Consider the following 72089-nt stretch of genomic DNA (forward strand, 5'->3'; position numbering starts at 1 on the left):
AAAGCACAGTTACAAACTGTTTAGCTATGTGTTCAAATTTTGAAGTTGCTTATTTTGCACAATAGTAATTATTTCATAAGGTTGGCATGATGATTAAGTCAAACCAAATATATTAAACTGTCAGTTTGATCTAATTGACTTGGAAGCCCTTAAGAGACAACAGGCCTCTGTGTTCTCTCTGGATAAGGCTGGACAAAATGTTTTTGTAGTGAAGAGGTCAATTTTACATATTTTTTCCACCTCTGGTTCTTCATAATATGTGGTCAAGTATTTCCTTTTACCAAGATTAAGGAAGAGAATACAGAAATTTCATGAATGGAAAAACAGCCCATTCCCAAGAGTTCATGGAAACTTCTTTCTAACGAAATTCCAAAACAGCAGTTCGAAGTGATACCTTTTTAAATTCAAATCTCTAAATCCATCTGACCAAACCTGGAGGGAAGATGTGGATTAAAATGATTTACAAACTGTCAGATAACCACTCCCCAGAAATCATTTTCTCATAAGACTTGGAAATGACATCGATTGAGAAACAGAGGGGTGTTTCTCATGGAAATCTGTTAGCTAAGGCATGTCTTTAGCATAGCCCTCTATCACCTCTGCCCAGGGTAGCCCTTCACTGTACACTGTTAGTCAGAGACTGAGATTCATTCTGAAGGAGAAATACATCCACCTGAAGCCCTTCACGGAAAGTTTCTGTGATGAGGAAGGGGGTTATATGTCTTTGTCCCAGGAATCCATTTTCCAGTTTTTTCAGCATCTGACAGATGAGGAGCAATTCTTCTAACCAGAGACACCAGGCAGAAAGGCATTAAAAATGATGTTTAATAAACTGTCTTAGTAGGAAGTTAAAACTATCTTTTCACAGTAATAAAAACACTTTCTGAATTGTAAGAAAATGTGGGGAGAGGGAGTCAACTAAAATTAGAACATCAAACAGCAAATCCACTTGACCACATGGCTAGAATGTGTTCCCTCTAATCCGGTATTCTCAATCCTGGTGACAACTGGCCAGAGAGGACATGTCTGCATATGTGGTTAGACTTCCTTATGCTAAATATAGAAAGATTTCAAACTTGAAACTCTGTCATCGCCCAGTTCCTTACCTTAAAGTTGAAGCACAAAGTTCATTCTCCACCACAGTCCAAATAATCTATTAACTTTGTGCTGTCTTCCATATAAATAATAATAGTGTATTAGGAGTATTGGTTTGATTTGCTAAATTTCCAGGTCTATCTTAAAAAATTAGAGCTAGCAGGCCTGGGGCAGTAGCCTAGTGGTTAAAGTCTTCACCTTGCAAGTGCCAGGTACTAGTTCATGTCCTGGTTGTCCCATTTCCCATCCAGCTCCCACTTGTGCCCTGGAAAAGCAGTCAAGGATGGCCCAAAGCCTTGGGCCCCTGCACCTCCATGGGAGACCCAGAAGAAGCTCCTGGTTCCTGGTTTTGGATTGGCGTAGCAATGGCCCTCGTGATTTTTCTCTCTATATCTGCTTCTCTCTGTAAATCTGACTTTCCATATGGCTCGTACTGAGGTGGTTGGGAGGCTTGGTGTGGCTTCTCTCCTTATATCCCCCTTCCCCCAGATACAGATAGAGGAAAAAAGAAAATGTAGAAAGGATGGTCCCACTCATTTTCCCCCAACCCTCGACCCTTCCCACCCTAATCAACTATCATCGACAATTAAATTTAAAAAAAGAAAAAGAAATAACTCTTCAAAAAAAGAAAAACAATTAAAGCTAGGTCAGGATAATAATAATCAGGGAATAAACATAAAATAAATATAATTGCTCACATCATGGCTTCTCTACATTTTGTTTTTGAGGAATTCATATACTTATACATATATGTTTATACATATATATTGGCAGATGCTGTGCATATATCAATAATAACTTTTATATTTAAAAATGCATTGAAATAATATCTTTCTGTGTCTGCTTTTCTAATTAAACCACAAATTCCAACTTACACCCTGCCCCCTCTATACACCTTTGTGTTAAAGCATGTAATTGTGTCTTGACAATTTTATTTTTGCTTAATTTTACTTACGCTTTTAAGCTAGCTACAATCAGGTGGGTTTTTTTATTATTATTATTTTGAGAGAGAGAGAAAGAAAGAGGCGATGCCACAAAAGAGAGTCCCCACCCATTGATCACTTCCTGAGAACTTCAGTCAATGCCATGCACCAGGAATTCCATCTGGGTCTCTCATGTGGGAGGCAGCAACACAATTCCACGCACCATCACTGCTACATCCTGAGCTCTGTCCTGGCGGGAATCTGAAGTCAGGAGTATAACCGGGCACAAAATCTAGGAACCCAGACATGAAATACAAGCATCGGAGCCACTAGGTCAACTGCCTACCTGGGGCCATAATCTGACAAATGCACTATAAGTTAAAAATGTTGTAGGTTGGGCCCGGCCCAATAAGCGTAATGGTTAAAAGTCTTCACCTTGCATGTACCAGGATCCCATATGGGCGCCGGTTCTAATCCTGGCGGTCCAGCTTCCCAGCCAGCTCCCTGCTTGTACCCTGGGAAAGCAGTCGAGGACGGCCCAAAGCCTTGGGATCCTACTCCCACGTGGGAGACCTGGAGGAAACTTCTGGTTCCTGGCTTCAGATCAGCTCAGCTCTGGCCGCTGCAGCCACTTGGGGAGTGAATCATCGGACGAAAGATCCTCCTCTCTGTCTCTCCTCCTCTGTATATCCACCTTTCCAATAAAAATAAGTAAATCTTTCAAAAAATATATTGTAAGTTAAAAGCCACTAACGAATCTAACCTATCAAACATCCTAACTTAACCTAATCTAGGTTAAATGTGAACAGAACACTTACAGTATGTTGAGCAAAATTATCTGATAAATACCTATTTATTATTAGCAGAATTCTGGATATTTCATGTAACTTACTGAATATCAGACTGAAAGTGAAAAGCAGATTGCTTATATGTGTAGCTTCAAGAAGTTGAAAAATCTTAGGTTTAATCATCCCAATTCCAAGATCGTTTGTATTTAAATTTAAATAAGACCTAGCATGAAATATATGTAACTAAGTTCAAGGGAAAGTTTCAGCTGACATTTAAAACAAACAAAATTTGTGACTGAAAAATGTTTAATCAATAACTGATTCTGATGATGGAAATGTTTGTGTTAACTTTTGAACTTTAAAAATACAATATTTTTTTAATTATTTATTATTTAACTTCATTAATTACATTGTATTATGTGACACAGTTACATAGGTACTTGGGTTCTCCCCACCCCTCCCCAAACCCTCCCACCATGGTGGATTCCTCCACCTTGTTGCATAACCACAGCTCAAGTTCAGTTGAGATTCCCCCATTGCAAGCGCATACCAAACATAGAGTCCAACATCTTATTGTCCAGGTATACCCTCTCTGGTCTGAAGACAGAGCCAGCAGAGTATCATCCCAGTCAATTGAAAGCTCCAACATACCATCAGCAAAAATTTACATCATTATGGAATTAATTGACATAGCAATGAGTAACCATAAAAATACAATATTTTGAGTGGCAAAAGTGGAATTGTATTTTTTCTCACAATTCAGTGAAGAAAATACAGATGCTTTTTAGATGGTGTTGAATAGGGGAAGGGTGGTGCACACTGCACTACAGCAAGTTAAGCCACAGCTTGAGCTGCACTGCTTCTATATTAGAGTGTCAGGGTTCAAGTTGTACTTCTACCTTTTATCCAACTTTTCACTAATGTGCCCCCTGGAAGACAACAAATAATGACTCAAGTACTTAAGTTTCTGTCACCCATGTTGGGGACTTAGCTTGACTTCAATGCTTTTGCCTTTGGCCTAGCACACCCCTGGCTTTTGCCGTATTTGAAGAGAAACCAGGACATGGGAGTGCACTCTCTTGCTCTCTCTCTTTTCTTTCTACTTCTTTTTCTGCCATTCAAATAAATAAAAAGAAACAAGCTTTAAAAATAAAATGGTGTTAGAACAAAGGAGAAATGTAAAGCTGCTTCTTTTTTTAGAACATTTTTATTTATTTTTATTGAAAAGGTGGATATACAGAGAGGAGAAGAGACAGAGAGGAAGATCTTTCATCCGATGATTCACTCCCCAAGCAGCCGCAATGGCTGGTGCCGAGTCAATCCGAAGCCAGAAACCTTCTTCCAGGTCTCCCACACGGGTGCAGGGTCCCAAGGCCTTGGGCTTTCCTCAACTGCATTCCCAGGCCACAGGCAGGGAGCTGGATGGGAAGCTGGATCACCAGGATTAGAACCGGCATCCATATGGGATCCCGGCGTGTTCAGGGCGAAGACTTTAACCATTACACTTATTGGGCCAGCCCAGCTGCTGCTTCTTTGTTGTTGTTGTTGTTGCTAAAAATTTATTTATCTTTATTGGAATAACAGATATACGCAGAGGAGGAGAGACAGAGAGGAAGATAATCCATCCGATGATGATCAGCTGAGCTGATCTGAACTCAGGAGCCAGGAGAAGCCTTCTTCCTGGTCTCCAACACGGGTACAGTGTCCCAAGGCTTTGGGCCATCCTCAGCTGCTTTCCCAGATCACAAGCAGGGAGCTGGATGAAAAGTGGAGCCACCAGGACACGAGCCAGGGCTCATATGAGATGCCAGTGCATTCAAGGTGAGGAGTCTAGCCACTAGGCTACCATTCAGGGACCGACTGCTTCTTTTTGAAAGATTGATTGACTGATTGATTGAGTGATTCATTGATTTGTCAGGTCAAGTGACAAGAGAGGAAGAGAACTGTTGTTTCACTACTCAAATAGTCAAAACGGCTGAGACTGGTACAGCTTGAATTCCTTTCAGGCTTTCCACATGCGTAGCTCAGACCATCTTCCTCTGACTCTCAGTGCCATTAACAGGCAGTTGGATCCCAATTTGAAAAGCTAATGTCAAGCACAGGCTTAACCACTGCACCACAATACCATCCTCTAAAGGTGGCTCTTTGTTTCGCAATAACAATTTCTCAGAATTCTAAAACATTTTAGAAGTTAAAGAACATACACAAGATAAAAACAAATGAGGATTAACTTCTTTATAACTAAGGAGCTAAAAAAAATGGGTAACTTGAAATGCAAATGCAATAGAAGAAATAGTTTGGCTACACTGAAATTAAGAATAGGATAAAATATTATAAACAAAGATAAGTAAAACATTTCCAAGTCATGACATAGGCAAAGCAATTTTTATAGTACAAAGATATTCTAAACATTGAGAGAGATAAATGAAACATAAATATGAGTCAAAATATGAACAAGTAAAACACGGAAAGATACCAAACATGTGAGAACATGACCAGGCTAGTTCATAAGTTAAAATTTAAACATTTAACTTCTCATGTCAAGATTCCCAACAATCAAACACTTGACAATATAGTATGCTACAACTGAGAAACCATATAGGATGTAGAAATGCAAAAAAGCATATTAAAAATGAATGTGGATTTGGCGATATCCAGGAAAAAAATCTCAATTATTTTCCTTTTGATTCAATGATTCAACTTCTACAAATCCATCCCCCAAAAAGCAAAATTATGAAGTGCTTTATGCATAAAGTTATTCATTACATAATTTTTTAATATTAAAACTGGAAACAACCCAAATGTCCAACAGTACAGACTGATTGAATAAATTGTATTAAGGTAAATACTATGTTGTCATAAAAAGATTGTTAAGCACTGATATGAAATGATCTACAGTATATATTAAGTAAAAGTGTGTCATAGCAACTATGGAAGGCTATCTTTTATACATGAACTTACTGAATTATATTTGGAAGAAAAATATTTTGAAGGAACCAACATCTGGTTATGAAAGATGAGTAGCTATGAAAGGAGAAAGGGAAGAGTTAACACTGAAGAAGAAAATCTGATAACAGAACTTGGGGAAATTCAAGATTGTATACCAAATTGAAAAGGTAAATATCCACAAAGCACTTCTGCCTATAGTATTTGTACTTGCTGTTATGTGTTTTTTAAAAATTTTAGCTTTTTTTTTAAGATTTTATTTATTTTATTACAAAGTCAGATATACAGGGAGGAGGAGAGACAGAGAGGAGGAGAGACAGAGAGGAAGATCTTCTGTCCAATGATTCACTCCCCAAGTGAGCCACAACGGCCGGTGTTGCGCCGATCCGAAGCCAGGAACCAGGAACCTCCTCCAGGTCTCCCACATGGGTGCAGGGTCCCAAATCCTCGGGCCGTCCTCGACTGCTTTCCCAGGCCACAGGCAGGGAACTGGATGGAAAGTGGAGCTGCCGGGATTAGAACCGGCGCCCATACGGGATCCCGGCGCGTCCAAGGCGAGGACTTTAGCCGTTAGGCCACACCGCCGGGCCCAATTTTAGCTTTTTTGAATCAAGAAAGAATCCCCTAGCTTTAAACATCTGTGACTGATATTAACATGTTGACTAGTAACCGGTTTTCTCTGAGACAAACTTTTAGTATTATCATTCCAACGCATGGGTCCAAAATTCAGAGTAATGCATTTTTTCAAAAGCAAAATTTACTTTAGCATTTTTAAGATATAAAACATGGGGCTCAGCAAGGTAGCCCAATGGCTAAAATTCTTGCCATGTATGCACTGAGATTATATATGGTTCATGTCCTACCTGCCCCATTTCCATCCAACTCCCTACTTCTGGCCTGTGAAAACAATCTAACACAGCTCAAGCCTTGAGACCCTGCAGCCACATGGGAGACCTGGAAGAAGCTCCTGGCTCCAGCTCAGCTCAGCTCTGGCTTTTGTGGCCACTTGGAGAGTGAACCAGTGGACAAAAGATCTTTGTTTCACCTCTCTGTAAATCTGACTTATCAATTAAAAATAAATAAATAAATATGAAAAAAGATACAAAACATGATGCAAGATACATATATGAGATAGTTCAGGACAAAAACTTAGATAAAACTCTTTTCCGTTTTACATAAGTACTTATTTCATAGAAAAATTTGTGCACATTCAAATTTTGTGTCCTTTATGCTAATTTTTATGTTTATTTTTTATGATACAGGAATTTTACATGATTCCAGAGGCTCAGGAATTTCCCTTTTGCCCTCCCCATACCTCCTTACCCCCGCTAACTTCCCCTATATAATTACGATAGCACAGTCCTTCAACAACAGTCATAAGACCATCATTTTTCTTTTTAAGTGTATTATCACATTGTAGGCAAAGATGATGGTAGATAATCTAGTATCATTGTCAAAGCATATTTAGTAGTTTCATTGGGAGTCCATTTTTGATTCAAGTGTAGAGACGCATACTGCAAAAATTTTCACTTCTCAGTATGCTAGTCTTCACTATAAACTTCCTCTAGATGAATATATGTATACACATGGTTATAGATATAGATGTAGATATAGATATCTTTTGCATGGGGTTGCCTTATAACAGAAAGAACATATGACATTTGTCCTCTTGGGATTGACTTATTTCACCAAGCATAATGGACTCTAGTTGTAATCATTCTGTTGCAAATGATAGAATTTCATTCTTTTAATGTATGCCAATTCTTTTGTGCCACAATAAGCAGCATTTGCTCTTGCTCCATTTCTGCTGAGCTGGACTCCTGAAAGGTTAGATGTGGTTTTATGAACTATCACTTAGAAACCAATAAACAACAAAGCAACAGTCATTCAAGAGATGAGAAAAAATAGAATGAGACTTTGTCTATAGTTGATTTCCAAGTGAATGTTACAGTCAAATTCAATTTCTAATTAAATATATTTTCTTAAAACAAACGTCCATCTACTAATTGACATTAGAATAGAATGAGGGTGGGGGAAATTCCAAGTTACTAAGTGACTAATAGGAAAATCTCCCTAGAAGACAATATAATAAACTCCCTTTTGTTTTTGCTTTATTTTTACATTCCTAGACCTTTCTCACCCCCTGTCCAGCGTGGCTTCCAGAAATCAGGACTCTTACTCAACTAATGTTAATTATATGTATATTGTAATGTTTATAACAGATCTACTGAAAAAATAAAGATGTGTGGAGTGGATAGATTGAGTCACATATCTTCGAGTTTTCTCTTCCAGGCACTTCAGTGTTGTCTCGATTGTGTTTTCACTGAAGGATTATAAGCCAGCCTCCTCAGCAGAATCCCAAGGGGAACCAATTTCCTAATTTCAATAGTCCTACTAATGTTCTCCCTGTACTCAAGTTGTAAATCAACTCTTGGACAGAGGGAAAAGGTTACAGTAATTGCTGCAGACATAGCCACTAATTTTTCAACATTGCCAATTTGCTGTAAGGATTCAGATTTTTACATTTATTCCAAATTCTTCTTTTGACTAAAGCAAGCTCACTTTCAGAATTATTCAATTAAAAACCCCGATAGTATGATTTGTAAATTTCAATGAGTTGTGGGTTTTTTAGCTTCAGGGGCGAATTAAACTAATTACTAACGTGTGTAAGTCCTATTTGGGCATAAAGAAACTTTATAAGCACAGAAAACAAGATAACAAGTGTTACTCTGTAAATAACTAATTTAAGAAGAAAACAATATTTTATTCTGCATTTCATAAGTAATTAGAAAACATTGACATATTGCTGAACAATATAGCTCCCATTATTAATATGGAAAACTTTTTCTCCCCTCCTTGGAATGACTTTCATTTTGAATTAAATGTACTGTTCTATTAAAGAACATCTTATCCCTTTAATTTTTCACTAATCTATTAGGACTTTTAAATATTCCAACATAAGCAAAATGATAGTCAACTACTTTTTCATGCGTGAGTATTTCTGATGCATTTCTAGATATCTTTAGCTACAACTGCGCTGCATCCTAAAATTTTTAATTAACAAACAATTCTATGTTTTTTATTTTTCTAAGCTGTTTTATAATCAACTGAGGTCAAAGCGAAAGAACTGACTCAATTCTAACAATGTTCTTTCTGTATTACTAAATTTTAATAATTATTTTGGGATGCTTTCCCAGATACTTGATTATAAATAGCAGAAAATCATATGGCTATATTAGATGACATCAGCTAATCCTCCAAAGCAACTGTTCTACTTCACATTGGAAAGAAATCAACATCTCAGTCCTCCTTACAAAGCCAGTACAAAACAGGCTATAACCCAGAGTAATTAAAATCTCCGTTAGCATGCCCTCCATTTCCACAGCATTTTTGCTGATGTGAACTCTATCCATCCATATCATTTCAAAAAAATGAGATAAATTGTAAAAAAAAATGGCAATAATAAGCAGCCTACTGCCTACTCCCATGACAGCCTACTCAAAAAAGGGTGTTCAAAAGCATGGGTATGTCTTACTGGGTCCAATCATTTTGAAGCATTTCCAAAAATATTATTATCATCATCAACATTATTTTATAAGCATTTGTTAGTCATGTGCCATCTGAACCACAAAACCAGGCACTGGGAAGAATAAAAAGATACAGTATAGACTAGACATCCACACCCTTATAACATCTTTAATGTCTTGGAAACTATAAACATAGTCCTAACTACTAAATAGCAATGATAATTGAGGCAGTTTATACTTAATAACCCTTCAGTCTGTCAAAATCTTGCAGCACAGATATGGCTGTTCCTACTTGACAGAGCTAGCACCTACTTTTCAATGTGGATGTCCACTCACCCTCACAGAAGCCATTTGCATCACGAAGAATTGATTCTCATTTCAGGACTTTGGAGCCCACTCTAACTCTATGGTCAAATGAGCCAATAAATACCCTCTTTCTTACAGTTTGTGTTATCTTTTCTATTATTATTTGCACTAAAAATAATACACAGGATGACCCTCCAAAGTTAGCATCATTTTCATAAAAAGTCAAGCATATTTTCCTTCATTTGTTGTTCCATTTTTCTTTCATTTGTCTTGACTAATGTAGTACATGTCCATTTTTCAGTAGTACAGTCACTATATCAATACATTTTTACAGCATGAAAACTGCTTACATATAGGACATTAGAAATGATCCCTCCTGTCTAACTGCACCAGGTACCTGGTGACCATCCTCTGTTCCTCACACATTTGCAGGGAATAATCTGCTATCTTTATCCTATAGAAAATCATGGAAGCATATTCCAATACTATTTTAAAATCATATTTAACTGAAATTGGGGGACTAGTATGCAGAAAGTCAAAATTAAGGGAAAAAAAACCGCACATCTAATACTGGTCCCTATTTCTCCTGTCCGCCCTCTGAGATCTGAAGAGTAGAATTTTTTTCTCATAGTGTTTATAAGTACACTAGATCTCATTCAACTGTAAGTTATGGTTGTTAAAGATATAACTGGCCATGATTTAGGGAATTTCTTCTTCATGGTATCTGAAGAATGCATGGAGATTACACAGCCTGAAGAGTAGGGGCATAGTAGGGAGAAGAGAAATACTTTAAAAATAGGAGTCACACACAGAAGACCCCTCCTTCACAACTGGAAACTACTTGGCTGAGATGTAACTAACTCATATTTAACGTTGGAAATTGGTACAGAGATCAGGAAAGTGTTACTTATTTCCATATTGCTCTCTTGCTGTGTCATAATCACAGACCTGGACAATGACAGAAACAATAATTTTCAATATTCCTGCTCAAGAAATAATTTTATTGATCTCCATTTTATTTCCTCCATGAGTCAGCAGATCAGTAATACTCCAATTTCAGGAGCTTCTTATTATTCAGCAAGATGTCCATGTAGTTAAAACGTCTTACGAGTTAGTAACCGAAGAAATTTATTTCAGCACCAAGGACAGTTCTCTTGTTTTCAAATTATTTCTTGGCTTTGAAACTATCTATTACTCGCCAGGCTAGAATGAGATTTAGAAATATGTGTGATAGAAAACTGCTGAGAAGTTCTTACATTGATTATAAAAATCCCAATTATTTCTATAAAATTTAAAACTTGAGGGCCCGGCGGCGTGGGCTAGCAGCTAAAAGTCCTCGCCTTGAAAGCCCCGGGATCCCATATGGGCGCCGGTTCTAATCCCAGAAGCTCCACTTCCCATCCAGCTCCCTGCTTGTGGCCTGGGAAAGCAGTTGAGGACGACCCAATGCATTGGGACCCTGCACCCTTGTGGGAGACCCGGAAGAGGTTCCAGGTTCCCGGCTTCCGATCGGCGCGCATCAGCCCATTGCGGCTCACTTGGGGAGTGAATCATTGAACAGAAGATCTTCCTCTCTGTCTCTCCTCCTCTGTGTATATCTGGCTGTAATAAAATGAATAAATCTTAAAAAAAAACTTGCCAGGATTTTATGCAAATTCATGTTTGCAACAATGTGCTACTCTCCCAACATTCAAATACATTGGAATCAGCAATTATAGGCCTGTTTTTCTAATATCAAAATCTGTTTCAACGTGGATTCAGTGAAGTCACACAAGTGTTAAATTAATGACAATTTAAAAGAAGTACCATGAAAAATCCTAAAATTTTATTCATATATTGCCACAGAGCCACGCTCATGGTAAGCTCAATAGATACACTGGGAAGAATGCATTAGTGAATTCCTTGTCTCCATAAAAATCACTTTTTGCAACTGAATATCTCACATATGTCCACACATTACACATTTCCCAGTCTGAAATTTGAACTCTGGCCTGTATCAATGGAGTCTCTAGATTTCAGAAAAACCATGCCCCAGACCACACATCCCATTTCCAAATACACTTTAATACCCAGGGTTGTCAGCCCCAGAAAGATACTTGAAGTCTAAGTGTCTGTAATTCTAAACCTCCATGACAGTGAGCTTCCCACCTGTGGCTTCCCCAGTGAACCAACCATGCAGCCAAGCTGTTAGCAGATGGACAGAACCCAGGCACAAGAGTCCCAACACTCCTCCTACTCCAGGTCCCCAAGCGCGTCATCATTACCATTCCAATCCAACGTATAAGAAAGCCCTTTCTCTGTTCCAGTGGAGACCAAGAAAAGGCCTTCCTCTCCAGACTGACCCTCAGAAACATCTGGGTTCAGCAGGGCAAGAAAATAAGGGACCGTAACACCCGGGGTACTCTAAACTGCCACCTCAGCCAGAAACAGAGTGGCCCTACGAGACCAAAGTCTTCCAAAAACAGGCCAAGGTGAAAAGAGAAACCATGAAATAGCAAAAACACGGACTCCGAAACAGATTCCTCCCTCCACCCACCAACAACCAGCATATTTGAAAGGCTTCTCGGGCCTTGGCTTCCCCTTTCCCCTTTTTCCTGTTACTGGGACAGTAACACATCCGTGAACAAAGTCAAGCACCCTTGTTCCCAGGTGGGCACAGCCCAGTTCTTAGCTCCTGGGAGGTTTCTGGGCTAAGGCGCCACTCTCCTTGGACTGTACTATCAGTCCCCAAACATGGGGGGAGCTGCCAGGGAAGGACTGATTTCCATTTCAAACTGCATTGTGGTACTTTGTACTCCAGCACCATTGGCCGATCAATATTTAATGCTTAGAGATTCTGACTCTGCGGGAGTCATGTCAGGGGACCTTGGGAGCCAATCTGCTTGAGCTTCTGAGTGATAATTATTCATGGGCTCCTGCCTCTTGCTCTTTCTCTAGCTCGGTCCCACTCTGCAGACTCAGTGCCTTATTCAGTCTCTCTCGCTCTCTCCGCTGCTGGAGCCGGACCCTTCGCCTTCGCCACCGCTCAGCATCTGCGCGTCCCACAATGGCTAAAACAGCAATGGGTAAGACATCGCGCCCCTTCCCCCTGGGCTCGACCTGGAGCCCATCTCTCACCACCTGCCTCGGGGCTCTGAAGGTGTTCGGAGACATTTATTTTAGAAAGGAAAAAGACGTTTGAGGCAACACGAGAGCCTAGGAGGGCAGAGGCAGATCTGGGCGAGGTGGGAGGGTAGTTTGGGGGCAAGGGGATCCTTGGAAATCTAAAGGGAAGAATTTCTTTTTAAAGATAGAACAGGTAAGTTGCCGTACCATGGGTGGGGAATTTAGTTATTGTTTCCATCTCTTATGTTACAGCTCAGTCTTTAGGGGAGGGGGCCACCCTAAGTGTTTGTCTTAAATAGGATTAAGGGACATTTCGGAAAGTGCTTTGTAACGTCCTTTATTTCTTCCCCGAAGAGGAATACGGAGAAAGGGGGAAACGGGGAGGAAGGAGAAAGAAAAAAACGCAGTCAAAACGGTCCCATTTAGGTTGTCTGAAAAATGGGTGGAGACGGGGCTGGGGAAGAAGGGGCACATTTTTACGATACTGGGTATTGTCTCCTCCAAGAAACCGCTCGTCCCAGGGCGCGGCGCTGGGAGGTAAGGCGACGGGGAAAGGCTGGGGGTAAGGCTCCTTTGTTTTAGGGGCCGGGGGAGCAAGGAGCAGGGAAGTCGGGGAGGGCGTGGAGGGTGCGGGTGGGCAGCTGCGGGGGCGGGGAAGCGCGCGGTGGGGCGAGGTGGAGGGACAGCGGCTCGCCAGGCGTGGGGTGGGGTTTCTTTGTGTACCGACCAGCGGTCCCAGGGGTGGGTTGGGGGAGGCACCTGCAGCGCAGGGCGCACAATGCGGACAGCCCCACCCTGTGCGGAACTGCGCCGCCCCCACCCCACGCCGCGCCCAGCCCGAGGGGCCGAGAGGGGCGCGGGCGCTGCGCTCAGCAGCCCAGCCCTGCGGGAACACCGCACCACGCCTCGCGCTCTGCGCCCCTGACGCCTCCGGGCCTGGGTTTGGTGGACCTGACCGCTGACCCCCAGCCTGGCCTCATTGTTCAGTGACGTGGTGGGGGGCGATGAGAGGGGGGACATAACTGTTTTTTTCTTTCCAGAACATGTTGCATAGGGCGATTAGCCAGAGATGCAAAATACAGATGCTTTGATAGGAAGGGCGGTGAACAATAATAAATATATACATAAATAATAAAGTAAAACTACTAAACCGTATAGATAGCTACAGGATGATGCAGATAAAGGTGTCAAAACTCAATAGAAAGCAAAAAAAAAAATGGGGCAAGGTCTTAAGTTGAGCCCACGTGAAATGTCCATTTTATGGGTCAGACAGGGAGGGCCACGTCTCTACAAATTCGCAGGTTTGACCTATGTCAGAGAAACAGCGGAAAAACAGACTGAATAAAATTTGCGATCAGGGCCTGCATCCGCAATGGGTCTTACGCCTAGAGTACCCGTGGTTGCGGCGCTAGCCGGGGGTGGACCAGCAGGGAGGGGCCTTGAGGTCTGCGGGCTCACCCTCCCCATCCCCCGCGCTGGGCCCAGGTGCGGATGAAGGGAGGGTTGGGAGGGGGCAAAGAATGGGGTGGGGGGACTGCAGAAAAGGCTCCATCCGGGTGGCTCCGCTCTGCCCCAAGCTTACCCGCGGAGCTGGGAAAACCTGGGGCTCACAGACGGGCGGGGTAGTGGGTATGGGAGGGGCCGTGCAGTGGGCTGCGGTCCCAGGACCCGCAGCCCAGAACAGCCGGCTGGCTGTGCGCACACGTGGGCGTTGCTCTCGGTCCCCGCGCCACCTGCCCCTCCCTGCAGAGAGGGTGGCACTGCAGGAAGGCGGGCTGCAGCCCCGCCCCGGCCACACAAAGGCGCGGCCGCACCCCGCCCGACCGCGGCACCGCAGAGGTGACCCTTCCCTGGGGTGCGGGGAAGGCATTCTCTTCTCAGCCACCCACAGCGCACAGGGCCCGGGACCTTATCACGGTGCACCCTCGGTTCTACACACACACACACACACACACACACACACACACACACACACCCACCCACCCACCACGCCTTGATTTCCCGGCCTCCCTCCCACCGAGGTCTCCGGAGCCGGGACCCGGTTCTGCAGCCGGGCGCGGCTCGGCCCCACCCTCGCAGCTGCGGCTGGCGGCGGCCGGGCGGGGGCGCACGTGGCGAGCGCGCGGCGTGGAGAGCCGCCAGCCCTGCAGAGCCGGCCGCCGCGCCCTGCGCGCCCTGCGCGCCCCGCCCCGGAGCCCGGCGCTCGCCCCCGCGGGGACCGCCGGCCAGACGGCTTTCTGCGCAGTGTCCTGAGCTCCTGCTGCTTGCCACAGGTCCGAGTTCGCCTGCCTATCCAGAAGGGCTCTGAGAATGCGGTCCAAGGGCTGGCCGTCTCCACTCCCTGCACAGCCACTGAGAGGTATCTGTAGAAAGACAGCGGTTGCAAATTCGTCTTCTTCGGTGTTGTTATTTCAGATCAGCATTGTGATGACTTCATGACTCAGTGGCTTTATTCTCCCTAGCAGGGACGTTGGTTGTGGTTAAGGATGAACGAACCCTTGCGTTCACTCCTTCACAGTCGCCTTCACTCTCCTCCCTCTAGAAAATTTTGTCTCGGATTGTTCTTTTAAGATATAAAACAACTATATTTTGGCTACCTGTCTGGGTTATGCGTGTTAGTGTGATTAGAACGTATGTGCAGGTGATTGCAAAGGGCAGGGTGTGTGTGCCAGTGATTGCTGGAAGTTGCTGGAAAATTCTCTGCAGAAAATTGTACTGCAATGCGTGGAAATATACATATATAATTGAGATGGTAGGATCTCCGCATAAAGTTATATCTATAAACCTACAAATACTGGCTTTGATGCGTGACATTTCAATTGTTTTCCCCAGAACTCTTCTTCCGGCTGCTGATACGTGATAATGGTTTCGGTTTTATGCAGAGAATCCCACCCCATACCTAACAAATGCAGGGTTTTTTTTGTGTGTGTTTTTTTTTTTGCCGTAACTAAGCTGCATTTGCAGGCCGATGAACAGAAACACTACCTCTGCAATATTCAGGTGATAGATTGGAAAGTCATTCCAGTTGCTCAGCCTGACCAGTTAGTCAGCAAGGCGGAGGCTTTTTTTTTCCTGATTCATTAAACAATTACTGTATTCAGCGTGAGTGTACTAGGTGCTCAGAATATCCCCCATTATCTTCTCAAATGAATATATAAATAACTGAAAGTGAAAGGAAATAACAGTAGCTTTGCTACGAATCGTGTCGGCTTATTGCACTCCCACTCGAGTAAGCTGAATCTGCAATTAGCACTCCATAGCCCAGGTAATATACTGTGTATCCTGGAATAAAGGGACAGACCTAGTGGTATTTGTGTGTGAATGTTAAAATTCTCTGTTAAAACGTGCATTTTAAAATGACAACACTGGATAATTTGTGATATTAAAATCTAGAGCTTTTTGGTCAACATTCACAATGATTTTGCAATAGACTTTAATTACTTTGTGTGTTGTTAATTTTTCAATTAGTAAAGGCTAGATTGTGGAATAGGTGCTTCATTTGATATGCAATGACTTCCTTCAAATAACTCCTGCTCCATGGTAAGATGCCGTGAAAGGCTACCTTTCTTTTAGATTCACAAAATGTCTTCCCATTTCCATCAAGCTGATTCATACAATAAAATCGTTTTTTTCATATAATTTAGCATTCAAATACATGTCTAGTGAATATCTGATAGAAGCTACCAAGCAGAATTTTAAGTCAAATCTATACAACTGAAAATAAAATGGAAGGTGAACTAAATGTATCTTGTATTTAGTCATTTTTGCACTGGTACATCCAGGTAGCCTGTAGGAAAATTCTGTTTGTCGGTCATGGTTGTTATTTACTTCAGCTGCCTAAGACTGGCGGCTCCTGCGGCTCGGCAACTCACTGCCTCACGAGACTGGGTGGAGCTGGCCTCCAACAAACGGGTTAATAGCACAACCCTGGACCTGGCTATGGCCAGCCCCATGCTGCTGAGAGCTAAGCCCAGCTCACATCAGTTTACTTCTGGTTGTGGAAAAACACAAGATTCTGTTATCACAGGATCTATGGCTCTATATGAAAAATGTGAGAGATTTGCTACAGAAATACTGAATTGGCCAGGGACCCAGACATTTCCAGAACCTAGACTATTCTTTCTCCTGAAATCTCTCTGTTGAAAATCCTTGCATTCTGCATCAACTTTTCACCCCACTAGAGGGCAAAGTTTTCTAAATATTAGCTATTTAATAAAATTTCTGATTTATTTCATCATTCAATTGTTTATTCAACAAGTTAATACAGCTAGTTTTTGCATGTATTCAAGGGACAAGATGAAATAAGGGATCCTAATTTGCAAGTAGGCATAGATTCTGGTTAATTATTCCCTTATGATTTTACTTTTTCTGTTTCAATACATTATCATAATACCACTTACATTATTCCTGGGAGTTTGTAGTGGGTGAATGGTTGAAAAACAACAGTAGTAGTAGTAATAATAAAATTATTTAGGAATAGGATTTTAATGTTAAAATTAAACAATACTTTAAACAAAAATATTATTTATTTATTCCTGTGTCTAGACAGTGCCTGATGTTGGAAACATTGAGTGGCAGAATCAGGTCCAACAGAAAGCCTGCTGACTAATTTAAAACAGGCGGATAAAATGTTGCACTGAAAAGGGGTGTGTTTCCTATCTTTCATTTCTTTTTCCATTAAAAATGTACCTGCCTGAACCAAATATGTGATTTCAGTCTAACTTTTGGCAGCTTTCATCAGTTATCAAGCATCTCCTGGCAACAGTTTTATCAGTTTAGTGAAAATGTTTTGTTAGTTGTGACATGATAACAGACCACTAAGCATCACATTTTTAGGACTATGGAAGGTGGATTTCTTTTCTCCTATTTGCATTGATAGGGGAGATTTTTCTCTTATATTTTATGTTAAATATAATCCATCTGTAAAATATTCAAGTGTCATATAACCATATTCCCCAGACTTAGATTTGCATAGGAATGACTTGTGATCCTATTAGAATGCAAATTAGGATCCAAGAAGCCTGGGTTAAGAGCAGACTGTATAACCAGCACCCAAATGATGCTGATTCTGACCACAAAGTGTATCTTTTCTACAAACGTACTGAACGTGTACCTATGATAGTAAACTCTGAGACTATGTCTGCGTGTTTTTCAGCCCATGGCAATCATTACAAAAGATTTCACCTCCAAATTTGTATACTTAGGGATTTTATTCCTCTGGGGATTATGTGTTCTGCATCATCACTCCTCTTAATTGGATTTTAAAAAATATATTCATGTTACAGGATTCACTCAGCAGACCTCCAAGAGAATTATGGAAAATGTGTGTCTCTTTGTCTTGCCTAAGAAGAAGAAATGGATGTGGCTGTGGTACAATGGAAAAGGGCAATAAATCAATCATGCCAGCTTCCCGTTATTTACAAACCAGATGCAGAAGAGAAAGTTCAGCCCAGACCCTTTTACATGAGGAACAGGCGCGCAAGGTTTAACCTCATTTCCCTTAGAGCTCACTCACCACAAGTACTTCACAGCCTGAGAAAATTAAAACAGAGGATTGGATTGAATGACACTAAAATTATCTCTTAAAATGTATCATCCTTATTACTTACCAAATTATTCTAACAGTATTATTTCCTATATATCTCATTAGAAAAAGTGTTAAAATATGTGGCTGTATGTTGGAGAACAAGTTGTGCACACTATTTTTGCTTACTTAAACCAATCAAGAGTCCCATTATTTAAGACTTTCTAAGCAAGCCAAACTGGAGAGAAAAATGAGACTTAGGGAATAGCATCAAAGGTACCATATGCCAGTTTGCCAGTGCAATGAGTTGCTGGCCATGCAAACATTTGCATGTTTTTAGAAATACTATCCTGCAAAAACACTACACATGAAATATGTGAATTTAGAAATACAGCACTTCCCAAGTAGGCATGAAAAACACGATCCCAAATAAAGAAGAGTTAGTGGGATACACCATTACCCAAGGTGAAGCCTTAAGTCTACCCCTTGAGTCTTTGTTTTTCTGTTTTTAACTGCTCATTGTTTTTAACTGGTCATTCTGTTTTTAACTGCTCATTCTGAGAAGCTGCAAAACTCAATTTTTGCAATATGCAGATTTAAAAATGAAGACATGCTAAGACAATATGTGTTTTAAACACTTAATCATGGAAGTCTGCCATGGATATAATTCTCAATTTAGAGAAGACAAAATAATCTAAACTTTAAGAACTGATCCATGAAGTTTTCTTAACTAGTGCTTTAACAATTTTCTTGCTGTATTCCTTTCTTGCACGAATCATTTTGCTAACATAAATTTCAGATTCTCTGGAAAGAAATGACTTGCAATGTTTGCTGAATGTTTATATGGCACATATAACTGGTGAGGCAGCATTGTAAATTCTTTATTTATAATTAACTAACCATGTTAATCATCTAATACTTGGAAGAGGTAGATTCCAGTACAGGTGAAAAAATAGAGACATGAAAGGTGAGGTAACTTTCCTCAGGTCAGTGAGATAGCCCAGGCCATCGGGGCTGCAGACTCTGTGTTCTTACCAGTCCCTGCTACTTTCATACCTGCCCTATGTCAGAGGTCCTTCCATGCTGGAGGCCGAGCCTGCCATGCTGTCATTCTGCTGTGCATGACCAGAGATGATCTTGACCTTACTGAACACAGACTCACCTTGACAAAGAACCTTCACTAATGAGTAGCTTTTGATAACTAACCTGGGACTTCTTAAAATAATTTCTACTATTTAGGCTTTTGGAGGAGAAAACTATAAGACCTTGGGGTTAAACATATGGAACACATTGCTATTTGTAGTCTCAGCTAAAAGCAGCATGTGGTCGACCATGATGATCACAACTTTAAAAAAAAAAGGCTGAATTTTACCAGTTTCATCATGGTTGGAACCTTTCTGGTGGAGCCATAACTCGTTTCACAGACTCTAGATACTTAATTTTAAAATTTAGCTTTATGAAATAAGTTTAGAACTAAAAGACATTCAGCCTAGGTATCAACAGTCCATGCAGCTAGTGGCTTTTACTGTAAGGTTCTCATCTGTCGTAGTGTCACCTCAGAAGCAGACAGGCAAGAGAGACCTGCAGAGGGGCTCTGAGACCCTTGGAAATCAGTCTTAATTATCTTTAATGGAGGGATGAGACCTTGTCATTTGTCAGGGGGACATGTGTAGTAGCAAAATCCATGTTTATAATAACCAATTTTTATGAGTCATGATTAAAGATAACATTTTGTGTACATTTGTTCTCATGAAACACTTTTATGTGAACGGAAAGGTTAATTAATGCATTTCAGCAGTCATTTTGCCAATCATCTGGAAATACAGCCTCTCTAGGAGTTGTACTTCAGAAAAACCACATATCAGACTGTAAAACCACAGCAAGAATACTTTGAGATTCTTCTCTCTTGCCCAAGTGTTGGCCTCCAGAATGAAACTTTAATAAGCTGAAACATTTTAGGATACAAAGTTTAATTCTTGAGACAAAAATAATTACAGTGATTAAATAGCACATTAAACATAATTTGGTTTTTTTATTTATTTTTTATTTTATTGTATTGTTGTTGACAATCTTTACATAGTTAATGGCAGTTAAAAAAAAGGTTCAGGGGTGTAGGGAAATGGGTAATACTATTATGTCCATATTGTTTCCATCATGTATCTGAGGTAAAGGGGGATATTGAGGGAGAAGCCCCACCCGGTTTCCCGCCCACCCCAAGTCCCGGATGTGGGGCATGCTCTGAGATATTTGCTCAAGTGGTTTTAATAGTTCTCCAGTTATGAATCGCTGCCAGTTTCACTCGATGAGGTCGTCCACTGATTGATATGGTCCATCATAAAGTCTCCGTTTGCCCCATATTTCGCTGCCAACATATAGCTGAGATGAATGATTGACCTGTTCTGTCTTCTGTCTTTTCTTGGTTAGAGTTCTGAGTCCAGCAGTTCGATTGGGGAGATCTCCAAAGAAACCTTGAGGTATTCCCACCAAGGGGCGCGTGTGCTGGAATGGGGGCTGCGTTCTATCTAGGAAACAGTTGCAGTCACCCGAGGCACTAGTGTGGGCTGGGATTGGATGCACCAGGCCAGTTCAGACCCCAACACCATCTGGTGTCATGGAGAACCAGGGTAGATGTGGGACTGATTAGGCTGGGTCTCAACCCGCTACTGAGCCATGTGTGAGCTGTATGTGGGTATGGACGAGCCATGGCTGGGCTGAAACATTCAACAACAAGAACCAGAATGGGGTGAAAGCCAGCCGGGAAAAGCCACTGTTCCTGCTAGGACAGGAGGTGAACTGAGTAGGGTTGGCTCAACATAATTTGTTTTTATGACACAAGTATATTGTCTAGGATTCAATTTTTTTTTCTTTAACTGCCATTGTAAAACAAGGCCTCTAAGAATGCCCATTTAGAAATTGTTATTTTCAAATACTTGTATTTCAGATATTGGAGTTTGTATATTATCCAGTTGTACAAATTCTTAGTCAAACAATAAATCATCATTTCATTATATGCCTTTATAATCAGGATAAAATATAATATAAAATGGATCTAAACCTAGTCTCACAAATAGTTTTACATGAGATCATTTGGAAATGTAGATTAAATATCGTTTGGCATTCTGATCTTTTGGGCAATCTTTTTTCCTATGGACTTTAGTCACAGAGTTTAATTTTCATTTAACGAAACTTCTCAAGGAAAACCTACTAATTATCTCACAGTTCAGATTTCCTACTAGGTAAAAATCTAACTCACAGGAAATGCTTCTACCTGTAATCAGTTGGCCCTTAGAAAACTGAGGTCTGAAAGTGCCATGCACAAGCATTGCCGTCCCTCTGGCCTCGGGGACCCTGCCCAGGTCTCACACAGCTGAACTCCCACTTCCTGGGAAGCCTTGCCTCACAGCACAGCAGCCTTTACTACTGCAGGGTTCTTTGTACTTACCACACATGTATCCATGATTACTATTTAGATTTTACAGCTTTAGAGTTGCCAGTTAGTACCTAGAATTGCAGAAATACATGAAAACTTGCCAGCTGCTTCTGGTTTTGATAGCAGATGGTGTGATCCAGCCAGCACCTTTTATTTTAAAAGTTAATCATCTTTTCATGCTACCTGAGATTTTTTGTAATCAAGAAGAGGAAGGGTTTAGAAGATTGAAAATTTTTCAAGATAGACAGCATGATCTGTCTACAGAGGACCTTGCAGCTCTTAGAAAACATTCGTTTATTCCAGTCTTCTTAATCTTCATATAATCCCTGTGAGTGTAAATGTATACAAATGACCCTATTCAAAGATAACTACATTTAATCCCAAAGAATTTACTCAGTTTGGTTCTCATGTGTAAGCTTCAGGTCAAAAGGAAGATACAATAAAAGTAGAAGTAGTTAGATAAATATACAGTTTTAGATGTGAAACTACCCTAGTTGGTTAGCACGATCACACACTAGACTTTTAAAAATTATTTTCTTTATTTGCTACCTTTCTTATATGCTGCTCCATATCCACTTGCTCATGATAGCCAGGTCTGGGCAAGGCTGAACCTAGAATCTAGAAACTTAATCCAGGTCTGCCACATGGGTGGAAAGGCTGAAAGCCTAAATCAAGAGTGAACCAGGTGCTCATAAATGAGACTCAGGCATCCCAGATACTGACCCCACACTCGACCTATTTGTATCCAGTCCAAAGTCTCTAGTGAAGGTCAATGAGTAAAATAGAACAGATTCAAGCTTCATCTCTGTTCTGAGCCTATGCTGTGGCTCTTATGAGGCTAAAATATAATGTGCAAGCATGTTTTAGGGGAATGTAACCTAGTTGCCCTTGAGGAATACATACTGAACATTTCTTGAGCATATTAAAAACAAATTGGCAATACAAACTGATAATTTATAACTATAAAGACAATCCTTTAAAAACAATGCTTCAGCATTTAGCAATTTTATTACTTTGCAATATTAAGAGACACTATATAATAATATCCATAAGAGTGAACTAAGACCCAATAAAACACTGCAAAATTTAAATATGTGAACCCATTAGCTAAAATGCTTTTCAGATTTCACCAGTGTCAACAGCACTGGGGGAATTAGAACCCCACCCATTCATACGAGTTCTAATTCTGGGTTTAAAGGAAGCCTGTGAGTTTACAGTTTTTACAAGTTCCCAGATGGTGCTGTGACCCATGGAGCAAACAGTGACTCAGAGATGACCCAGAGCGGGGGCTCAGGTCTGTATGAAGGGTGTGGGAGAACTCACCCCCTCTAACTGTGCAGGGTGAACTCAAGGGAACAGGAAGCTTAGCCCCCCAGCAGCTTCCACCCCTTTGGCTGTGGCCCAAAAGGAAGCATGCAGGAGCAGAATCAAGCCCTCCGTGTTAGTTTTTACTCTCATTCACTAACCGTGGGCAGGTTGATTTTTCTCTCTGTGCCTCTGACTCAGCACCTGTGAAATAGCACCCCTGGCCTGCACTTCCGGCTCCGTTCTTCCTTCCACAGGCACCGCAGGAGATCCTCTATCCTCAGAGTCTATCTCCCTGAGACTGTGTATCCCCTACTTAGACAGTATTGAAAGCTTGGTTTGAAGGTGCCTTCAAAGTTAAAAGGACAAAGCTTTGTGTAACTGAAAGTAGGAATGAAAGCAGTTCATAGCTAAAAGGAATGCAAAACCCTACAAATGTTTAAACACACACACACGTAAGTCCCATTACAGGTCAGAGCGTGTTACTAGGTTGGAGGTGAGTGGTATTAGATGGATGCAGTTTTGAAGCCTGCTGCACTACTCACCAGCTGAGAGCCCTTGAGTAAATTAGGTACCATTTCTAAACTACAATTTTCTAATTTACACAATAGACAAAACACATGGTTGTTACGAGCAGAAAGTAAGCAATTTAACATTAAGCTTTTGATAATAGTCTTATCTCTTTTCCCGTACTCTAAATGGATGATGAAAATAATAAACATAATCCAAATTTAAATATCTCAATTCTTTCTACATGCAGTGACCAACAACTTACTAAAAATTTAATTTGAGGAAATACTATGCAATAATAATTTGTTTTGGTGAGAGAGATGAATGTTTTCAACGTAACTACCATGTATTATACATCCCAGATAAATCCATTCTCAGTAACACTGGAATTTAGTACTTAAGTATTTTATCTAGGTCCAAACACAATTAACAAAAGGATTATGAACAAGGATCCATTTCCATTATATATATTTCCCTGTCATATTTCATATCTCATCCTTCAAAGAAATACAGTTGACCCTCTATTATCCACAGGCTCCACATCCATGGACTTAACTAACAGCAGGAGGGAAACTTTCTAAAAGCAGATTGCATCTGTAGTGAACATGTATACTTTTTTATTGTCATTATTCCATAATCTGTATAGTGAAATAAATGTACAGTATAGTGAAATATACTATGTATATTGTATGTGATAATAGGAAATTTAGAGTTGACTTAAAATATCCAGGAGGATTGAGTAGTCCTATGCAAATACCATGACCTCTTAGGTAAGAGATTTGAGCATCCACAGATTTTGGCTTCCAGAAGGAATCCAAGACTCAAGCCCCATGAATACAAGGGCTGACTAGCTGTATGAATATGTAGCTTCCATGAAATGAGCCTTTTGCCTATCCAGGAGAACTCACCAACATAAAAAATGTCACATTTGCTAGAGTAAAAACTGACTCCAGAAACAGGAAAGTGTTTATGAAATCCCTTGAAGAGCAGAAAACAAGAAATTGTCATTCATTCTCTCTCTCTCTCTCTCTCTCTCTCTCTCTCTCTCTCACACACACACACACACACACAGGCTCTTTTCTGTCTCATTATATTACTACCCCATCAGTTTAACCAAAATCCCACATCATTTGACTGTCACATAATATCTCATCCCTACCTCCCCAGCCTCCTACCTGTCTAGCACCCTCCTGGTCTTCCATTTCAACACCTTACGTTAAGCCAGGTCTTTTCTTGCTTTCAAGGATAACCAACGCATCCTTCCACTTGCAGATGAGCACAATAAAAACATTAGAGCCGAACAATACAAGCAGAATATTCCTTAGATGAATGTGGTGCTGAATGTAATAGATGCTGAAAATTTAATGTTATTTCTGCCCATTGTGCCTTAAAATAGTATCTTTAAAATCCACAGTGTTTTAGGAGCCAATAGGTTATCTGGTATTGAAGGTTCACAGAATATGATTACCAGAGCAAGAACAGTACTCCAAAAATCCAAGTTAGCATTTTTCTGCACCTGCCCTTAAAAATGCCCAAGATCGGGTAATTGATTACTGATAACAAGTGGTATCTTTAGTATCTTGTTTTGCCTTCAAAATAGCAATGTATGTGAGTGTATAGTACATCAATTAGGATTTGATATGCATATCATCACTGCAGAAATAGTCAAAGGAATATAGAGTCCTTTTCCAAAATGCATATTATTGACATTAATCTACCTATAAATATTCAGTGTTTTTCTTTACTTCATAAGCAAAAAAATATGGATAAGATGCACTCATGCTCCTGTGAACAAGGAATAATGACCAAGGAGGGACTTTATATGCAAACACCATTGTCATTTAAATCCACATCAGGTCGTAATGTATTGGACATTACACAATATACACATGTATTGAAACATCTTACACCTCATAAATATGTACAGTTTTTTATGCTTGAAATGTTAAGAAATTTTTTGTTAAAAGTTCAGTTCTAAAATGCCTGATCAAAGCATAAAGGTGGAGAGAAAGGAACTGCATCACTTCTGTCAACCAGACTTACTCTAAGGAGGATAAATGTAGTAGAACAAGTAAGATAAGCTGAATCCAGCATTTAGAATGAAACTTTTCCTAAGTTCAGGACCAGTGTTGGAGAGGAATTATATTGAGCAGCTTTAAAGGAATTGGATTCTCTTTATTGACCTTTTAGCATTAAACTTTAAAAACCAACCGTGTGCACAGTACAGTCTGTATTATTTATGAATTACAACAACCTTCATGCCAACTAACTCAGGATGACAATGGAAAATAATTTTTTAAAATGGAAATTTGTGGCTCTTGACAGATTTCCACAGTGATATTCTATCCCAAGAGTTACACATTTTATCATGTTTTATAAACTTGAGAAGGGAACTGTGAAACACTTGGGACAGTGATAATTAGCCAAGAGAAGTCCAGGAGGATTTTGCAGCACTGCTCTATGCAAGGAAGTATTTTCTGTGATACAGATAATAGCTGCTTTCTTTGAATTTTCCTTCCTGTAAATTTTTGTAAGTTCACTGTTGGGAAATAAAGTGGGGAGGTGGCATTGTGATGCATTAGGTTAGCCGCCCCTGTGATGCTAGTGTTTCGTATGGGCACCGGCACGTGACCCAGCTGCTCTACTTTAGTCTGTATTCCAGCCCAAAAAAAAGGCAACAGAACATGAACATGAATACAGAGGAAGTAGGCACCTGCCCTTTTTTCTCCTTGCATAGAGAATTGATTATCTGCTATTGTAAAGTTGCCTTGAAGTGGAAGGACTTTCTTAAATTTTGCCTTTAAGCCAAGCAATTATAGTTACATCACCAACATGTGCCACTGTCAAACTCAGGAAAGCTGAAGCTGTATAACACTAAGGGAGAAACAACCACTTCAGAGTATTGAAAAAAGAAAAGTCTACAGCAACTTACTTGAAACAAGCCAGCAAGTGGCTGTGTCCTTGAAATGAAGAAACCTTGAGACTCTTTCAATAAAAGCCATTAAGTGTGAATATGTTTTCAGATACATACAAATCCATTCTGTGGAACTTGCTGTGTGGACCTAAGTGTAAATGGCAGAGTCAGGGGCTTCTTTTCATCCAGGGAGAACATCTTATTGACTGTTCTGTTTTGTCCACTGCATCTATTACATAAAAAGTTACTGCACAGTTTTTGAATGAGTTTTATTTTCATAATGGCTAGTGATTTGAAATGCAGCCTTTGAGAACCCTATTGAGTAAATGCTAATTACTGTGCAGTCTACAAGGTTTCCTTGAAGGAGACCTTGAACACCACCTTGGGTTTGTGAAAGCAAGAAAAACATGGGCTCCTATGTGCGAAATCTGTGACCCTTGCCTGAAGTAGCTGTCCTCTATGAATTATTTATGCATCATTCCTTTCCTCCACAAAGATTTCAGGAGACTGCTGCAATTTTGTACACTGCAAGATCACAATTCTCAAGTCAGTGGAAATTTGGTAAATAATGTTTGGCAACACTGCCATGTTAAAATACTTCTTTTATTCACAGTTGATATTATAACAAAGGATAGGTTATAAAACACACTCAGAACTAAAACAATAATGTGAAATTCTTCAAGTACATTGAAACGTTCTACCATTCCAAGGAAATACAAGTTCATATGCAAACACTTCAAGAAGCATTCTCTAAATTTGATCAAATCTCTAGATTGGCAGAGGAATTAAATTAGGATATAACTGATATGACTTGTAGCACAAACTATTCTAGGGTCCCAGTGTTCTATATAAATTGGTATATTCCATTGCTTGAAAACAGTCAACCCAATTGAGATACAGCTCCTTAAGTCTGTATCCTCAATGTGTAAACCCTTAGGTAATTCAAGGGGAAACATCAAGTAGCCCATGAATTGAGACAAAATCATATGAACTATCATGAATATATAATTTTGCACTGTGATAGAACTTTCGCCTTTTCCATTTCTGCATGTTCCTGCTTCACTGAGAACATAGCAGATCATTATAGATGTTGTCTCAGAAAGATCTGAGTCATCGTCAGATTAAATGCAGAGTTCTTGTGACGTAGAAGCCACGTGTAACCCAGTGACCTTGACTGTTAGTCTCCATCTTGTTGACTTAGTGACCTCTTTGCCCCTGAGTCCCACATCCCAAGTGCAGAGATGACTGTGCTCAGTAGGTGTGAGCTGTGCTGAATCAATGGCAAATGCAAGGGATGTGATCACCTCTGTCCACTTCTTAAGTGCACATGTGTCTTTTGCCAAATGAAAGAAGGAAGAAAAGAATGGATGGGGCGTGTTTTTCTACTCTGAGAAAAGATTTAAAAGTGGTAAGGAGACATCTTTGTCTCTTCGAAGACTCATTCACTCATTTTGGAGACAACACTCCGAGAAAGGCAGGCCAGCCTTGAAAGCACCCCAACTCAGGTACATCCCTGCTCAGATGACTACAAGAAGGGAAGAAGAAACTGCATTTTACATGTGAACTCAGCTTAACCATATGAACCAGCTCTCTCCATTTTGCGTAACCTTTGTTCAAGTAAGGCTCAATCTAAGCAGTATTCAGGGGACCTAATGGGAGTAAAAATCCCTTAGTACCTAAAATCAGGGTTTGTGATTAATTTTGATGCATAAACAGAATAAAGAGTTCCCATTACTCCTTTACTGTGTAGTTTGGTGTGTATCAAAGACTATAAGAATTTCTTACATCCGGGTAACTGATAAATAAAAGGGCAAGACCGCACATGCTGTAGTGAGACTCTCATTAAACACAGCAGGAGCTTTCGTGGAAATCAGGAGAAAGGTGAAGCCCAGACTGGGACAATTTAGTGCTTCTATTACCATTTTGATCACAAGGACTGATTCTTGTCATCTTGTTTCTTTTCCTTGTCACAAATCGCCGGTGCCAAGAATCCTTTGATTTGAAATGTGCTTCTGTAAACTCCAGTAATAGGCTTGTATGACTTCGATCTTCTGAAACATTCCTGTGTTTCAAGTTGATAACTATTTCTACAGAACTAAACTAGGATGCTTTGGTCAGTCAAAGCATTGACGTTTCAAAACTTCCTTGGCTTAAGATGATCCTAATTCTTGTAGGGAGAGATGAGCAGAATGAATGAAGATTGCGTCTAATTTTATATCAAACCAATTAGAATTACATCATCTTAGGAGAAATGTCTAGAACATTACCTCATATCCATAATCTTTGGTAATGTTAAAATAGCCCTTCCAAAATATGAGTTATTTACTTTTCTTTTTAAACTTATTTCCTTTAATTGCATGTCCATCAACAAAAATATCTTACATTCCAAAATTGAATCCATATGATATGTAAGTGATGTTTTAAATGAAATCTTTTCATTTACTTCATCTGTAAAAAAGAAAATATGATAGTGAACATCCCAAAATGATTTCTAAATGTAATAACACATCTAAGTTTAAAAAAATAACTTAATATTGGGTTATAAACCTTTAGGCAGCAAATTACCGCACACACACATGCAAACAAGTGTATACATGCAAACATGCATCCGATACAGTCAAATTCAAGGAAAATTGAGCTTTTCAAAAATATTAAGGTATAGTTTCCTGAATAAAATACATGATTTTCTTTTTAAAACAAGATCCACAGAAAATTAAGGTGTACTTAAAAGTTCGACATTTAAGCGAAGTGCTCAGTTTATCCCTGAGAACAGGGGAGAGAGTACATGGTGTCTACTTTATGTTTTACCAAGGAAATGAGTCTTTCTGCCCCTTTAATCTATCCCAAAATCTGATGATAATTAGATCTGTAGTTCCATTGTTCTCTTCCCTGTGACCACTATTTGCTCTTCAAGAAAAAAAGCAGTACCAAAGTTTACACACAACAGAAGAGAAAACAGGTACAATTTAGATTATTGGCCATCAAAATGCATTCCTGATAACTAAGTGAAAATTTTTCTAGATAATTACTGCAATTTTCTGTTTGCCCGATTAGCTGTAATACCAGTGTACAGATATTTTTAGTCATACATTTAGAATATATATACATATATATATAATCAGGGATTTTTTGAGAAGTTGATCCGCTGTACAAATATTTATTACCCAAGAAGTTACATTTTGTATAAAACTGTATGTTTGTCTATAGTCACATAGTTCATGCCTCACATGTGAGAATTAATGTAAGAGCAAACATAAAGAAAAATGAGAAAATAAAAAAGCCTTAGGCAAAGTGTGTGAACTGTTTTAGACAACATATCGCATTCTTTTCCAAAAAAAAGTATCAACCCACAAAGTCTTGCTGTTTTTTTCAATTAGATCATGGAATTTAATGTGTTAAACTGTTTTATTTTGGGGGGAAAGATTGTAATTTCCACTGCATTTCTATGGAAAGGTCTTCTCGGGCCTTCATATGTGATATGATGGCATTAATCAAGTGAATAGGAAAGTAGGGTTAGAGCTTCTAAAATTCCAAAAGTGTGCAATACTGTGTCTCAGAATGGCTATGCCAAGATTTTTGTGGCACAGGCAAATTGTGTTGCTTCTAAGGAAAAGTGCTACATGGGAAGAGATTCCTCTGTTGGCAAATCCTCTGGATGTGTTATGTTAGAAATTTTAATTGGCTGTGCTTTATTTCTGTGTTGGTTCAAATTTGTGCCAACACACTGAAGCTCATCCTAAAAATGGAGTTGAAGCAAACCCTCAGGGCAGACATGAGGTAGACTGACTTAACTGTATTTTATCCAGAGATCTCATCTGTGTCACTGGCCACACATGGCTTGGCCCCTGTGAGGCTGTTTCCTTGTTTGTAAACTTAATTATAGGTAGAGTGTATGGACAGTTGACTAAGTAATCTCCTAGAAACTTCTCAAACATTCCATGGCTTTAAAGTATGTAGGTGTTGAATGTACTTCCTGCTAGTCAACAAATCCTATTGACAATGCTCAAACATAGTTGTCTTCCTGGAAGAGGAAGGAGAAAAGAAACTGGGAAAGGCAAGTAAAGGGGGGCAGAGAGATCACCGTCTGATTCTCACAGCTGCTTGCCAAGGTTAGCCACCAAACTGGAATCCATAGGAAGGGAAGGATATTCATGTCAGACATTGGATCCAGGTTTTTGGTGTGGATGGAAACAGGGAGAGATAAGAAAATGCGCTTGGGATAGAGAGAAAACCGCAACATAGGACCTCTGAAGATATAGCTGCGAACTGTGCTCATGAGTTCTCAGGTCATCCCCCAAGGAATCTATAATAATTCAGACTGAACCAGCAAAGGAGACCTCCTCTGTCTCAGGAACCACAGACTCGGTGCACTCGTATGATGTGCCTGTCGCTCTTGATTTTAGCCATACCCCTTTCTCCATCCTTTCCCTGTCTCTTCCTGCCCTAGACTGCTTATTCCATCCTTTCTCCTGCAGCTCCCTCTCTCTTAATTTCCTCTTCCATCCTTTCTCCTATAGCTCCCCCTCTCTCACACTTGTTACCAATGCTGCCTTAATATGCACCACGCATCCTCTACAATCAAGAGTACATAAAGTTCGGTTTCCATCTTTTCTTTCGCTTATATTTTGTAAAAGAAGGCAACATAGTACACTTGGTAATATTCACTCAACAGAAGACTTAACAATTATTACACAAAGGCAAAGAAGCTTGAAGAGAAAATTCAGAGAATGAAAGAGCCTGAACTTGAGTCTTTCATTTCAGCCTACAAGGAGAAAATGAAGGAGCTGTCCATGCTTTCGCTGATCTGCTCTTGCTTCTACCCGGAACCCCGCAACATCAACATCTACACTTACGATGGTGAGTTGCCTGCAGTGAGTGGAAACTCTGCTGCTGCCTGGATCATGCAGAGCTTGCATGCATTTGTCTCTCTGTCATAGCTCCTGATAGAATTAAGCCAGTACTTGTAGATCCCACTATTGACTTGATGCTTGTAGCTATAGATCTTAACATTACTCAAATAAGCTTGCATTTGATGCTAATAACAGCACGTGAACATCTCCTAAGATATCTGACTAGAATGTTATCCAATAAATCCATCTCCAGGCACATTTAAAGCTTCTTTGCAGATAATATGCTGAAAGTAGAACAGACACCAGTTTGCAAAGAAATACACTTGTACTTAGAAAACTGATATTGTGAAATCAATAACCACCACTGTTTTTCTTTATCATAGTCTTTATATCTTTTGTATATCAGCAAACTGACAAAAGTCATAATTGACCAACTGAAAAAAAAACTGATATAACTGAGGCCCTAGGGAAGAGGATACAAAGAGAAAGGCCCAGAGCATTGGTGTGACAGCTCGGTTTATGCAAGTAGAGCCCTAGGTTTAATGTACCCTGATTCCTTTGCTTAGGTTTTTTCTTTCCCACTTTGGCACTAATTCCATTGCTTCAGGCAAGCAGACACCTAGATTCCTGGAGCCACATTGAACACCTCTTGGTAGGGTTGTTAGGATGTTTAAAGTGTTTCATGTTAAGTCAAAGCACCAAGAGCGCTAACATCATCAACAGCATCATTCTCACCTAATTCAGTCAGTTTAATCAAAATGTTTTGATACAGTTGCATGTTATAATTAACACATGTTTTATGGTTAGACTCTTATCTTTATTTTCCATATATGTAAAGAAAAATATGAAGGACCTTGTGAATGGGCCTTTGGCAATTAACCTTCTCTAGGCTTTCAAAGCCCGTGCTCAGAGGCATTTTCTTCTCAAAACTGTTTTCTGATGACATAAACAGTCTAACAGCTAATCAGCTGTCTCAGAAGGGAGTATGTCCTGCCCCATGTGAAAAGATTTTGGTATCTAACCAAAACTTTGATTAGAACACGAGCCCAGTGCCAGTTCCTGATTGGCATAATTCAGTCAACCAATAAACTGGGCGGACCTTTCTCGTCTGCTAAATCTGGCTGCAATTGGAAATCCTGCTATCTTTCTTAGGAGACGCTAGGAATATTTGATTACTCACTGTCGATCCAAGGATGAATATAGTGTGAAACTCACCTGCAAGGCACTCAGTGCTCAGGGGCAATGTCAGAATGTAGAACACAGAGTGGGTAGAAAGAGGAGGTAATTATGGCTTTTATTGGTTTAGCGATTGAGAAAAAGGGTAGAAGAAATTTCAAAATTATGTTTGACCAAAGATTCAGAAACTGAACAGATAACACAATCTCCTATGAAGTGAATTAAATGGATAGAGAATCTCAAATTTCTTAAATCTCTAACTTGACTTTGTATTTCTATATAGATAATAATGTGAATTACTTGTTGCAGATAAGGATGATAGCAGTTTGCACTGAATATTTACATTTGAAACTACCAAGTGTCACAGTCAATGTTTCACATTCCCTGCTCTTCCAATTTTAATCTTCACCCCAAGCTTAAAAGAAAGATGCCCTTCTTAGCTCTGTCTTTATGTGATGGAATGACAACTTAAAGAATTTAATTAACTTTCCCATTGTCACTCAGAGGGAAGGACCCCACTCTTCACATGAAAAACCAGCAATTCTGATACCATTCCCTCAGTTAAGCTACGTAAAACTCCACTGCCATATCAAATAAACTGTTTATTTGCCCATGCTCTTTTGTAATAATTTTCGATAGACTTACAGTGTTTTAATACAGTCGTGTTCAAAATATAATATTGAATGGCTTCAGGAAATTTTAAATTACATTTATATTTGTTGGGACAGGGGGAACCGCACATTAGTTCCAACTTACTAACTTAGTTCTCTGTGAGTTTTGAAGGAGAGGGCATCAGTTCTGTCAGCCTGGGAATTTAACCTGACCACAACCTCAATGTGTATTAAGAGGCTTCTGAAAGAGCATTGATGGACACATAATCTTCGTATCAGAACCATTAGTTCTGCTCTGATCAGAACTAGCCTGGAGACCTGACTGGCTTGGCTGCCACAATTTCAAAGAAACATTAATAAATTAGTGCTTAAACATTAGGGTAGCCACGTGCTTGATCTAGAAACAATCTCAATGGGACTGCTTAGCCTGGGGTAGGGAGATGTAGTACACAGCCCTCCCTCTTATAGGACCCACAGCTGCAGATCTAACCAACTTCCAATGGAAAATATTTGGGGGAAGATACCCTGCATGTCATTATTCCCGAGGCAATTCAGTATGACAACTATTTGTATGATATGTACTTGGAACTATAAATTATCACTAGTCTGGGATGGTTTAAGATTGATGGGAGGATCATGCAGATTCTATTGAAACCCAGTGTCATTTTATATGAAAGACTTGAGCATCCCTGATTTTGGGTATCCACGGGGCGGGAGGGGAGGAGAAGGGCCTGGAACCATAGCTGCAGGTACTAAAGGACAACTGAACTTGAAAGATGCAGGAGAGAATGACCTCATCTGGCAAAGAGCCACATCACAAACAAGTGTCCATGAGTGGAAGTCAAAGGGATCCAGTCTGGACTCAAAATAAAGAATATTCATCTAAAAAAGAGAACTGATCAATGAGATTTTTTAATCATTGTATTTTACCAGCTCATGAATTATATAATTGTGGATGTCTCACCAAATGCTAGCTATCATTTTTTATATTATTATTAAGTATATTTATATTAAAAACTATTTTATGCAGGATTAAAACTTGAGTGTCTGATAACCCGCTTATCTTTAGCACAAAAGTCACTTATGAAAAACATGACTAGCCACTATTGTTTTTTTAATTGACAAATGAAGATTATACACACTAATATTGTAAAATACATTTGAAATATGAAGGTACTTCAAAGAATTGATGGCAAACAGAATTTAAAACTAAGTTTAGTACAAAAAAATTTGAAACTCATGCAGTGTTTTTTCACAGTACTCACTCTCCGTTAACTTTTCGAATACATCTTGTATGGATACATTGTGGAACGAATGGCCAAACCAAGTTAACTAACATATACATTACCTCACATACTTATCATATCTTCATATTACAGAAGAACACTGCAAATCTACTCTTTAAGCAATTTTAAATAACGTAATACCATGTTGTACAATGGGATATTTTGAACTTGCTTTTCCTGTCTAATTGAAATTTTGTGCTCTCTGGCCAACATCCAATGTCTCCCAAATCTACCCAACAAGAAACTCCTGCCTTCTAATGCTGAATTCCATGTGTGCCTGTATGAAACCAACTTAGTACATGGAGTACTATTCATCCTCTACACACTGCTTCTCTCCTTGATATCTAGCTACTGTACAGGTATGCCAGAGAGAAATATTCCAAGTAGCAGCAAGGTGAGGGCAAAAAATACCACAGTGAGGCCTTGTCTTATTGTCAATGTTAGACTGTCAGTACTCTGCGGGTAAGGACTCCATCCCAGGCTGATGTCATTGTTCCCACAGTGCACACAACACACACTTCCTGACTGAGTAACAAACATGAGGGACGACACAGGAGCCAGCAGGAAGCTTGCCAATAGCCTAGACTTTGCCAAATTATTTCCAACAGCTCAGTTGTGACAGTAGTTTGCACATAACTCCTGGGGCTTCCAAACATGGGAGTGATTATACTGTAATGTTAGATATATGTATGTAATTCTAAACTATATGTGAGAACTGGAGAGCTCTTCTTTTCCTCATCATCTAAATATATATATTGAATTTCCCAATGCTATAAATATTTGATCTGTTAAAATATATTCATAATATTACTAAAGAGAGGGGTCTTATTCTGCATTAGAAACAATGTAATGGCAATTGTCAAATGTTGCATTTTATTTCTACTCCCCAGAATAACTGTGCCTCTCTCAGTTGCTGAAATACATTAAAATAAACCCAAGCTTTGAATTCTATATGTTTAACATTCTCTGGTGTTCATTTCTTAGATATGGAAGTGAAGCAAATCAACAAACGTGCCTCCGGCCAGGCTTTTGAACTGATCCTAAAGCCACCATCTCCTATCTCAGAAGCCCCGAGGACTTTAGCTTCTCCAAAGAAGAAAGATCTGTCCCTGGAGGAGATCCAGAAAAAACTGGAGGCCGCAGAGGAAAGAAGAAAGGTAAACTGTGTATACTTTGTAAAGCCATCTCTACCCTCCCACTCCTCTCTCTCTCTCGCTCTCTCTCGCTCTCTCTCTCACACACACAGACACACTAGCAAGATTCCAAGGGTCAATAACAGGTGAACATACAGCACCCCAGCATCTGTAGGTCTTCGATAGATGTAGAGCCAGGTGAGTCAGGATAAAGCTTGCCTCAATGGTAAGATAAAGGCTGATTTCAACCGGCTAAAGCCACAATCCTCTTCCCCTGTGCCGTACCCTCTTGTCATAAAATCCCCCTTCTCTAGTCCATCAGACATACACACTGTCAAGAAAGCACATCCTTACGTCACCTGGGGGCAGGAGTGGGAAATCTTCCTGCTCAGCGACTGTGCAGGGCTCCTAATGCAATGCAGAGTTTCCTTTGGAATGAACAAGTCTTCCTCAGAGACCTTTGCTGCTGTTTGCCTCTAAAGTGAAGACCAGGAGCTTGCCATTTGGGTTCTCAGAGCTCCACTGCCTGCCCTTGAACCCTTGGAGTTAACCCTCCAAGGTCAGAACCTTCTCTGAGATCTTTGGGTGTCTTCTTCTATTCACTTATAAACCTCAAAAGGATCTTTATTTTTTTACCCTTTTTGCTGCTTGTCCCTATTTCCATTGCACAGCTTTTCTTTTGCAAATGTTCAATTTTATGCTATCAGCTAGGTAAGAGGCAAGGGCAATTCAACAGAAAGGTCCTCAGAAATCCTGAGACAGAACTTGTGTCTAGGCTTATTCTGTGCATACATGGGTTATTGATGGTAATCCTTTCAAGAACTCTTGACACACAAAATGCCTATCTTTCAGATCATTCATCTCCACATTGTGTTTTTCTCTTACTTTCTTACAATATAATTTAGGATCATGTAGTGACTTAGAAATATTTCATGCAGTTTGCTGACGTGAGTATAAACTAAACATTTTTATGTTCTTATTGTATTAAGATATTGCCTATTTTTAAAAAGTCAACCAGGATGTTGAACAGGAATTAGCACTTCTGTGTTAAGTAATTAGAAATACAACATATCATCTTTCTTCTTAATACTGGATTATTTAACAAGGAGTATAGGGCAATTACGTGCATGTTTGTGTTCTTAGGAATGGAAAGATGATGTTTGTTTTCATGTAAAATAATGTACAAATTCATGTACACAAGAGATTTTTAAAAGTTCATGAAAATTATATTATGAAAAACCTGAGTGCATTACACACACACTAAACAAGACTCAAACATTACAGAATCTCCCTGACCAGTGGTGTCATACAGGTAATAGATACAGGTAATGGACACAGGTAAAGATCAGAGGCCAATGTCCAGATGCTATGGCTTGACCAGGTCATAGAGTCAATGACTGAGCTGAGATTAAAATTCAAAAATCAAAATTTCATATCACGGTGTAGAATGTTGCTGGTATTTAGAAATAATATATTCAACTTGAAGGAAAGTATTGAAGGAAAAAGCAGAGAGATGGTCAAAATTTACTGTGTTCTTATAAAACTCCCTAAAGTGAATAATTACTGATTCTTATAAAACTCCCATAACTGATAGAAATAATTATTAACAAAAATACTAAATTTAAATAATTGAGTTGAACTAGACAATAGTCATATAACTAAAAGTCATTTACACATAGAGACATCCAGCATTAAAAACAGAAAAAAAAAAAAACCTTTGAGCCCTTTAAAAAGTATTTTATCACATTCCAAGTATTACTTGTGGAGATTTTCAATGCAACAATCTGGAGGAATCCAACATGGGGGGGGGGGCATGGGGAGGGGTTGGGGTAATCCCAGAATCTATGAAACAATGTAATAAAACAAAATTTAAAAATAAATAAATAAAGCAAACAATCCAGATGTAAAAAAAATCACTACGTAGATTGTATCTTGGTTGTACAGCTTTCATTCAAAGAAAATGTAACTGCTTAACAGAAAGTACCAACCTCAATTTATTTTATCCTATTGGATTGTACCAAGCAGTGGAACCCACGCGAAAAACTCTTCATTCTTTTCAAAGAGTTTTCAGCAAATATATCTATATCAGTGATCATCTCAGTGGTCCTCAAGTACATAAAATCAAAACCCAACTGAGGTTGCTAAAATAAAATGTGGATATGTGACCAAAAAGTGGGCAGTTGGATCTAGATGATCAAGCAATATCATCAGAAAATTTCCTTTTTATGTCTACCCTCCCTTCTTGCCTGTAACTACTTTTATTACCAAAAAAGTCTGTTTCAAAGAGTCAGTTTGAAATTATTTCTCTCACAACTTAGTAAGTCCAACAGTTTCTCTTTCCCCCAAAGTTCTTACAGTAGTCTTGGAACTCTTAACAATCTGACCTAGATTACAGGTCCAACCCTGAACTAACCACTGCACCAAGTCTGATGAGCCAACCTGGATCCTATGCTCAGCAGCATTCCGCAGCTTAAATGTTTCCTGGGGCAAACAGCATAGGCAGGTGGTTCCCCCAAACAAACTGAGATGTTCCTACCTGAAGAAAGAGAATACAAATATTACACAAATGAAACCATAGATGTGTAGTTTTTATCTGCAAATGTCTAGTGTGACTACAAACAACAGAAAAATTACCTAGCTCACGCATATATACTACTCAGTTTGTAACAGTCTTTGTTTGCCCTGCTGACATTTCATATGGTTATTTTCATTCAAAGGAAATAGAAAAAAAAAAAAAAAAGCAATCTACGTAGTCCTTCAGCACAGCCCTGCCCGATAGATGTGCGAGAAGAGAACATATTTTACAATATTCTAGCAGTCCAAGTTGAAAAAATAAAAAGGGGAAATTAATTTGAACAAATGCATTTTAACAATGTATTCAAAATATTACTTCAATGAAAATCTGTATAAAAACATGGATGAAATATTCTTTTGCTCATGTTAAGTCTTCAATGGTCAGCATGTGTGTTCACATTCAACTCATTTCAGCTCGTTCTGGCTACATTTCTCATGCTTTCCAAGCAGCCACATGCAGCAGTGGCCTGTGAACTGGATAGCAGAGACATGAATGACAGAACCAGAACACTTCTAGTGAGTAATGTGACACCTTCTGACGACATTTTTCAAATTACTTGCACCCAACTCATTTTAACATAGTCTTTGAAAATTAAAATTAATATAGAAATCCAAATTAATATAGAAGTCCAGAGAGATAAAAGGAAACTTCCAAGTTATGACTTTGGTATTTACATTATCAGACCCACAGCTGGTATCGTTTAAGACCTCCCAGGGCCCTCTCACTCACTCAGGCTTCCTTGGCTACCTGCCACCTTGGTTCACATCTCTTCCTTGCTCCAGGGAAGCAGCATCTCCAAGCCCAGCCTGCATCTCTTCCTCAGCCTTGCATGTCAGATTAGCATCAGAGCTCCAGGTTTCCCTTTGCGTCACTTACCACCATTGGTAAATCTATGCCTAGTTGCATATTGATGTGGCTAACCCTAGATTTGTCCTATAAGGTAAGGTTTGTGCTTAACACAGTAGTTAGTAACACAGATATTCGTGAGTGAATAAGTAAGGGATAACCTTCAGCATGATAAGATAGTTATAGCTTATTCTGAAGTCTTCATTATAGCCTCCCATCCTAAAGTAAAATTACAATCAATGAGTTGCCAAGTGGTATGTCTTGAAATTGTGTTAAGTAAATTCTGCAATCCAAACAATCTGCAATCTGTGGAAATGCCACTCAATCAACAGAAAGGTGTCAAGCACCCACTATTTGGCAGGCCCTGTTCTAGGCACCTGGAAAAACTGCATCAATCTTAATGATGTGATAAGCAAGATGAAGCTAATAAATGTATGTACATAGAAGTGTGTTACATATACATATTAGTTAATAAAAAAAAATAGAGCAAAGAGAATTGGAATTGCAGGGGTGAAAGGAGCGACATTATGGGTAAGTTGGGAAAGGCCCCCTGGCTAAGAGGACAAGCCACACAGCTTCTCCTTAGGAGAACACTCAGAGCAGTGGGCCTCGCAAGTGCATGAGCCCTGGGGTGGGAGCCTTCCGTTTTATAAACAATATGAGGCCATTGTGACTGCACCAGAGAGAGCAAGAGAGGACTGCCGGAAACACAGGGCGAAAGTGGCATGTTAAGAACTTGACCTCTCACTGCAGGTCAAAGCAGAGGTCACTGAGGAAAGCTGTCTCACTAGGTGATGTGAACGGCAACCTCTTCCCAAAGAAATGTTTGCATTTAAAAAAGGAGGCAGCTAGAAAAAAAAAAAGTGGTGCTTGACTAACAAGGAAGATAAGAAGTTCTAGAAGGAACAAATATTTCCAGTATTAAAAATACACAGAAGTGAGAATGTAAAAAAATTGGGGAGTAGGTATACCCAAACATCAGCGGGTTTGTGTGGAGTTGCAGGGAGAGATTGCAGAGGGCCTTCAGTGTCAGGAATAGTTCCGCCGTCCTGGACGCATTTCCTTTCCCGTCATTTATAGGCATTTAAAGATTCTTCACAGAAATCATACTACATTTAAGTAAGTTTTCATAAATTTCTCCATGGTTATACTCAGATATTTGCCACTGCTAATGAATACTCCTGAGTAAGATACTTCATATTTTATCACCAGACATTATTCAAGTGCCAATTCATGTTATAAATATGAAATACACTTTTTGGCAGGAGTTTTTACAGGGCTTTTTTAGACATAAAAATCCTATGTGTTCCCTTAACCCATTAGTAAGCACACAGAGGGCTGTGCCTGAGCGTTCCAGGGCCCTTCTGAGAACCAGGGACCCAAGCCGGGTTACAGTGGCTTCCCGCATGTACAGCTGGAGGGCTGCCCTGAGGTGCCTCCGTTGGGATCCGGTGTTGTCATTTCCTCACTCCATCTGTTGACACTGCTGCCATACCGGCCATCTGCTTACCAGTTTGGATGATCCTCCCCCAGAATTAATGCTCCCCTGATTGGCTGGTAAATACCTGTTATTAAAAAAAAAAATGAGCCCTTTTCCATTTTTATTATCTCTTGGAGTCACTTCCATGAAATTATACTCATTTTGTGTGGCTCATTTCTTAAACACCAAGTTTCCGTATGACAACTGGCCCATGCAGGTAAAGTGGTAGGAATACTTCAGCCAGCTAGCCATTCATTCATTCAGCAAACATTTATTTAGCAAGAGGTAACCAAAGGACTAGGTTAACCATACATCCCAATTGATATAGGACAATTTAAGATTATTCCTTTGGTTCAAAATTGTTACTGGTCATTTTTTTTCTCATTCCCATATATGCTCCAGTTTAATAATCAATTATATGGCTATTCTCAGCACAACACAGTATTTAAAATCATGGTGGTTAAGATCGTATGGGTAATGGATTGCATAGCTGTGTAACATAAAATCTAGTTCCTGCAGTTCCTAGTTGTGTACCCTTTAGCAGGTCACCTCGTATCTCTGTGATATTACTTAGCCATCTATTATATAAGATTAGGAACAGCAGATATTGTCAGAAGTGCACCATACATGAAAACATGTAACAAGCTGTGAGAAAGGGTTAGTTATTACACACACAAAAAATGCATAGTCCCTGACCTTGCAAGGACTCATAATTTTGTAAAGGAAAAAAGTTGTGTTGAATTCAGACACAGAAATGTTATTATAAAAGTGTGCTTTGAAGCAGTTGTGGACAATGGACTTAGAAGCTAAGCTCATTTTGGTGCAAAAAGGGATTTTAAAATCAGTCATGGTTTTTTCATAGTGTATGTTTTTGTGAATTTTTTGAGACCCCCCATCAATACATGTCATAAATAGTGTTCAGTATAATAAAACTTTCCTTTATCGAATTGCATAGAAGGATAAAAATATTGATAGATCAAATATATGTATAAATAGGTCAGTCTATCAAATATGGCTTAAAAGTAATACAAAAAATAATGGAAATTATTTAAGGATTTAATGACATTAATGAAACTAAGCCCTAAAATAGATTAAATTTAACAGCACCTTACTCAAATCAGCCCAGTGAGGCTTAATTGGCACACTGACATTACTGGCACAATCAACTCCAAGGTCACTGAGCCTCTGAAAATAAAAGGAGTTGCTTACTCTTAATCAAATGGCTTAAAAGTGGATCATCGGTCACCAGCCCTGACCAACTTACCTGTTCTATTTTTTGGCAGCTCATACTGTGGATGGCACCCAAAAAAGGATTCCAGGAAAAGGGACCAATCTGCGCAGTAGTAGATTTTGAAATTAAATTCTGGCTTGTTCATGGCATGGTATTCAGGAACCATTCTGATGGTGTGACACATGGCCACAGATTCCTTATGTGTTGAGCCTCACAGTGAAGAAAACATTCATATTCATTTTCTTGGGAGCCAGCTACTGAAAATCCACTATAGGTTATAGCTTTCTAAGGATTTTTGGATTTTTATCATTTCAAATTTTTTACCTCGCTGTGATTTTTCATCATAAATTGAATAATGCACTCTTTTGTTGTCTGTAATTACACTCCATTGTTTGGGAATTGCTAGGTTTATTGCACTTTTTCACTGTTAACTGTTATGTTGATAAGTAGAAGTACAGCAGCTAACATACAGTGTGAAGGCACTTTCACACTGGGAGACTGGCGTCCAAGAAATGGTAGTAAGGGCTTTCTAAAAGCCTACAGGAAAAAAGTACTGATATAAGCTTATTTTACTGCAAGAAAAAATGAATTTTATTCATTTATTTTAAAAGTAGAGTGATAGAAACAGAGAGAGAAAGAAAGGTAAAGAGAGAAAAGGCACTTCCATCAGCTGGTTCGCTCCCCAAATGGCCCCTCGTGCCCAGGAGTTCCATCAGGTCCCCCACGTGGCAGCAGTCCAAGTGATCATGTCATCTTCCTCCACTTTCTTAAACACACTAGCAAGGAGCTGGCTGGGAAGTAAGATGGCTCGAAGTCTAACCAGTGCCCCAAGCGGCAGCTTGACCTGTTGTGCCACAAAGTCGGTCTAACAAAAAAGAAAAATTTAACTTCTGTGTGTAGTTTTCCATAAAATTTTCTGTGAACTTCCTTTTCCAGATAAGAGATTCAGTTTATTCAGTACTGCATTGTTGAGTTAGGATCAGAAGTTGGGAAGACAATTTTAGATTTGACTTTAGGTTTAATCCTAGCTGTGCTCTTCAAAGTGAATTCACCTCTTCTGACCTCAGTTTCATCAATTTTTCAACTTTTAAACGTCTCCTTTTATGTTACTCAAATGAGAAGAAAAAAAACAAGAAGGTAATAGGAATGTATTTACTTCAGAAATAAATGGAGAGCTAGTGCTATCTAAAATGTAATCTTAAACCTCTAAGTGAGTATTACATACCAGTTAACTCAAATTTATCCTCCATTTCATTTGCACAATAATTAAACTCTTACAGTCAGTAACAGAGGAAATGGCAATTAGCCTCCTTTAAAAATGTTAAAATGCCCCTAAACGTACAATAACTTCCCTCTGTTTCATTATTTTCCCTTCTGTGTGCCTCTCATGTAATTATTTACATGATACTGAATTCAGTTGGAGAGCTCCATGGCTAGAAGGGCTGTTCTCCAATAGCATACCTCGGGTTCCACAATAGCAAGCTGGAGAATGTTCCCCGGTCTCCCAGGACATCATGTGCAAAGTCTCAGTTCTATATTTTGCCTTGACATTTGCATCCTAGCAGTTGATCATCATCTTGCCCTCATTTTCCATTTCTGTATTTCAGTGTCCTTCTTTATCAGGTACACACTATTCAGAAATGTGTCTATCCAAGGCCCGACACTCTGTCCTTGTACAATTTACTTCAAACAGCTTTCTGCAGGAAACCCCCTCCCAGCTCTGCTCCAGCTTACCTATCAGTCCACACAAAGTTCCTTCTGACTCACCAAGGCATAGATAAAAATACCTCTGGAAAAATGTAGTGAAAACTTCACTACATGTTTGCACTTTCGTAAATCATAGGTTTTCATTCCACGCCATCACATTCATTTCATGTCATATATTAGTGTAGTTCTCTGCAGTATCTACTTATTAGGCCATATATACAAACACCGAATAATCAAGTTTCCTTCCTTGATGGGTATCACTGGGACATTAAATTATATTCAGATGAGAACCGATTTCTTCAATGGAATGAAAATAGATGAGTTATGAGTAGCATCGCTGGATACTAGCCTATGCAAGAAAGAAATAGTCACTCTGATTTCCTGCATCGGCTGAGTTACAGGGACCCTAGAACTCATTTACAAAGTGGACACTTATGAGTAGCCAAACTATGGACACAGAGATGTATTTACTCTGAGAAATACTTGCCTCCATAACTGATTCCACATTCTATGTTTTTGTCATCAATTTGACTTTGATTTGCAACAAAAGACTCTGGGCCATTGGTTGAGCAGTGAAGTTGCTACTTGGCACACCCATATTCCATACCACAGTGCCTAGGGTTGCATCTCAGCTTGTTGCCTACTCCCGTTTTCTGCTCATGCCCACACTGGGCGGCAGTAATGATGGCTCAGGTGCTTTGATCTTTGCCCCACAAGTGGGTGACAGGGACTGGGCTCCTAGCTTCAGGTTTTGACCTGACCCAGCCCTGATGGCTCCAGGCATTCGGGGAATGAGCAGACAGATGGGAGATCACGCCACACACACCCCCAAATATAAATATATTGCCTTAAAAAGCAAAAGAAAAGAAAAAAAAAAACATAGGCAATTATTAGGACCTAGAAGTATTATCAGCTGAGAAGATGATGGATGTCATATTTCCTTTCAATGTGTACGGGGTGCCGCATGAAACAGTGATCCGCCCTGAAGCCTTTGCTAGTAGTAGGCACATGCGGCAAAGCTCTGTAGCGCCTTCTGTCGCTGTGTCACCTCATTAATTATGTTAGAGAAATGCACGAGACTGGAATTGTAGCACTGCAGATTAAGTCATCATCTGCAACACTGCATCCCATGTCAGAGTGCCAGCAATCTCAGATACACTTGTTGTGATTCAACGTCCTGTTAATGCATCCTGGAGGGTTGGAGAACAGTGGGGGATGACCCAAGTGCTTGGGCTTCTACCGTGCATGTGGTGGGCCCAGATGGGGTTTCTGACTCAAAGCTCAGGCCCAACTCAGCCCTAGATGTTGCAGTCATTTGGAAAGTAAACATGAAAACCAAAGCTTACTCTCTTGCTCTTTCTCTCCCTCTTACCCTCTTTCCCTCTCTCCCCCCTTCCTTCTGTTGCTCTGCCTTCCATATAAAATAAATCTTATCCAAAAAAAAGGCAAAAGGGAAGAAGAAATGCACTTGCTACCTATGCTGTAGAATCTCATTTGGCACCAAAAGTTGTCATTACAAACCTAAGCCAAATGGTGCGCTCCAGTAAATGCAATAGGCATTACTTGCCATAGGAATTCTTCATGCATTATCATGGGTACTGTGAGAGCGTTTGCCCATGCAGACCCCATGTGTCCCATCCAGACAAGAAATTTGAGAAGATCTACCTTCCTCTGCTAGCCTTTTACTGCCAAACCTTCTCCCTCTCAATCCTGTTGCCCTGCTCTGTTAGTAAATCACAATGAAGAATGAAGAATGCAGAGATGCCAACATGAAGTTAAACATGACAGAACACTGACAAAGTGAATCTGAGCAGCTGAAAATCAAAATCCCTGTAATTGTGGTCTCTTGGTGGCCATCCACAGCCATATCTCAGTGAGCTGATTCAATGTGAAAGAGCACTCACTCTGCTGCCCCTAAATCCATGTCCCTAGCACCAAACCCCCACCCCAGCACACACACATGTACACGCACTAGAGCAGGACTCAAATCCATGTCCCTAGCGCCAAAACCCCACCCCACAACACATATAATCCTGCACCAGAGCAGGATGCAAGCAGGTGGTTTCTGAACACTGTACAATTCCTCAGGAGAGGCCACTTGGAAAAGGTAGCCATGAAAAACCCTCATGACCTCCCCCACCGGGGTGGGAGCAGCAATGACAACTCTAATCCATGGAGGCCAGGGAGAGAGGAGCTACTGTGCAGCAAACAGAAGATCATCAATCCTCTGCCTTTGCAGCGGAAGCCAAGGAGTATGTGAAGCTTGGCAGATCAATGTGTCACTATGTTAGGGCATGAAAATATTTCAAAAGAACACATTCAGGAATTTTGGGAAGTTTTGTTCTGCTCTCTTGATTGACTTGGTTTTCTTTTATTTCCTGGGACTGCCTCCATGGCTTTCTGATCCTTACCAGAGAAGCCTGAACCTCCAGGAAGCTGGAAGTTCTGAAGTCAAGGATCAGAGTCGTCCCTCTCCTTCCCCAAGGGTGCTCACTTCTCAGAGAGGTTTCCTGTCAACACAGTCTCACTCCACAGACACACATATGTGGGGGGACTGGAGGCATCTGGGGGCGACGCCGGCCTTTCCTAATCACTGTGACTTTTTACTTTCAATTTTAATGACGGATGCTTGTTTAGCACCATCTTACATGTTAATAGGCACTGGATTAAACACCATACAGGTGTTATGTCATTTGATTAACAAATACCCACCCTATACGCACCATTTTATCCACATAAAAAAAAAAAACAACTTCATGAAGACTTTTTTGAGAGGGAAGCCTTAAGCACCTTTCTCTTTCTGTCTCTCTCTCTTTCTCTCTCTCTCACTCACACACACACACACACACACACTCTTCAACAGTTTGACCGAAAGTAGAAAAGTAGATAAGCAAAATCTGCTAGAATGCTTTACCAACAGTTCCACCTAGAGGCAGTGGGATGAATCAACTCCAACATAGTTGTTTGTATTTCTCCCAGAAGGGCTGCACCAGGTTTCGAAGTCGGTTTGTGTCACACTTTTATCATTACTTTTTGTGTTAGTTTCCCTGCAAACTAAAACAAAGCAAAGGTGTGTTGAGTCCCTAAAACTGCCAGTGAAATCCTTGCAGGGTTAAGGCAAGAAGCAAGGCTGGTTCTCCACGAACCACAGACCCATTCATGATAAACCTTGGGGTTGCACACATCAGGGGAGACTCACAAGGCTGTCTGACCTTACCATTCTTATAAAATCTTTTGTAAGGAAAATATGCTTCAGGATCTGTCCAGTAAAGCCTCAAATGTTCCCCTATCCGTGCTTTCAGTGGCAGTCAGTGCATCACAGGCCAATGAACATGAATACTATTTTCATCAACCATTAAGTATCCACACTATAGTTTTCCCTGTGAGGGCACAGTTACCTCTGTGCATCGGACAATTCTAAGACATGCCCAGGAGCCATGAGGACAGAGTAAGTTAGTCTTGAATCTGGACAGATAAGTGCCAGGCAATATTTCCCTTAGTTACGGAATGTGGTGAAGAAAATGATGGAGAAAGGCATGAATTAACACATCCAGGGTATCTGATACATCTGAGAGTTGAATTACCAGAGCATGTAGACTGTGAACTACCGCAATAGAATCACTAGAGCTGTGTATTGCAAATGTAGCTTCCTGGGCCCCCACAAAGGCATTTTAGGCTCTTCAGAGGTAAGGTATCAGACATCTGCATTCTTATCAGCTTCCCAGGAATGACTAACATATACCATTCATGCTCACACCCCCTGGTGGAAAAGCATAGTGCACAAAGGGTAAGGAAGCCAGCCACTGTAGCTGCGTCTGTCCCTGGCGTTTCTGCTCCAATCAGTGCGCATGAGTGGTATTTGAGTGACTCCCTAGGGGTCCTCCTCTTGTTTAAGATGGATGTCTGTGGTTTCAAGGTTTTGCTGTTCTGAAGTCTCCAAGTAGAATTTAGCTCATAGAAACCAAAGGGAGGGATGTGAAATCAGACGAGAAAGTAAACTTAACAGTTTGATTGAACAAAGTTGAAGAGCTCATTGTAGGGCTGGGTCTCCACAGTTGGAAACAGCTGGAAACAGCTCCAGAAACGGCAGAGCAGGCAAACATCAGTACGTGCCCCACAGTCACTCCTTTTCTGTGGGCCTCAGTGGAATGTCACCATCCAATAATTAATTATAGCATCTCCTGTTGCATAAATGCTTCTTAGCAGTTTTTTTTTTTAATTCCCCCATGAGATTTAAATGCTTCTTTTTCTAAGACTGTCTTTCCAAAACATTCCCAGCTAAAAATTCCACTCCACCACATTTCTCAGGATTTTGCAGAAAAGTCTAAACCCTGGTGATGAATACAAGCTGACAGCAGCACTCAAGGTTGGAGACGCAGTTCATCTGAACAGAACATTCCCTCTTTCAGCGGATCCTGTGCTGCCAAGTTTGCATGGTTTGCATTCAGGCCATTGTAAGATGCATGTATTTTTCTTCCCCAGTCTCAGGAGGCTCAAGTGCTGAAACAACTGGCAGAGAAGAGGGAACACGAGCGAGAAGTCCTCCAGAAGGCTTTGGAGGAGAACAACAACTTCAGCAAGATGGCGGAGGAAAAGCTGATCCTGAAAATGGAGCAAATTAAGGAAAACCGTGAGGCTAATCTAGCTGCTATTATTGAACGTCTGCAGGAAAAGGTACTCACAACAGAATCCTAAGGAGATGGAGTTGTTCACATGTAGCTCAGCTGGGTTGGCTCACATAGGACCAAGCACCAGAGACTTAGTCAAAATGTGCTGCAGGGGTGAGGCCAGCTAACCCCACGGGCAGGGTCTGGCAGTGCAGCATTGGCTTCCGTGGGGGATTACAACACGGTGGAGGAATCCAACATTCAGGTTAGATTTTTGTCAAGTTTTCCAGAGGTGAATGCTGTTAGGGACCGATGCTATTTAATCCTATGAGATTTCTGCACAAACCTTAAGAACCCATCTGTTGGAAAAACATTACGTTGAAAGTATCAGATATTTTAAATTGTATATTACCGTGCAATAATACATAAATAATAATTGATTTGCTTAGTACTCATATATAGTGTTTCATGTAAATGTTACATGAGAAAAAATCTGTCAGGTAAGACCAGGATAGTTATGAACATAAGTTCATTCTATCCACATAAGAAAACAAAATGGGAGAAATAGAATCTAGTCATATTGCTTAGAACCATAGACCAGGGGAAATCCTAGGAGATGTTCATTTTATTAACTTCTGGTATCCTAGTGTCTCCCCCTCACCGAGCTGAACAACACTCATTCCCAGCAATCGAGATGAAAAGCAATGCAGTTCCCTGAAAAGCACTTTTCTCATCCTCTTGTAGGCTCCAAGATAGAGTATCACACAAACTTTTCATTTGAACTTCCTATTTCCATTGTATCTACTATATAGAAAAGAGACAAATGCAGAGAAAGGATGTCTGTCTCACAAAGATCTGCATTAGGTTAATCTCAACTGGATATTGTTCAAGTTGAATGACATAAATATTGATGACCAGGTCTTAAAACTGTAGTCTGTGCATCATGAGTGACACATTGGTGAAGCTGAGAATGTTCTTGCTCTTGGAGAGTGTGAGAAGGTGGAGGGAGAGAAACAGAAGAGAAGAGGTACAGGTGCGGTACCTGTTCTTGCCATGGGAGAACGACTGAAAACACGTTTTCCTCCTCCTCTTCTTCCTTTAACATACTGAAGGTATCCAGCAAAATATTCACCACCTGACCCTATTAGGATCCCATAGTATGATCACATCTACATTAATTTTTGTAAAATCACTTAAAACATGTAGAATAATTTTAGCAACAATGCATACATTCACTACACATGAAAATTTACTGGTGGAAATGAACCTTTAAATTGCTTGGTTTGCAGCCATCTGACTGATAGGAAAGACAGGTTGTGCTGCCAATCACCTGACGTCTGCGTGTGCCTTTTTATTTCCCTGCATCTTGATAAAGAATCACATTAACAATTTCATGAGTATGTATTTGTGACTTGAATGTAAAGTGTTCAAGTAATAGACATGCTAAGATGCCTGAATAGAAGCAATATCTTTCTAATAACTCACAAGGTTTATTTAAATGTTCAATTTTCATAATATCTCTAATCATAGCTCATATTTATTCTTCCCTATGCATAATCCATTTCTTTAAAGCCTATTTTGAACTTAATAAGAAATGCTCACCTAAGTCGCCTAGTAATACTCATTATAATGTTTCCTGTATGTAAATCTTTAAATTTGAGACTTTGGTTTTTTTTTAGCATGGTGATGGTTTGGGTTTTTCCTCAATTTTAATCAGAGCTCAGCTCTTACTAATTAGTTTCCTTCTGCCTGAAAAAAAAAGCCTTTGCTGCATCTTTTTCCTAATAAAAGCGGACCAGAATGAGGAATCAGCTGTATCCGTGCTCATTTCCCCTGGGACATTTCCCAAACAGGATTTGATTTCTCTATACATGCCTAGTCTCCTCTTCTCTTCATGGGTTTTGAACATACACAAAAAGCTCATTTGCCCCAATTAGGTAAAATTGCTTTTCAACTTCTCCTGAATCAGCTTGCTGCTCACTCCGATTCTGTGTCTTTGAAGGAAATATAGGGTGGTCAATGCCTGGTTCTTCCAGAACCTACACCTGGAAAGACATATTTTTCTACAAACTGTAAAATTGCTTCCTAGTACTGACAGTGAGGCTGTACAGGTGTGGCTGAGGCAGTGGACTGTCCAGCCAGGTCCTCTGAGTTTGAACTCCAAGTTATCACTTGTTAACTGTGCAGACTTGGCCAAGTCACTTAGCCTGTCTGTGCCTTAGTCAATTTCTCTGCAAAGACAGTTCCCACTGCTGAACTGTTGTAAATGTTAGGGGAATTAATTCAAGTAAAATCTGTACTGATGCAGGCTACTGCATATTAATTACCTTAAGATGCACAATATGATTATATAAAAGACTTTGTAAACATAGAATCCTAGTGATTAATAGAGTTTAGTAAGATCTGCTTTTTAGCTAACCAGATCATTGGCCCTCAACTGAAGGAAACCACACAGCCTGAAGAAGTTTCTAGGACTTTGAGGGAAAAGCAGTGTTAAGTAACATTTTCAATCAAAAAAAAGAAATAATATTAATATCAGTTCAAAAGCTTAGTTAAGAATTTACTAAACATCTGTGATACACAAAACTAGTAGTCCTCTGGTATAGAAGTATGCACTCAGAACCGCTGGGTCCACGTTTCCTTGCTCATCTCCCTCCGCAGGAATCTCACTTCCCACCCCAAGGCTAGGGCCTCCATTTCCCCATCTCAATACGTATCCATCAGGTGCTTGCTCTGTACAAAGCAACACTGAGCCTGCAAGCACCGCAAAAGTGAGAAAACACAATCCCTGCCCCCGTGACCTCGGAGGGATGTATAGCAAATGAAAATAAAACAGAAATGTTCATACACACTTTTTATTAAAATAACTGCCACATCAAAAAAAAAAGATGTCTGCAGGAATTCAAATGAAAGAGAGATGACCTCCTTCTGCCATCTCCTGAACATCTTCACGGGGAGATGAACCACTGCTATGAAGTTTAAAGAGTAAACTTTGGATCTTCACCAGTGGGTGTGGAAGGCTATTGGAACTGATTATGACAAGATCATTCCACTTATTGATACATCACATATGTGTAAGCAGACAGCAGAGGCTAAGACTAGGAAAGTCATTTAGATCCAAGTTGTAAAAGGGCCTGATGAATGGTCCGAGAGTTTGAGAATTTCCTTCCTAGATTCAACTATTCCAAAGTGTCCATCAGCAACCATAACCTCCTTAAAATATTACACGAAAGTCAAGACACCACTGAAAATGACAGGGAACCCAACGTGAAATCTTTTGTTGCTAGTCTCCAGATCAATGCAGCAGTCATAATACTCAAAATTCTCTTCAAGTGACCTACTGGTTATGGTTTTATCCCCAACAGAGTTAAACACAGGGTGTTTTTTTGTTTGTTTGTTTGTTTGTTTGTTTGTTTTTTAAGATTCTTTAAGTCTTGTAAGATCTTCTCTAACATGACATTTTTGGGGGCTCATGTTTTCCTTTCCTGTAATTTGAGGAAGATTCCTCCTAGTATAGCCTCCATCAGGGGTGCAGAGGACTCCACAGGCCCTCCGACAGCTCCGTGGACCATACAGCAGGACTCTTGACCGTGTTTCTCCGCTTGGTGTCTTTCAGGAGAGGCATGCCGCGGAGGTGCGCAGGAACAAGGAGCTCCAGGTCGAACTGTCTGGCTGAAGCGACAGAGGGTATGGCACGCCCCACCAATAGTCAATCCCCCTGCCTATATTATAATGGATCATGCGATATCAGTATGGGAAATGTATGACATGGTTTAAAAGAACTCATTATGAAAAACTAAAAACAGAATCAAAAATAAAAAAAAAAATCAATGCGGTCTCTTTGCAGAATGTTTTGCTTGATGTTTAAAAAATACCTTGGATCTTATTTTGTAAATACTTACATTTTTGTTAAAAAATACAAGTATTGCATTATGCAAGTTATTTCATAATCTTACATGTCCTGTAACAGGCTTTTGATGTTGTGTCTTTCCACTCAAATGAATTTGCTAGGTCTGTTCTTTTTGAAGATCCTCATGTCTAACTCCATCCCCTGCCCTTTTCATTCCAACAGAAAAATGAGGTCAGTAGACAGTCTATGGTGCTAGAAACCCACCATTGCCTAATGACCTAGATGGCTTTGTAATCTCTGAGCTTGTCTAAGACCATACCTAGATCACAGGTATTATGATTCCACGTGAAATTCCACATTTGTTCGCTCATAATCTACTTACTGCCTAGAAACTACAAAACCAAGCTAAGAAAGCCACCAGTCGTAGCATTTCCTTCTGCTTCTCCTGGATTATGTGCCACAGATGTGTTTTGGCTTTAGAGAGGGATGGATGAGTTGACAGATCTGAGATCAGTCTGTGTGGAAGCAAAAGCTGAACCTTTGAAAGCGCTGAACACAAATCAACTGGTTCAAGCAGCCATGAGATCGCTCTTCATAAAGTGGGCTTAATTCTCTAGTTTAAGTTCTTTTTTATGGAATGAATTAAGTAATTAATGTGTCAGGTGGCTTATTTGTGGATGCCATGATTGATGATGTTCATTTTAAGCTCTTTCCTATAGTACAAGTACATGATGCTACTGAATATTTTTCCACTTGGAAACTGTGAGCTGGTTATTGCATTAAAACACACACATTCACAAAATCAGAAACACTGCGGACTTTCACTCAAGCTGGTCTTTCTTCCCCAGTGTGAGGCAATCCTGCCTATTGAAAAACAAATTTACTCCATCTGTGAAGTTAACGCAGTTAAGGGGGGCTTAGGCAGGGCATTTGTGCCAACTAAGAATCACCAGATACCCACCTTAAGTACCTATCGCAGTTTTGAAGTCATTTCTCCCCCAACTCCCAACTCCTGAAGGTTGCTGCCTGCATATTTACTCTTCATTAGTGCTATTTTCCTGTATGTCATTGTGAGCAAGCTGTGATTAATAAAGAATTGGAGTTCTGTGAACTAAAAAAGCTTTGGTCTGTTCTCTCGCCCCTTCATCTGCGTGACTTTGGAGTTCAAATTTTAAGAGGGTGGCCATTGGATTAGACAATCTCCCCAACAAAGAGACAGTGGCTAGAATTGAAGGGAAGCCAGGGCTTTACTGATTTACTTCCCTTCTGGAGCAGCAGAACATCTCCTTCTCTCTCCCTCTAAGAGGCCAACACGGTGGGAAAGAACTTCAACCTGTTCCCCTTAACAACACACAAGACAGCAGGAGATGCCAAAATTTAGACTGATTATTCAGAGGAAGAGAACTCCTTTCAAAGCAAGGCTAGGTTCCCTGGCACCATCGCAAGCTTTCCCGTGTGGGCTGCAGGACACCTCCGCCTGTGTCCTGTGCCTAGGCCGTCTGTTAATATCTGCTTTTCCTGCCACACTGCCAAATTTTGCTCTGCCAGTAAGCATACTGCACACACGGACCCAGCAGGGTCTTGTCAGTGACCCAGAAGGATCTTAGAAGAACCAAGGAACTGCATCCAGTTTTAGCAGAAAATCATAAATAATTGAACCCACACTGATTCATGAATAAGTACATTCGGCAATAGGCCACAGAAACACTAACAAGCCAATGTTACAGTTGAGTCACCTGGTCTCTTTCCTATTGTGGGACACATGGTTAATTGCATGAAAATATCAGCACTTCTAAGCAGCAGGAAATAAGCTGTATTTGCTTGCTGACTTTATAGGACTTAGCACAGTACCTGAAAGATTCTATACTGAGTCAGACCCTGTGACAAGCCCTGGGAACATGAACATAAATGCCGCAAGAAGCTCACAGTGTAGCAGTTATTCTTTGGTCCCCGAACAGCAAACAAGATGTATTGGTCAGTTCATGTATATTTAAGGGAAACCAATCATTTCTGTAAATGTTTGTGACATATTAAAAACAGCTGGCAGATCTTTCCCTCCCACGCTACTCTTTGGATCCTTAGATAGGAACTGCTGATCATCCCACTGCCTAATCTCAAAGGTGAAGATGCAAAGACCCAGGGAGGGTGCCAATGCCCACCCGCTGTGCTGTCTCTCCTTTTCTGCAGTGCAGCAGCGGACCCTCCCAGGCCTCACCCCACTGGCGAAGCCTGGGCTCTGCCTCTGATGCACCTCTAGTCCAGTGGTCCGCAAGTGTTAGTGTGTCTCAGAGCTGTATAGTGTATTAAAACCAGACTGCTGAGCCCTGCTACGCAGTGTGTGATTCCTAAGGTCTGTGTAGATGCCTGAAATTGTGTATTTCTGACACACTCCCAGGTGATACTAACACTGTTTTCCTTGAAGCCCTTTCTTGAGAAACCACCCTGTCCACCATAACGTCGATCCTCAGTGGCTGTCATGTAAAGTCTGTTTCGGTAGGGCATATTCCCCTAGGGGATGGAACATGAAGAGACACTCAACAAAGGCTGCTCTAGGCATCTGGAGAATGAACCAACAGGTGGAATCTCTCCCCCCCCCCCCCCACCGCCTTCCTTTCCTCCCTCTCCCCGTCCCCCCCGCCCCCGCCACTTTGCCTTTCAAATAAATAGGTGTCTCTTTTTAAAATGAGGATATCAGCAACCAAGATATGGAAACAACCTAAATTGTCCATCAGCAAATGAATGAGGAATGAAAACGTGGTGTACATATACAATGGTATATTTTCAAAACAAAACAAAAAAAAAGGATGAAATCTGCCATTTGTACCCACAGAGGTGGGACCAGGAGGATTTTGTGTTAAGTGGGTTGAGCCACACACTTAAAGACAAATGCTGCATGATCTCTTTTACACACAAAATCTAAAAAAGGTTTTGGTCTCCTTGATGTTAGTAGTAGAATAGTGGTTCCTAGGGACAAGGAAAGAGTAACAGGAGCTAAGGAGAAACTGAACAACAAGGTTATGTTACAGTTGGATAGAGAGAGTGGGTTCTGGTGTACCACCGCACAGTGCAGTGAACATAGTTACAAGAATGCACTGTATGTTCAGATAGCTGGGAAGGCTTTCAGGGTGTTCAGGAAAAAAAGGGTGATAAATGTACTAGTTAGACCATGTGATTCAATCCAAAACTTCACACTGTACCTCACACAGACATACAATTTTGTGTCGATCAAGAGTAGTCTTAAAAAATAGAGTGGTCTGCAAAGGAATTTCACATAAAAAATGAGCAATTACAGCTTGCAAGGTAACAAAATGACAGACAGAATGCAGGGGCCATAGGATGGCACAAGGAACTGATGACCTGGCATCTGTCACACGATGTACCATTCAGCCAACTTTCAAACACCTAAGAAATGATATCTCAACCTTTATTAAATTAACTAAGAACCCTTGGCGGGGTTGAGGCTAAGTTTTTTAATTATCCGTGGTTTGTTGTCCTGGTTCTACTTTTACAAAGTCTTGCTTTCCTCGGCACTATATTTAAATTGTGTGTTAATGTTCTGTGGAAATGTGCCTGACAATTCACCCTCTTCTCCTATTTCTTCTACACCCAAGAATGTGTGGAAAGCTAAATGCACACAAAGACGGCCCTTTGCTGTCCTTAGCTCCCTGCCTTTTTGGCTCATCATCAGTCTTCAGGGGACAAAGCAAAGTAGAACTCTACAAACAGGCATGGCAGAGGTGATGGAGATCTGGCTGCGGCCTCCATCACCGCCTCAATCAGCAGGACTGATAAGCATCCTGTATGAGTCCTGCTCACCTCCTACAAGGGAGAGAAGGAAAAGGAGACAACACAGCATTCGTGGCTTCACCTCTCCTGTCCCAGTCCTGACCAAGACTATCATTCTCGGCTTCTAACCAGGCCATTTGCTGAAAGTTAACTAAGGCAAACACAGAGTGCACAGTAAAGCTAAGGTCCCAAGTTCCCATGCATTACCGAATATTTTTCTTGGATTCCACCACTATTAGCCCCTGCCCATCTCTGATGGATCATCTAGCAGTGTATGAATTTGACCTACTACCTTGTCTTTTTCCATAGCCACTGCCTAACCTGGGTCTTAATTTGACTCTACTTCCTAACATAACTCTTTGGTCCCAATCTGCAGTCTTCTCTACACGTTGATCAAGTCTGACCGCTACTCTATCGTGTCCTTCCCTTTTAATCTGCACTCTCCTGAGCAATCATGCACACTGTCTCTCCCTTTCTGAAGAATGCTGCTTTACTTGCCCATCAGATTATTTGCTGACAACCCAGCACATGATATCTCCAGCCTCTGTGCTCGTGCTGTATTCTCTGTACAGAATTATCTTCACATTTTAAGTCAAGAGAAATTGCACCTGGCTGTGATTAAAAATCCCCAACTTCAGTGAGTTAAAACTTCAAAGCTTTGCTCTCTGTTCCTGTTACATGCCCAGCGTGAACCACTGTGGACTCTATGCCAGTTCTCATGTGGAGCTAGAGGTCCGTGGAGTTGTCTTGGTCTGGAACACTGTTGATCACTGTGGAAGAGAAAAGGTAGCAGCAGAGTGATGCATACACTGGTCTTCCTAAAGCCTCTACCCGGAAGTAGTGCACATCACATTTTGATGGTCAAATCAAGCGACAGAATCACACTGAACTCCCTGTGAGCAGGACAGTGCAATTGCATCCTGAACACGGAAGACAGAAAGCCAGAGATGCTCGCTGAGTTGCACCTCGCCGGTCACCACATATCCAGCTGACTCTCCTTCCCATAGGTAAAGCACACACGGTACTATGGTTTGAATGTGGCCCCCAAAATTCACATGTTGGAAACATACTCCTCAGGTTGATGTGTTAGTCCTATTTGGAGGCAGAGTCTTTGGAAGATAATTAGAATTCGTTGGGGTTATGAGGAGGAGGCCCTCTTGATGCCTTTAGCAGCTTTATAAGAAGACACAGAGACCAGAGTGCGCTCTTGGCCTGTCTTGCCATATGGTGATAGGACAGGATGAAACCTGGGAAGATGCTGGCACATCACCTTGGACTTCTCAGCCTCTAGAACCATGAGCAGATGAACTTCTGTTCTTTATGTGACTCAGTCTGTGGTGTTCAGTGACAGCAACAGAAAACAGACTAAAGCACGCTGTCCTCAAGACACGAAACTGCTGCCTCTAATTTAGTCATACCCTTGAGCACCATTTCCAGGGTATCTCCCTTTCTCAGGTCTAAAAGTGGATCCTCTTAAAAACAAAAGTTACAAGCCCCGCACAGTAGCCTAGTAGCTAAAGTCCTTGCTTTGCAAGCACCCAGGAGCCCATTTGTCCTCCAGTTCTAATCCAGGCAGACCCGCTTCCCATCCAGCTCCCTGCTTGTGGCTTGGGAGAGCAGTCGAGGATGGCCCAGGGTCTTGGGACCCTGCACCCATGTGGGAGACTCAGAAGAAGCTCCTGGTTTCTGGCTTCAGATCTGCTCAGTTCTGACCATTGCAGCCACTTTGGGGAGTGAATCAACATGGAAGATCTTCCTCTCTGTCTCTCCTCCTCTTTGTATATGTGACTTTCCAGTAAAAAAATAAATAAATCTTAAAAAAAAAAAAAAGTTACCTGCTCTGAAAGAAGCTTCCCAGTCCCTTGTCCAACTTGGCCCTTGCCTCTGTCCCCGATGCAAGACTTCTTGTTTGTTTGCTCTGGTTGGCCACATCTACAGGGAGCTGGGGATGCCCTGCTTAGAATATGAACAGCTGTCTCAGCCGACTTGATGCCCGCTGAGTCTGGGACTCTGTAACAGAAGCAGGGTAGTATTTTGCAAAATGTAATGCCCACCTTCAATTTTGTACATACTCTTACCAAAATTTGTCTGGAATTGGAATCTGATTGTGTTACTTCTCCACTTAAAATATTTCAGGAATTTCTCACGATCCTTAAGATAGTCTTGGGGCCAGTGCAGTGGCTTCCCAGGCTAATCCTCCACCTGCAAGTGCTGGCGTCTCATATAGATACCAGTTTATTCCTGGCTACTCTGCTTCTGATCCAGAGCCCTGTTAATGGTCTTGGAAGGCAGTGGAAGATGGCCTGGGATTTTGGGCTACATTAGGGACCCAAAGGAGGCTCCTGGATCCTGACTTTGCATGGGCCCAACTCCAGCCATTGCAGTCATTTGAGGAAACCAGCAGATGGAGGCTCTTTCTCTGTCTCCTTCTCTTTGTAAAGCTGCCTTTCCAATGAAAGTGAAATAAATGTTTGAAAAAAAGAAAGACAAGGTAGTCTAGCTTCCCTAGAACAATTTATACACATGTTTTTAATATGTGTTAAAGCCTCCTAAACCACGTGGCAACTTTATTGCCTTTAGTTTTGGCAAATACAGTGACTGGTTTTTTCCAAATTTTGACAGAGTGCTGGTTTATAGCAAGAACCTAACAAACATTTGTGGAATTAGTAATGAAGATAGAGGAATGCAGAAATAGTCTTTTTTTTAATATGATTTTTTTTATTTTTCTAATTTATTTTTATTGCATTTCATTTTATGGCATTTTTTTAAAGATTTATTTATTTTATTACAAAGTCAGATATACAGAGAGGAGAGACAGAGAGGAAGATCTTCTGTCCAATGATTCACTCCCCAAGTGAGCGGCAACGGGCCGGTGCTGCGCCGATCCGAAGCCGGGAACCTGGAACCTCCTCCGGGTCTCCCACGCGGGTGCAGTGTCCCAATGCATTCGGCCATCCTCGACTGCTTTCCCAGGCCACAAACAGGGAGCTGGATGGGAAGTGGAACTGCCGGGATTAGAACCGGCGCCCATATGGGATCCCGGGACGTTGAAGGCGAGGACTTCAGCCGCTAGGCCACGCCACCAGGCCCTATGGCATGTTTTTTATTGCATTCCGTTTTATGGCAGATGGCAGGGCACTGTGAAGTCTGAGGGCTTCTGGGCACTACTCCAGCTGGAGCACCTGCACCGTGGACTCCCTCCCCTGCTCCAAGTTCTTCAGAACCCTATGGCGCAAACAGGCTTTATACTGAGACTACTATAATAAGCTACAGCTTCTAGATGAAAAACTCCAATTTCAGAGGTTTTTGCCCCAACATAGTTGGAACCTTAACAAGTGCAAGTTAAACCTAAGGAAATCAATGAATTGTGTCTTTAAATGATACATACAATAAATACACTAAAGAATAAGCAGGACTGTGACACAATAAGAACACCAGTAGAACTTAGCCTAGCATGGGAGAAAAAAATTGAATAAAATTTTTGCACCACCTACAAAATTTCACCATGATTACTTCAGTCCATGTTTTCTCTGGTAGCTGATGCCAAGGCATTGATTTGCTCAACAAGCAATGATTAAAGTTCTAACACAGGCATTTACAGATCCGAGAAAGATGTCCCAACCATCCTCTACCCACTTCTTTCTTCTACAGTGTCTGCTCCCTTTACATGTCTTCCACTTAGGACTAATACCTCTGATTTTCCTTATTCCACTCATGTTCTTAAGAACTCATGCCTGCATTCAAACACAGAAGCTGGTCCTCAGCTTTGAGGTTATCTAGATGGTGACATGCTTAAAAAGTGTATCAAAACAGTGAAACAGATGCAGAAACATTAGCCAGTGTGAAGCAGAGAGAGCACATTCCAGGAAATAGGACAAGACAGAACAACAGCAGAGGGGCACCTGGAGACTGCCACACAGGAAAGCAGCAGACACAATGATGTGGTGGTGCAGTGACCAATACCCCAGCAGCATAAAGCGAGTGGCAATCTGAGTTGCACTGGCAGCTGGAACTACACCAGCAATAACGTGGAAAGGGGCATTCAACAAGAGCTCAGGAAGTGAACCCAAAGAACTGCCTGTCCTGCTGGTCTGTTTGATTTGACAGGAGCAGAGATAGAGCAGCAGATCCCAGACTGAGGTCAGGGGTAGGAAGAAGAGAGGAAAACAGGGTGGATTTCACAACATCTCCCCTAGTGCTGAATCAGATACCATTTTGTATGGGGAGGCAAAAGCCATGGACATTACTGCGCATGCACTGAGCTAGGAGTGAACTCATTTCTGGCTCAGTGAACTGCAACAATGTGGCATCCTACAGGTTCCACCCATGATAGGTCTGAGTAGCCCTCAGACCTGACAGCCAGAAGATCAAGGACTCTAGCAGTGGCACATCAGGCACCACTTTGTACAGTGTGCAAAGAATTTAAGACTGCAGGGACAACAGTGAGCTGCGCATGTGCTGAGCTGGTAGCAAATTCACTGAGAACAGTGCATTGCACTGGTCCCACAGGAAAATAATACTGACTATGGCAATGTACGGGTCAAAATAGGTCCGTGTGGCCTTCAAACCTAACAGCCAACAGGTTCCAGCAAGATCAGTGCCACCAACAACCTATTTGTATAGGACACCTAGTGTCTCCCTAATCCTGGGAACTGTTCCAATCAGAAGTGGGAAAAAGTTTGTACAGCCAACAGTGCAGCCTCAGCATGGTATCACAGGAGGTGGAAACTGGTGAGTCAGTAGCTGGGGTTACGGAGTTCTTTGTGGAAATCTAACTTAAGAACCCAGACCTGGGATTCGCTGGAGGGAGTGGCAAAACTGACAGCAAACAGCCATGTGCAAGCCACAATAAGTAAAATCGAACTGTGGACATGTGAATGACAGAGCTTAGAAACCTGCCCCAAGGAGAAAAATCTGCTAACCAGGAGTATAATGACCAAGAACAAAAGAAGAGACAAAGGCACAATAAATATTACTGATGACTCCTCCGACAGGGGAAAAACCCTTGCCAACCTCAGAGTTCACTGAGGAAGAAATCGAAAAAATGGGGAATACAGAATTCAAAACACTTGTTATAAAGCCTCTTATCAATAAAAAGCATGTAAAGAAGGCATTTAAGGAATATGTCATACTGGAAATGAATCACATGCAAGTTGATACATCAGAAATGAGGAATACAGTGGAGCAAATTGAAAATACAGTGGAGAGTCTCCAAAATAGAATGAAAGAGGCAGAAGAAAGAATCTCAAAATTCTAAGATATTTCCTGTCATCAGCAAAAAAAAAAACAACGGGCCAAAAAAAGTACTCAAGAATTGAAAGACACTATTAAGAGGCCAAATATAAGAGTTATGGGAGTCCCAGAAGGTGCAGAAAGAGAAGCTGGGTTTACAAATATATTTAATGGAATAATAAAGGGAAAATTCCCTAAACTAGAGAAAAAATTGGAAACAACATCCAGGAGGGACACAGAACTCCCAACAGACTTGACCAAAAGTAATCTTCACCATGACACATGATCATCAAGCTCTCTCCAATCGAACATAAAGAAAAGATCCTTCAATGTGCACATGAAATAATCAATTCACATACAAATGAATGGCAATTAAACTCACAGGAGACCCCTCACAGAATCTCTACAGGCCAGAAGAAAATAAAGCAACATAATCCAGATTCTAAAAGCAAAAAATTGTCAGCCCAGGATAATGTACCCAGCAAAGCTTTCCTTTGTCTTTGAAAATGAAATAAAATTCTTCCACAGTAAAGAAAAGTTAAAAGAATATGTCTCTTCCAAACCTGTCCCTCAAATGATACTTCAAGATGTTCTCTTGACAGAGAAGAGGAATAGCACCAAACAAAACCAAAGGCAAGTGTGAAGAACATCCCAGTAAAATGACAACAGAAGACTAAACCAATTAGCAATCCATTGCTAAAATGACAGGACCAAATGATTACCCACGCATATTAACCCTGAATGTAAATGGCTTTGACACATCAATCAAATGTCATAGATTAGTAGACTAGATAAAAAAAAAAAACCACTTAGCTGTTGCCTGCGGAAGCCATATCTCACCAACAAAGATAAGCAGGAGCTATATATTATGGATTTTGATTTTTTAATTTAGTTTCATCTCTTCAAAGCACTTCCTTCCTCATTAAATTCTTCACTGACTCACAGATTATACAGTAGCATCATTTTCTTCAAGAAGATTCTTGATTTTCTTTTTCATTTCTTCAGTGACACATTAGTCATTCAGTAGCATGTTATTTAACTTCATGGCATTTTTAATTTCTTGTTTTCTTCCTTTGTTGATTTTGTATTCTGACTTTTCATTTAAAGGGAGGTATAGTAACTGTGTAATGGAGATTATCAAATCCAAATATGAAGATGCAATGCAGTATGCATCTCTACTCCCAGATCAAAGATGGACTCCCAAGAAACTGTTTACTGTATCTTGACAATAGGATGCTGGACTCTCTGCCATTGTCCATGTCCACAAAGATGGACATATGATGTTTATGAAGAACTATACTATAGTAATGATATAGGGGAACTCAGTGAGGAGGGAGGGGTAAGAAAAATCCCAGGGCCTATAGAAATGTATCATAAAATGATAATAATAAAGATTAATTTTAACAATAAATAAATAAACAAACAAACAAACCTGGTTAAGATCCATACATCTCACATTAGTGTGCCTGGTTCCAACTCCCAGCTCCAGTGCCCAGCTCCAACTTCTGGCTCTAGCTCCTGGCTCCAGTGCCTGGTTCCAGTTCCCAGCCCCAGCCCCTGGCTGTAGCTCCTGGATCCAACCCCCAGCTCCAGCTTCTGGCTGTCGCTCCTGGCTCCAGCTTCCATCTGATGCAGGTCTGAAAAGCAGCAGCAATGGAACAGGCATTGGGGTCGCTGTCACGTTGGAGACCCAGACTGAGTTCCCAACTCTGACTTTGGCCTAGCCCTAGCCTCTATGAGCAGTTGGGGGTGAAGTAACAGCACTTATGGCCATTCTCTCTTTCTCACAACAATAAAGGAAGGAGGGAAGAAAGGAAGGAAGGAAGGAAGGAAGGAAGGAAGGAAGGAAGGAAGAAGGAAGGAAGGGAGGGAGGGAGGGAGGGAGGAATGGAGGGAGGGAGGGAGGGAGGGATCCTTGTCTTCATGGATCTCACATGTTTGGGAGAGAAGAACAGATAGTATAAAAATTGCTACAGAATGGGACAAGGACCATAAAATGATGAGCATCATGCTCCAACAGAACCGTCAGCTGGCATGAAGTGGTTCAAAGCTTCCTGTCTGCAGTGTTGGCACACAACTAATACTCAGGATTTCCTTAACCATTGAACTGAACAAGCAAGTCTGCCCAGGAGCTATGGACGTGTGTGTGGGTGCAGGGGTTTGGAATAGTAGTTAAGATGTTGGTTAAGACCCTTGCATGCTATAGTAATGCCTAGCTAACCCCAGCTCTCTGGCAATGCAATCCTTAGCAGGCAGCAGGTGATGGCTAAACTAATTGGGCCCCTGCCATCCACATGGGAGCCTGGATGGAGTTTCCAGCTCCAGGCTTTGGCCCTAGCTGAGGACTGGTACTGGAATTTGGGGAGTGAACCAGCAGAGGAGAACTTTCTCACTTTGTCACTGCCTTTCACACACACACACACACACACACGCACACGAAACAGAGCACATGTCAACATGATGTTGTAAAACAACATCCCAAAGAGAGAGTATGCAAAAAAGAGAATCTAAGACAAGACAAAAAGTAAAAACAAAAAAATAAAAGGAAGCAGAAAGAACTGGGTTTTGTTTCTTTCGGAAAAGTTCCCTACCTGTAGGCATGCAGAATGATCTTGTACCAGCAGGGGGCACTGTCCGATCACAGGTGGTGAAAATTCCTTTGCACCAGGCCAGGAGACATTCCTGTCTCCATCCGTTCAAACAGAGGACCCAGAACATAGACTGCTACTCATTCCTTTTATATTACTAATAAATACACAATCCCCAAAGATGACAACTCTTATTAATTGGGTTAAAATGTACTAAAATGGAAGCAACGAAGAGGCGTTTCATATTCATAGCTCTTAATTATCCTTAACTAACAGAACGAACTTGCACTTCCTAATCACTGATAATTTTCATCATTCCACTATAGGTCACAGCAGGTATTAATATTGGGTGAGAAGTTTTCCTGTTTCTATTCAGCATGTCTGCTGTTGAAGCACTTCCTACCGGCAGGCTCCCTTTGGCTCAGAAGGTATCATTCAGCCTCATCACGGCTCATTGAGACAGATGAGAGGCAATTATCATTTTTTGCTTGGCAGATGAAGATCCACGGCAGAGCCAGCTCATTGCTACCTGAGGCTGCCTTGGAAATGGCCACCTAGGTCTGCCAGGCTGCCTGGGAGTGCCCCAGCCGCCCCGCCAGCCAGCAGGAACAGGCTAGCGCACTGCCATTTCTCAGCAAAAGTGCTGACCAGGTTGTTCCATGGAGGTGTCACTGGAGACACCTGGAGATGTTGCTGCCGTCAGAACAGATCAGGACGTGCACAAACAGCTTAGAGGCTGGGCTTGGCTCCGAGAAGGGTGTTCCCAGAGGCCACAGCGACTTCTTCATTAGAGAGACCAGACACTGTTCCAGGAAGCAGAATGTCATTAAAGCTGGAAAAAAGTCATCTGGGCTTTGCTTCTTGTTGATTCAGTTGACGGTCGTGCATTAAACAGCAGCCACATGAATCACTCACTGCAGGGAGGGCTCCATATAAAATTGTGTCCTTCCCCTAAATCTAATTACAAGGATCTGGTATATATGCTTGCAAACATTGGTAACAATACAAACCATGCTCTATTTCTGTGGCAAAGTTCAACAGAGATTGTTCCTAGATATTCATTGATTGCTTACTAAGCGTGAGGCTTGAGTAGGATGAAAGAATGCATATAAAAACACTATGATCATCCCAGCAGATTTTTACACTCCAATTGCAGTTTATGGTGTATTTTGTTTACTTATTTATTCAATGAGTAGTAATATACCACCTACAATGTGTGAAGCGTCATGTAGACAAGAGATATATGAATAACGCACACCCCAGGACACAAACTGTCTGGTAGGGGACCTGGCTGATCGGTGAAGAAACCATCTACTTCCAACATAGTGTGTGTATGTGTTATGATACAGTGAGAGATTTTTCACTACTTCCTTTTAGTAAGATTTATTTTTATTGGACAGTTAGATATCAGAGAGGAGGAGACACAGAGAAGATCTTCCATTTGATGATTCATTCCCCAAGTGGCTGCAATGGCCGGAGCTTAGCCAATCCGAGATCAGGAGCCAGGAGCCTCCTCCAGGTCTCCCACGTGGATGAAGGGGCCCAAAGCCCTGGGTCATCCCAGACCGCTTTCCCAGGCTACCAGCAGGGAGCTGGATAAGAAGAGCGGCCACCAGGATTAGAACCGACGTCCATACGGGATCCCAGCACTTGCGAGGCAAGAACTTTAGCCACTAGGCCATTACGCCAGGCTCTTTTCACTACTTTCAAGCTTGAAATACCAGTTTATGGAAAGATTCATTCATAGATAGATAGCTGGATGGATGGATAGATAGATAAACACCTAGATCACAGAAGATTGATAGAAACATCAAGGTCAGCATGAGAACTAGGAGAAGCATTCCCAAAAGGTGACATCTGAGAAAGTCTTACAAGTGATGCCCAAACTGACTCCATAGTCAGGGCTGATTCGGTTGAAGGCCATAAGTGTGCAAAGTCACCAAATCAGGACGAGGCACTGCGGTTCAGTGACGGCTGCAGTCAGAGCAAAGGCAGAGCAGCACGGGAGACAAGAACACAAGGGGGCGGAAATCCGATATTGAAAGAAGCAGGGGCTCCCACTTTCCACAAAAGAAAACCTGCTGTAAAACAACAAAGGAAGGGCCCGGCATGGTAGCCTAGTGGCTAAAGGCCTCACCTTGGACGTGCCCGGATCTCATATGGGTACCGGTTCTGATCTGAGTGGCCCTGCTTCCCATCCAGCTCCCTGCTTCTGGCCTGGGAAGGCAATCGAGGAAGGCCCAAAGCCTTGGGATCCTGCACCCGTGTGGGAGACCTGGAGGAAGTTTCTGGATCGGTGCAGCACCGGCCATGGCGGTCACTTGGGGAGTGAATCAATGGATGGAAGATCTTCCTCTCTGTCTCTCCTCCTCTCTCTATAACTGATTTTCCAATAAAAATAAATAGATTTTTTTCAGAAAAGAAGAAGAAGAGACCAGGACAACCACCTTCACGTACTACAAGAATTATTTTAATTGCTGTAAGGAGAATGACTTGAAGAACAACAGGATTAAGGAGAAGGAAACACTTAGAAATGTTTTCAGTCACTGAAACAAAAGCCAGCAAGCGACATGAAATAAAGAATCATTTAGAATGAGAATTGCGACAAGATGATGGCCAAGTGGTACTAGGTTTTGGAAAAGAAAAGTGTCAAACCTGGTACATTTCAGGTCCAGCATGGTGGTCTAGCAGCTAAAGTCCTCGCCTTGAATGCACCGGGATCCCATATGGGCGCCGGTTTTAATCCCAACAACTCCACTTCCCATCCATCTCCCTGCTTGTGGCCTGGGAAGGCAGTCGAGGACGGCCCAAAGCCTTGGGACTCTGCACCCGTGTAGGAGACCTGCAAAAGGCTCCTGGCTCCCGGCATCGGATTGGCGCAGCACCAGCTGTTGTGGTCACTTGGGGAGTGAACCATTGGATGAAAGATCTTCCTCTCTGTCTCTCCACCTCTCTCTCTATCTGACTTTGTAATAAAAATAAATAAATCTTTAAAAAGTAAATAAATAAGTACAGTTTGTTGAAGGCAACAGTTGAGGTGGCAGGATGGTTAGAAAGAGAACATTCCAGATAAGCGAGTTGCTTGCACACTTCATGCAGTCAGAAAGGTAGCAAGGGTATAACATAAAACCAACAACCTGAAAAATGCAAAATGTCAGGCAAAAGGTGATGCTTCACATGCAGAATGAATCCAGAAAGTAGACTTCAGTGGTGAGACACCATGTCTGCTTTAGAGACTAGAAAATCTAAATCTATGTGACAAGTGGGGAATGGCCTTGTTTTTTGTTTTTTTAAGTGGGTAAGACGATTGTTTCCACACTAACATCATTCCCCGCCCCCAATCTGGGGTCAGGAGAGAAACAAAGGGAAAAGCCCAACCCAGCCTCCCACCCATCCTAGGTCCCCGATGTGGGTCCTGCTCAAGCAGTTTGGATAGTTCATCAATTCTGGATTGCTGCCAATCTCGCCATTCCAAGCACAGTGAAATCTCTTCAGAATCCACTGGCTGACATAGTCTCTTCATGGTTGAGGTTCTGAGATCAGCAGTTCAGTTGAAGGGAGCTCCAAAGAAACTTCGTCTGAGGTGATCCCAGACCTGATCCTTGTGTGTGCTTGCCAGTACAGGTTCCAACACCATCCGTTGCCCCAATCAGCTTATGCTCATGCTGGTCGTTGCAATTGCTGGGTCAGTTCTGTTTCCAGCCCTGTCTTCCATGAGAACCAACGGATGTTGCAATCCAGCCCGATCCTGCCCTCTTCATACTCTACCCTCACGCAAACCAGTGGGAGCTGCAGCCTAGTTGGGGTGACTCCCCATAACCCCCAAGAGGCCTGCCCCCTACCCTGGTTCCCAGGCTTGCCAGTGTGTACCTCAGACTTGTCCAGTCTGTCCCACATCCCATTTAGCTCTCGTTCATGTCAATGGGCATTGAAGCCTAGTTCAACCCAACCAGCCTACTATTCAGCCCACACACATACTGGCGGGTGCCTTTCTGTCTAGCCACCCCTGCCCCTGTCCTGGTTTTCATGCTCTCCAGTAAGAGAGGTGACCCCCAGGGAGGTGCCCACTATCTCCCTACTAGGCCACTCCCACCCCCAGATTATGCACTCTCCAGGTGTTTCTGGCATTTAACTTGACAGAATTAGCTCCCAGTGCCAGCCTCTGCCAGCTGATGCTGCAGAAAAGCCCAACCAACCCTCACCCACTCTAATTTTTGCTTGCACCAGTTGGAACAGTCAACCCAACCTGGCTTTTCCCTGATAGCTCACATGTGGCCTACAGGTGTTGTAGCCCTGCCTGGTCTGGTCTGTCCCCATCCCAATTCACGCTCTCCAGTGAGAGTGGTAGTCCAGCAGGGGAGCCCACATTCCCCCTGTCAGCTTTGCCCCCTCCCTCCCTGGTTCTCACGTGTGCTGTTTGGGTACTGCGGCCACATCTGGTACAGCTCACTTCACCTTGGCATTCCGTAATGCGCACTGGTTTGTGTCGCGACCAAACCTAACCCAACCCACACTCTATTCTGTTGCTCGGATTTGCCAGTGAATAATGTGAACTGGTTCAGCTTGGTCTGCCCCCGACCTATGCCAAATGTATGCCAGTGGGTATCTTTCTCTGGCCTGGACTGGGTTCTCCCTCTTGTGGGTCTTGCAGTCACCTGCAGGGACTGTGTCCTAACAGAGGAGTTTCCCAGGCTCCTCCATCAGAACCTCTCCCTATGCCAGAGCTTGCACATACTGGTGGGTCCATGAGCCAGCCCTCATTGCTGGCCTTCAATCCATTCCGGTTCTTGGTGTTGGATGTTTCAGCCTAGCCAAGGCTTGTCCATACCCAGACACTGCTCACACATGGCTCAGTAGGAGTGGAGACCTAGCCTAGTCCATCCTACATCTACCCAGGTTCTCCAGAGCACCAAATGGTGCTGGAGTATAGCCCAGCTTGGTGTGCCTCGCCCCAGTTCACACTTGTGCCAAGGGAGATGGCAGCCACATCCAGACCAAAACGCAGCCCCCACTCTGGCCCCTGCACCCTCCTGTGGGAATCCCAACCCAGCAAAGGTTTACTCTCACAGCTCCCCACCCGAACCTATTCCCAGCCCTAGATTACATGTGTGCCAGTGGTTGCTCTGACCCAGCTGGCAGAGCCCCTCATCTGTCCTGGCCCCTGCCTTAGATGCTGTGGCTTAGCGTTCCTGGCTCACACGGATCATTAGGTGCAAGGGCCTACTTGGCATGACCTGTGCTCCAACCTGATTTCTGTTTTTGTTGTGAGTTAAGGTTTGCTCAGCCCTTCCCATTCTGCCCCCTTCCAGTTGCAGCCTGGTCCACCCCACTTCCTGTTTTAGGGTGCACTTCCAGGTGCTGCTGCCTTGACCTGCCCAGACTGTTGTCGGTTCCTTTACCCATGAGTGATGTCAGGTTCCATGGTCACACCTAGCTTAGTCCATCGCAACCCCAGCTCGCGAGCTAACCAGTGGGACTTGTATTGCCACAGAGTTGTGCCCACACTTCCTTCACAGAATCTACCCCTGGACCTGGTTCTCTCACGTGCTGGATAGTGTCTTGATCTTGCCAAGTGTGTCCCATCCACTGTTCTACCACTCTGCCAGGTATTGGTACCTAGCCCTGCCAAACAGGCCCCCATCCAAAGCTTTCATGTGGACTGGTGTGTGGCAGTCAGTGATGCTCTATGCTACCAGCCCATCTCAGGATTCCTAATTGGGCTGATAAATCAGTCTGGCCCAAAGAGATCTTATGGACACTCCCCTCCAAAAGACCAGGTCTCAGTCCCCACACTTGCCAGAAAGTTCCGTGACCCCATTATTGGGAATCACCCAGAATTCATCCCTCACCTACACTCACACTGGCCTTACCGATGAGTGTCCCTAGGCAGCAATTACATATCCTAAAAACCCCAGAGCTCGCCGTCAGGCAGCCAGCAGGCAGAGTCTCGCATCCAATAGGCACACTGGCCGCCCAAAGCTTAGGACTCAGTCACTGCCTTTTGGCAGTGGCTTTGGCCTGAGACCCCAGCATTAGTCCGGCCTTGCTGGGGCACCCCCACAGCCGCCACACTGCAGGGAGCTGCTTTTGCACCAACTCCATGGCTGAACCCCACCCAAGCTTCCTGCTGCAAGATTTGCCTTGTTTTTCAAAGCACGAAGAATGGCATCTTGACAAGCAAATGTCAACTCTCTTAGCAAAGTAAAATGTAGGTCCTACCAAATTCAGAACCCGAAACAGCATTTCCTATCATAAGAATATAATAACTACACTCACTGATACTTCACCAAGGGTAGGCACTATGCTCGAGTGCTTGCCATACCAGCTTACATAATTTTCCAGGAACATAGGAAGTACATATCACTCTAGCTGTGGCCAACTGGAAGAGGAGGCTGAGGCATGGGAGTGAAATATAGCTTTCTTCAGGTTGCACAGATAGCAAGTTATAAATCAGGATCCTGGCTATACACCTGCATCCCCCATCAGTAACTTCCCTTTGACTACATTCATCTGTATCTTTGCTGCCACACTATGCTGACTCCAAGAGAGGTCTGCTCGCACCCGCCAAAATTTGCAATCTTCCACAAACAATAAGAGATTAAAATGGAAACACAGGAAGAATCGATCTGACTTTGAAAACGCAAGTCTCTAATCCTTCCAATCTCTCTTGCCCTGTTCTTCATAATCTAAGCATACCATACTCACCCTAAGAGCTGCTATCCATCCCCACTCCTTCCCTGGGACCCTCACCCTCCACCCTATTCCAGGGATGGAACATCTTTAAAACATGTGTTATGAAAACTACTACCTGGACGTCTAACTAAAGATCTTTCTTAGTAGGACTCCTTCTTCATTCCTATGGACTCGCAGAGAACTTAACTGTTCCTCTTGTGATTGACAGCACACAAAACTTCTTCCTGCCTTTGAGATTTTCCATCCCAGAAAATCATGCACATGACCCTAACCTTGAACTGTGACTTTGCTCTTCCAAGCATGAAATCATCTCCTAAAACCATCTGCCAAACTTTGTGTACATCTAGAGGAAGGACATATCTGTAAAAGGAAGATTACTGCTTCACAAAGTGGCAAGTGTTGGACCCAATAGGATGAAGTGGGCACAGAGAAGACAAGTAGGCTTGACAAAACTTGGGTAAGTGCCTTGCTATAATAGTTAAACATGGACCCTACGTTTCAGATGACAAAGAACTAATTTTACTAAAAAATAGAAGTTGATAGGAAGAATTGGTTTCAAGGGTTAAAACAAAGAATACATACACACATGCTTTGAGAAGTGAAGGGCATCTGATAGGCAGCTGGATCCCTTAGCCTGGAGCTGGGAGCTGGGATGCAGAGCAAGCTGTCATCAGCACAAGGTGAGACATGACAACGGGTTGTTCCAAGTGTTCAGAGGAGGCGGGGAGCAAGTCAGGAGGGCAGAGGTGACAGCTCCAGGGTACCATGAGGGGTAAATGAGATTAATAGGAAAGGAAGCATGCAGGGTAGAAGTGGGAAACAAGGATCGAGCAACACCACAGATGCAGGACATTAGGCTTAGAAGAGAGAATGCACCGCCTGAAAATATCCACGAAGCAAGACACCAGAGAAAGGAGAGGCCCCCCCGCCCCAGTCCAGATGACCCAGGCTGTGTAACTTCTCAGCTACAGGAATTCATTGCTTATAACTGTGGAGACTGGAAAGTCCAAGGCCAAGGTTCCTACAGATGTGGTATAGGGTGAGAAGCTGCTCCTTACAAGTGCCATTTTCATGAGCCCTCGCGTTGAGGGAGGGTCAATCAGATCCTTTGTGAGGACAGTAACCCTAATCACAAGGGCAGAGCACTCCAAAGGCTGCAACACCCTTACACTTCTGCATTGGAATTTAGGCCCCAACATACGGATTTGGAGAGAATATAAACATTCAGGCCATGGCACATGGCACAAATGAATTCATGACATCAAAAGGGGGCAAAGAATGGGAATGCACCGTAATGAAACTGAAAATGGTCAGTTCACATCTGAAAAACATATATATGTGTCTATACCAAGCTTCAGTAATCACGGAGATACACCTAAAAACCAACCACAGATAGTGACAGCACCTCTGGCGGCCAGAGCACAGGGAGCCAGGCTTGATCCTGCATTGCTGACAAGAGTGTGAAATGCTACAGTCTTTTGGACTCAACCATACAGTGGCATCTAATACATTTTAAAATGCAATGATTTCCCACATTTAGCAAGTCCATCACATAGAAATGAAATGAGTGTTTAAAAATATTTATTATGGGGCCCGGCGGCATGGCCTAGCGGCTAAAGTCCTCACCTTGAAAGCCCCGGGATCCCATATGAGCGCCGGTTCTAATCCCGGCAGCTCCACTTCCCATCCAGCTCCCTGCTTGTGGCCTGGGAAAGCAGTTGAGGACGGCCCAATGCTTTGGGACACTGCACCCGCGTGGGAGACCCGGAAGAGGTTCCAGGTTCCCGGCTTCGGATCGGCGCGCATCGGCCCGTTGCAGCTCACTTGGGGAGTGAATCATCGGACGGAAGATCTTCCTCTCTGTCTCTCCTCCTCTGTGTATATCTGGCTGTAATAAAATGAATAAATCTTTAAAAAAAAATTTATTTATTATGGTCTAACGGTTTCCTGACCAGCAGGCCCCCATGATCATCAGGGATGAGGTAGGCAGCATTGGTTAGTAGCAAGAACCACCAGAGACATGATTGAATGTGTCCATTTATTGTAGTCCCGGAGTAGCTGCCGG

The 72089-nt window shown here is 41.7% G+C and overlaps 1 protein-coding gene across 3 annotated transcripts; it reads left to right on the plus strand.

The window, feature by feature from the left end:
- Positions 1 to 12458: 12458 nt before the first annotated feature.
- On the plus strand, positions 12459 to 52844 carry STMN2 (stathmin 2). Of its 3 annotated transcripts, none has more exons than XM_004588067.4 (5): positions 12459 to 12650; positions 31135 to 31230; positions 35281 to 35453; positions 47751 to 47942; positions 51492 to 52844. In XM_004588067.4, the coding sequence occupies exons 1-5, from the start codon at positions 12632 to 12634 to the stop codon at positions 51549 to 51551; spliced, it is 540 nt and encodes a 179-aa protein (XP_004588124.1). In that variant the 5' UTR covers positions 12459 to 12631; the 3' UTR covers positions 51552 to 52844. The 3 variants fall into 3 exon arrangements, with proteins under 3 accessions (XP_004588124.1, XP_058524370.1, XP_012783274.1); XM_058668387.1 differs by lacking the exon at positions 12459 to 12650 and adding an exon at positions 13191 to 13227; XM_012927820.2 differs by lacking the exon at positions 12459 to 12650 and adding an exon at positions 14896 to 15049.
- Positions 52845 to 72089: the final 19245 nt, after the last annotated feature.

The sequence above is a fragment of the Ochotona princeps genome, chromosome 9, assembly GCF_030435755.1.
Source record: "Ochotona princeps isolate mOchPri1 chromosome 9, mOchPri1.hap1, whole genome shotgun sequence".
NCBI classification, from domain to species: domain Eukaryota; kingdom Metazoa; phylum Chordata; class Mammalia; order Lagomorpha; family Ochotonidae; genus Ochotona; species Ochotona princeps.

Bases quoted from the DNA above. Each gene is read 5' to 3' on its own strand.
- STMN2 (XM_012927820.2), top strand. From the start codon at position 15,001: ATGCGGTCCAAGGGCTGGCCGTCTCCACTCCCTGCACAGCCACTGAGA. The intron at 35,454-47,750 runs GTAAACTGTGTA...TTTCTTCCCCAG, and splicing joins CCGCAGAGGAAAGAAGAAAG to TCTCAGGAGGCTCAAGTGCT. The intron at 47,943-51,491 runs GTACTCACAACA...GGTGTCTTTCAG, and splicing joins TTGAACGTCTGCAGGAAAAG to GAGAGGCATGCCGCGGAGGT.